Source organism: Oncorhynchus kisutch, linkage group LG8 (genome assembly GCF_002021735.2).
Source record: "Oncorhynchus kisutch isolate 150728-3 linkage group LG8, Okis_V2, whole genome shotgun sequence".
NCBI lineage: Eukaryota > Metazoa > Chordata > Actinopteri > Salmoniformes > Salmonidae > Oncorhynchus > Oncorhynchus kisutch.
Window position 1 is genome coordinate 31,393,191 of NC_034181.2, and position 72,089 is coordinate 31,465,279.

At 42.9% G+C, this 72,089-nt stretch overlaps 1 protein-coding gene across 8 annotated transcripts; it reads right to left on the reverse strand.

Moving 5' to 3' along the window:
• Positions 1-2,400: 2,400 nt before the first annotated feature.
• On the reverse strand, positions 2,401-55,545 carry fgfr1a (fibroblast growth factor receptor 1a). 8 transcript variants are annotated; one of them, XM_031830114.1, is made up of 18 exons: positions 55,494-55,545; positions 39,993-40,173; positions 17,624-17,872; positions 17,407-17,496; positions 16,603-16,775; positions 14,651-14,774; positions 13,337-13,527; positions 11,412-11,556; positions 9,468-9,658; positions 8,884-9,029; positions 8,632-8,753; positions 7,900-8,010; positions 6,706-6,932; positions 6,502-6,624; positions 6,313-6,383; positions 6,048-6,185; positions 5,756-5,861; positions 2,401-5,512 (listed from the first exon to the last, which is right to left on the reverse strand). In XM_031830114.1, exons 1-18 carry the CDS (start codon positions 55,506-55,508, stop codon positions 5,336-5,338), a joined length of 2,580 nt encoding a protein of 859 aa, XP_031685974.1. In that variant the 5' UTR covers positions 55,509-55,545; the 3' UTR covers positions 2,401-5,335. The 8 variants fall into 8 exon arrangements, with proteins under 8 accessions (XP_031685974.1, XP_031685976.1, XP_031685973.1 ...); XM_031830116.1 differs by having other exon boundaries at positions 6,742-6,932; positions 55,494-55,537; XM_031830113.1 differs by having other exon boundaries at positions 9,462-9,658; positions 55,494-55,537.
• Between the last annotated feature and the right edge of the window lie 16,544 nt (positions 55,546-72,089).

The following is a 72,089-nucleotide window of genomic DNA, read 5'->3' on the forward strand; positions in this document are numbered from 1 at the left end:
ACCTCAGTGTGCTGTTAGAAATTCTAGGCTATACTGCTGAGACTGCAGCTTTCTTTATCCTTTTCTTTTGAAAACATTTACATCATAAAAAGATTACGTATTTTGTTCCACTGCAAACTGTGTTGCAAGAACTGAACTACAACCCAAAACCACAATAGCCACAGTAGGATGAAAACACAGATGATCATCAACTCCTAACCCTCAATAAAGAGGCTGGCGAAACAACCCACTTGAGAAAGTAAAATATATTGTTTCTGACGTTATTACTGAGTAATTCACAGACCCCATTTTTCCTTCCTTGTCTGCATTTGTGCTTCAAAATATTTATTTTGGGTTGTAAGTCTTGATTACAGCTCATTATAGGTGACATGATTTTAGGGCTCTATTCCATCCGTATCACAGAAGTTCCGAGTTATAGTGTGATTGACATTTAAAGGCAATGTTCCCAAGATAGCAGAGACCACATTCACGGTAAATGCTGTATATGTCGTCTGAAACGGAAATGGCCTTTACATTTCTATCACACAATCTGTAGCGCTTCACAGATACAGACTGAACCCTCAGTGGCTATTAAAGAGACCAGTATGTTCATCGGCTCTAACAGCACAGTGGCCCCTCACTCTGGGAATGTGCCCACCCTTCACTTTGGGCACTGCCCCCTCACACTCTGGGCTCAGCATGTGGAGACACTCTGCCTCTAGGACAGGAGACGGGCCTAAGTCTCCTCCACAACTCATAGCAGATGGAAGCTGGCCGAATTGATATTCATGAGCACCTGCATTGTACCGCTCCCTTTTGTCCGCTTCTACCCCTCATGTGCATTGACAGCCCCCTCCACTTTCTCCTCCCTTGTTCCCATAAATAATCGGCTCAATTGCGATGTGACAGCCAAAGGCGCACAACAACAGGCTGATGTCACCACTCCTCTCTCTGGTGGAGGCTTTAATAAGCAAGTACCCCCCGCCATCCTCACAAGCTTCACTTGCTATTGAAGGTGAATAATGATGTCTGATTGACAATGCGTCACCTCTGTGGGGAGTCTGCAAGGTGAAGGGCAGGTCATCTGTCAGTCCTGACAGGGCACAAAGTCTGGACAATAATGGAGGATTTGTGTTGCTTGAAAAACAGAGACTTGGAGCCCAAGGTTGAATAAATCAGGACAACTTAAGTAAACAACAAAATAAAGCAATTCATCTGAGTCCCTACAGCCATGGACAGGGTCAGTGTTAAAACACCAATAACTAATCCAGCACTCTGTGGAAACATGCATTTAAATCAGGCATTTTCTTGAGGCTGAAGCATTCTGTTTTAAAATATCATTCCCAGACTTCAAATGAGGACTTTTTATTGACTGTTATTTCTTCACACTATGCTTGTTTTTCTCAGTCTCAAAGACTGAGTATGTTCAGCACATCCTAATGACAACGATGAACAAAAAGTGATGTTTGAAGACATCACCTAGCGTTGCCCCACCCACTTAACTTTGCCCCACCCAACTCTTCCTAGACCATCTGTCAAAGGGATAATAACATCCATTTAATTGCACCTGCCGTCTTAGCAATGCATTAGCTGTCCATAAACCCATGTTCCTGGAGTCCATTCTATTCCTATATGGAGCCCTTGACTGTCACCTCAGCCACAGCACACAGATGTACCTTTTATTAGTACGCGTTTCCAGGGATTAATACAATTCCTCCAAAAAACAACATTCCGGTGACATCATTGGCCTCTCAGATTCCAGGAAGGGAACAGAGGCGGTTTCTCATTACCTGGTAAAGGACAGATGAGGCACTGTGTCCCTGGAAAGGCCTTTTCTCAAAACAGTGCCATTTGAAACGTTCACTTCATCCCTCCTGCAGCAATTAGTCATTAGTTGACGTTACATATTTCAGTTCAAATACACAGGTTTGAAGGATAAAACAGCTCACACATGAATCAAAAATCTAACTCGTTCTTGCATCCTTCCATATTTACCTTCAGCAGTGATATTCCGTAGGCAATAAAGGCTACTTCCATTGAACCTAGCAGTCAAAGCTAGCTCTTAACAGGGATCAGGAGCTGTCCCACTGTGTGGCGTTAGTTTAAGCCTGTTGCATGGAGACAGCAATCCAGATGATGCATCAGCCCATAGCAGGAAGCCAGAGGCAGACATGGGTATCAGGGTCTGTGGGGGTTGATGGATGGCACTGGAGAGCCAGCCAAACCAAGCCATTTACACTGTAATAAATTAAATGTTTACGGCTGCCCCCAGCTCTCTGTACTAGCGGACATTTCTTCTGGTGTCAGCAGCACATTATCATATTTAATCGCCCCCAGTAACCTACACTAAATGGGTAGGAGATTGAAGTGGCCATCAGTCCATCTTCGCAAGTATGATTTACATCATAAACAACAAAAATCTAGATATTTATGCACCTGTTTATTAAGTCCTTTCAAACTCTGAAAGCTTTATTGATTTTTTTTCTTTTTTCGATAGCATTTTATTTAATGTAATTATTTTACGACGACATAAGTGCTCTGCAAACCTTTATCAGAAGATCCCTGAAAACAAAAACGGACCTCCTGTTAAAGCACGAAGAGGATACGGTCATTACATGGCAGGCATGCACAATGAAAGTGCATGGTGTTATCTAAAGCATAGAATTCTGGTTCTTTTTAATAAGCATGGTTAACAACTAGAAATCTTTACAGTTGTGATCATACTTAAAATAAACGACAGATCATGAATGAGAAGAGGTACATAAAAGACTAAACCCTCACACGCACACTCCCACAACGTACAAGTACACAAGCATACACTTCAGACATTAAACATATGTATGCACGCACAACTACAGCATGGAGTTTAGTAAAAGGAACATTGCTGGGGTCTCTGAACAACTGCAGACATTGAGCTAAGAATAACGCTGTATTGCAGGTTGTCATGAAAAACCATTTGGACCTGAAAAGATTGATAGAAAATACATATGTTTCCACTAGTGGTTAAGCAGCCAATTGATTAATGGTAAAAAAGCAAAGCTGACAAATTTAGAAATAGCGAAAACTGGCCAAGTAATATTTAATACAATTTATAGTTATTTTCATGTAGCAACTCCCCTTATGGACTATACTCAAATGGATCAAACATAAGCTTCCTTGTACAAAAAGAAAATAAAAAACATGGTAATAAAAATAAAGAGTGCTGTGTAAATATATATTCATATTTATAAATTTAACTGTATTTACAAGGAGATTGTAATATGAATGAAATAACTGACCACTGCACCAACATATACAAGGTAGAGTGCCTTCAGAAAGTATTCACACCCCTGGACCTTTTCCACATTTTGTTGTGTTACAGTCTGAATTTAAAATACATTAAATTGAGATTGGGTCACTGGCCTACACACAATACCCCATAATGTCAAGTTTAATGAGAAGCTGACATGTTTTGAATCAATAAGTATTCAACCCCCTTGTTATGGCAAGCCTACAGTCTAGGAGTAAACATTTGCTTTATAAGTCATATAATAAGTTGCAATAAGTGTTTTAACATGATTTTTTAAATGTCTAACTCATCTCTGTACCCCACACATACATCTCTGTACCCCTCAGTCGAGCAGTGAATTTCAAACACAGATTCAACCACAAAGACCAGGAAGGTTTTCCAATGCCTCGCAAAGGGCACCTATTGGTAGATGGGTAAAAATAAAAAAGCAGACATTGAATATCCCTTTGAGCATGGTGAAGTTATTAATTACACTTTGGATGGTGTATCACTACAAAGATACAGACGTCTTTCCTTACTCAGTTGCCAGAGAGGGATTTCACCATGAGGCCAAAAGAGACTTTAAAACAGTTACAGAGTTTACTGGCTGTGATAGGAGAAAACTGAGGATCAATAACATTGTAGTTACTCCACAATACTAACCTAAATGACAGAGTGAAAATAAGGAAGCCTGTACCTGGCGCGGCAGGTAGACTAGTGGTTAGAGCGTTGGGCCAGTAACTGAAAGGTTGTTAGATCAAATCCCCAAGCTAATAAGGTAAAAATATGTTGTTCTGCCCCTGAACAAGGCCGTCATGTTCCTAGGCCGTCATTGTAAATAAGAATTTGTTCTTAACTGACTTGCCTAGTTAAAATAAAGGTTAAAAAATATTCCATAACATGCATGCAAGTAAAACTGCAAAAAAAATGTCACAGAATTCAACTTTATGTCCTGAATACAAAGTGTTATGTTTATGGCAAATCCAACACATCATGGAGTACCACTTCATATTTTCAAGCACGGTGGTGGCTGCATCGTGTTATGGGTATGCTTGTCATAGGCAAGGACTAGAGCTTTTTGGGGGGGATAAAAAATGAGCACAGGCAAAATCCTAGAGGGAAATCTGGTTCAGTCTGCTTTCCAACAAACACTGGGAGACAAATTCAATAATATAAAACACAAGGCCAAAAATACACTGGAGTACACTGTCCAAGATGACATTGAATGTTTCTGAGTGGCCTAGTTACAGTTTTAACTTAAATTGGCTTAAAAATCTATGGCAAAACTTGAAAATGGCTGTCTAGGAATGATCACGAAGAACATTTTTAAGAATAATGGGCAGATATTTTACAATCCAGGAATGACTAACAGTTGGAATCATTGCCAAGGTTGATAATAACATGTATTGACTCAGGAATATAAATACTTATCTAATCAACGTATATTAGTGTTTTATTTTTCATATTTTTCCATAATATTTTTCTTCCACCTAGATATGACTATTTTGTATAGATTGTTGACAAAAAATGATAATTCAATCCATTTTAATCCCACTTTGTAACAACAACATTTTGAAAAGGTCAAGAAGTGTGAACACTTTCTGAAGGCACTGTATGAATGTCCCTTGTTAATATATTCTCTGGATTTGGTCTTAAAAGCAAAATAATTTCATTTATTATTGATGAACATTGGAAAAATACAACAGACATAATCCTAACTCAGATCCATCCAATTCATAATTCTTTCAGTTTAGTACGGTCTGTTTATCTTGTTCCATGGAATGCCCAAAGTGGAGAAATTAGTCTTTCCTTCTCCGGCACCGTTTGACACAAAAAGAAAGACAATCCCAGCAATACAAAGTGCCCCGAAAACATATCCACCTCAATCACGAGCCAAGAAACTGCTGCAGCCTTGAGTCCTTGATGCCCAACCGGTACGTTTAAAAGTTTCAGAATTAAGCTTTGTCCCGCTCTCCACCAGTGTTTTGCCTAGTCTCTGGGAGGGTTGGGAGAGTTCATACCAGGCCAGTGGTGCAGAGAAGGAACGACAGTAAGAGGAATGTCAGGGTGTTTGAGGGGAGTGAGGTATCAGCGCTTCTTGAGGGCCACCCCGTTGGAATGGGGAGGGAACTTTGGCAGGCAGGGCTCCTCAACCCCAGCATCGTGGGAGAAGACAGAGTCCTCGCCAGAGGAACAGGTGGAGCTGCGAGTGTCAGGGTAGCTGGGGGAATACTGGTCCAGAGGCACAGACAGCTCCAAGTACTCCTGCAAACACACACAGATGGGATTTATGAGAGAGGATTGGACACACTGGCCAGAACACAGTCATATATCTGTCTTTGGATATCATCCATTTCACACCCACATACAGACAAGTGGCTTAAATATCAAGTAAACACAACATTTTAACATTTAGCATTCAGTCCTGACAGTATTACAAGGATGTGAGTTTATCACCTTTGTTGACTCTGTGTGAACTGCTGAGGCATGCTCAATGTGGAGACTCACCTGGTTGGACGTCATGGCCAGGGTGCGGTCCAGGTCTTCCACCAGCTGTTTGAACGTGGGCCGGTGAGAGGGAACGGCATGCCAGCAGTCCCTCATCATCATGTATCTGGGAGGGAGGAGGAGAAATGGAGAGGGAGAGTAAGAGAGCGGGAAAGAGTCCTAATTCTGCTGCTGGCTTGCCTGTCTTTTTTATTATCAGAGATCAATGTCTTTGCAGCAGCTGCATCCCTGTGCTCTGGGATAAACCCATAGCATCCATTCTAATGATAGAACACTGAGGAAGGAGGCTTACAGTTCGTGAGTGCAGGTAGAGGGCTTGTCCATGCGGTGGCCCTCCTTCAGCAGCTTGAACAGCTCTTCTACAGGGACCCCCGGGTACGGCGAGCCCCCCAGGGTGAAGATCTCCCACAGCAGCACCCCGAAAGACCATCTGCAGATACAGACGGACAGGACAAGCCCCATCAGTCAACACACAGGTCATATCATACAAGCCACGGGTATCTGGCCAACTTCTGCCCATTCCAAATATGGTAAATGTGTATTTCGGCCATACTCACACATCACTTTGGTGCGTGTATATCCTGTCAAATAGAGCTTCTGGGGCCATCCACTTGACTGGTAAACGACCCTATGAGTTAAATGCTAGTGTAAATTGGCAAATTGACACAGGAGATGGAATAAGGTCAGGGGAAGCAATTTTCACATTGATTGGCATGGCTGAGGTAGGGAATTAGTAGCATACTGACATTGGTGGTCTTCTTATAGTAATCAATATGGTGGATATCTCTGGCCAGGCCAAAATCTGCGATCTTCATCACGTTGTCCTCTGTCACCAGCACATTGCGGGCAGCAAGGTCTCGGTGGATACACTGTACACAGACACACATAAGAACAAGGTCCAGGCGTCCTGGTACATTCACTGCATCTTTACTGGGTACTCTATACTCAACTGTGCTGATGTAGGTAGAGTCGGATCCTGATGTTACCTTCTTAGAGGACAGGTACTCCATGCCGCGGGCCACCTGGTAGGCACAGGACACCAGGTCTTTGATAGACATGTTCTCTATGGGCACCTGGTCAGGGTTGTAGCAGTACTCCATGCCTGGTGGCCGCCGAGCTCTCAGGTACTCCCGGAGGTTTCCCTTGGAGGCATACTCCACAATAACATAGAGAGGCCCTGGGGAGGGAGACAAGGGTGCACTCACTCCTCAACGCCACTGGAGGTAGTGACATTTGAAATACCTTTTATGGTGACACCTAACGCAACAAGACAGACTGACAGGAGCACACCATCTTTGCTGTCAGAGAACAGCATTTCCAGCGGTGAGGAGGGATGTCACTGAGCGGTGGAGGGGTCATGGTGAGAGAGTTAAGCTCTGAATTATAACCAACAGCTGTATCTTTCTCCTTACATGCCAATGAGTACGAAGAGTAATGGTGTATTCTGGACAGCTATTTTGTGGTCAGGGAAAAACACCATTACAAATCAAGGCATTAAGAATTTACAAGCTGTAACTAAAGAACAAGAAAAAGAAACCAAATGTCTGTTAACACTTGTATGCCGTGTGAAGAAAAAAAAAATTTCTCCATCACCATCTATAGTAAGTAAATGCAAAGACTTAAACATTTTGCCAAAGATGAAAGTTTGTATGTCAAACAGGTCTGGGTAATAAGGTGTGAAATGCTAACAGATTCCTACAATAACATACTGGAACTTCTCAAGGGACCAGACAGGACAAAGAGCAGCCTCCTGTGTTCTGCTACATGATATTTAGAACAGAGAGCTTTCCAATGTTCACAGCAGGGTCAGAGAAGGCTAATGTTCCTCCCCAGCAGAACACAGCTCATGGTGCCAGGGCTTGTCAGTCAAGATTTGAAAGATATGGCAACCCTGGCAGCAGCTGTGGTCATCTCAAACTGAGAGCTCGGAAGTTGGTGTCAGAATCCCCTTACTCATACCATTACACACATTTCTGCATGCTGATATGATCATGCTGTGCTTTTTGTGGTCTTGTTAAACAACTGAACAACGCAATGGTCTAAAAACACATTCCCAAAACACTCACTCCTCTCTCCAAACCGAAACATGTTTTCAGCCTTTCTGAATGAAGGATTTGAAGGGAGTGTAAAAGTGTGAGACTTACCATCCTGGGTACAGGCTCCCAGCAGATTAATTATGTTCTTGTGCTTCCCAATGATCTTCATCATCTCCATCTCAGAGATCAAATCTGACAGGTCTTTCTCTGTAGCATCAGCTGAGGGGAGGGAAAAAATTTGACAGAAATTAGACTCATTACAACAAATCACCCAACCCTGAACTCTATGATTGGCAAATCAAAAAGAGTTCTCATGTAAAACATCCCAGTTGTGTACAGCGCAAAGCACACTGCTTTGCAAAATGATTTCAAACTAAATGTACATACCCTATTTAAAAATGTTTCAAAAAGGCACCAACTGTAGGGGAAAGTCTTTCAGAGGGACATGCAGGTAGGGGGGAGGGGGGATGAAGGCAGCACTCTCTGGGGGGAGGCACTTAAAAAGTACCAAGCAATAAATGGATATTTTCCTACATCCCCACTCTTCACAGTTTTATGAACCCTGTCATATATCCAAACCCAGGGGTTCTCATAAATGTTTACTCTGGTCTCCCATTTGCACAGTGGCCAGGAGCCAGTGGCAGATGCCTCTTATGTCTGTGCATCACAGCACTAAGTAGAACTCTCCTCCCATCCTGTAATAGAAGTTGTGGTTTTCTGCTCAATTCTGTACTCCTTGCATTTGAAATCACTTCCCAACATGCAGTATCGGCAACCCAGCCATGTGCCTAAATCACAGGTTTGATATGGTTTATGAGAGAGAGAAAAAACTTGACTTACATTTGAGCATCTTGACGGCCACTTTGGTGACCCTGTTTGGCTTCTCTTTGTCCATCCCTAGAGCCTCTCCCATCACCACCTGGCCAAAGCAGCCTTCTCCCAGGGGCTTCCCAAGCACCAGTCTAAGTGGGTCACAGGGGTAGGAAAAAAACAACAAATGTGAGATGATTGAAACAGACAGGCAATGCTCCCATTCAAAGGAGTGTGATGTTATGTCTGTATTTAATAGGCGTGTTCCAGTCATCTGTGTACCTGTCTCTGGGCAGCTCCCAGCGTGGGTCCTGGGGCAGCTCGTACTCAGACACCCCAGACAGCATAGGAGAGCCGCTGGACGAGAGGCGGGAGGGGCGCACCAACATCACCCCGGAGTGGAGGGAGGAGCTAGAGTCCACTGACACCTGTAATACAGAAGCCTGACGTTACTCTCTCATAGTGGAGCCAGGGAAGGAACAACAGAGACAGACAGACAGAAGGATATCCAGTGTGTGGACAGAAAATTATGTTAACCCTTCAAAATGTTACTTAAATAAGTCTGATGACACAAAATGTAACAACTAAAACTACTTGAATCCCATTGGAAGCAGATAGCAGGATGAGACGAACACCTGGCCTCTACTCATACCAACCTGACTCACCTCATGGGCTCTTTGAGGAACCAGAAGCTCGAGGAATTAAGTTTTTTTATTTTCACAAGATAATGAACACTTCCATTTGATAAGAACAAGTGATAGGAATACGTTAAAAAAACTATTAAGATACCATAAAGATTACACTAAATGGGATGAGAAAGCAGAAAAGGTATAAAGATGTCAAACCCCCTATCTACTTTCTGTTACCTGTCTGCGCAGGGGGATGCTTTTAGCCAGCTTGTGGACAGCCAGCTGACTGTTGAAGTCACTTTTCTTGGACGAGGTGCGCATCTTGATGATGATGGCCACAGCCACCATGACAGCAATGAGGAAGAAGCCCACGCAGTAGATCAGCACTTCCAGGTAGGTTTGGTTGGGTGGTGGGGAGCGGGGGACTGCTGGATGAGGGCAACGCGATGGGGGACAATAGGTCAGCCACACAGGGTCATAACACACAACAACAGAGGTCCATGCATTCTCAAATATCAATCGCACTTTCACAACAGGCATGGAACAAAAACACTGAACACACACACACACACACACACACAAACACCACCCTGATACATTCACTAAGACCACTCAGCTGACATGTACAGAAAAACAGAGCCCTTAACACCACTGGCACAGAGAGCGGAGCACAAACTCCTATTGTGGCACCATAACCACTTCTTTCAGGCATAGGGTTTCACTCCACATTCTTTGCCAGTTTGACCAGCAGCCATAGTCTCTAGTGGCAGAGAATGGCCAAGTCCTCTTGAGCTGGGACAAACCCAAATAATACAGAGCCTTGTGCAAACGGATGAGCATTAACACGGATGTACATTAAGTTCAACCTTAGCTTCCTAAAACCATTTTATTTTAATGTATTTATTTGTGTGTGCAAAGGCTCGGTTATTCAGGACAACGCGTGTTAACATCACAGACAAAAACCATGCCACTCCACACTAATACAAATTTTTCAAACATACATTCATTCATAAATGTAATATATATATATATATGTTATAAATAGAATGTGTTCAGTAGTTTAACTTAAGCCAATTATTTATTTAAAGTAAATGTCCCATTCTTACTTCCTTAGAGCACATAAAATGGTGGTTGTGCATAAAAGCCCAGTTTGGTTTTAAAATGGCGGCTTGTGTGGTGATTGTTGGTACAAACAATTGTCATTATGATTCCCTTGTAATTTAGACATTACAAAATGTTACATTGTCTCTCACTCTGAGGATCAAAACTACCTATGTACTGAAGACACAAAAGATAGATTAAACATTTTAATTATCTCCAAAAGATTTACAATATGGTTTAAAATTTACATATTGGATGTTTCTTTTTACCTCGCTTTCCGAAAAACACCAGAATGACAAACACCAGCAACACAAGTGAGCTGTCCTTGTGTCTTGAGGCTGAATGACAAGCAGCTTGATAATTGGACAAATGCCTATTCCAACCCAGAAGAATGAGCCGTCCACTACAGTGAGCCAATTATCAAAGCTAGCCTTAAGAGCAGGCTTCGCCCTCACAGCAGGAAATGACATCAGGGATATATGTCATTTGTAGTGCTTGTCAGAAAACATCAGCCTCACACAGAATCAAATGTAAACACCAAATTGAAACCAGAATGGGAGAGACAAGTTGGAGTGAAACACCAACAGTACTGCCAAACAACCCCTTCTGAATGGAAACTTCATCTTAAGGCAGTCAAGTAGAAGTGCATTGTAAAGTTACCCGTTAACCATTTGAAACAATGTGGAAAGCTGACAAATGATTATGAAATTGGCAGAGGAAATGGTCATTTATGTATTTTTTTTTGTTGAGGGTATGAAACACCTAAACTTTCTGATTCAGGAGTTGTCAGTTAAGGTAGATTTTATGGGTCAGATGGGTTGTTTGGCATTCTGTGATTTCTGGGAATCATTTCTCAACATGGACCATCCCATCCAGAAAGGTTGGATGAGCATGGAACCATGCTGACAGGGGAAGGGAGAAGGTTAGTATCACAACTTGGCCTGGCTTCCACACACATCCACATTGCTCACTGAAGTAGGGTCTACAGAGACCATATTCAGATAAATGTGGGCAGTGGATGGTCAAGCCAAAGTGGAGAGGAGGGAGGGGAAGGAGATCAGAGGAGAGAACCATTGATACCTTTAAAAACGATCAACCATGCAGAGTGATGAGAGAACCCGATAGAATTGCCCGCCAAGCAGGTATACTCCCCAGCATCATCAAAAGACACATTCCTCAGTTGGAGGATTTCCATTTCCTTGTCCGTGGTGTTAAGGCCAGCAGTCTAGAAAAGAACAATGGAAGCAGACCCAACAAGAGGCCCAGAGGAAAAAGGGAGGCATGAGTAAAAGGGAAAGACTTCTGGTAGAGGAGGGGACAGGACAGAGGGTGGGTGGGGTGTTCATACTCCCCTCTCAGTCCAACACCATCCCCCCCAAGAGTAAAAACCCATATCTGCCCTCCAGTCAGTTAGTGGAGGAGCTCGTTAGGTAGAGACCGCACCGCAGCACTGAACCCTTCACTGGACCATCACCATTTGAGAAGGAGCAGGGACGGACATCCCATACCCTAAAGACTCATCTCTGCATGCAAGAGATGGGCTACATGGAAAACCCCTCAGCAGAGCACACTCAGCAGAGCACACACACTCAGGGTTGCGGCAGGGTAGCCTAGTGGTTAGAGCGTTGGACTAGCAACCGGAAGGTGACAAGGTACAAATCTGTTGTTCTGCCCCTGAACAGGCAGTTAACCCACTGTTCCTAGGCTGTCATTGAAAATAAGAATTTGTTCTTAACTTAACTGACTGACAAGGCCACACACAATTCACCATACATGAAATCCACGAGACAAACAGCAGGAGCTCAGGGAAAGGCTGAGTAAGACAGCTGAAAAGTAGGGGGGGGACAAGGCAGTAATAAGAGAGAGGCAGTCAGAGATCTGAGCAGAAGACTTTGAAGGGCGAGGGAGTGAAAGTAACAGCAGTGGATGGCAGGAGAGGCCCTTATTAGGAGGGCACGGGAGAGGCATGGGGCAGGAAAGAGAAAGCAGTCCAACATAAAGCAAGACTAAACACATTCAACCGCTCTGCTGGGAATTTTCCATAGTGTAATTTACAGTCAGGAGCACTGAGGCGGGATAGAAGTAGGGAGGGAGCGAGGGAGGAGAGAAACAGCTGAGGTCATCCCTAAACAAGTCCCTAGTTCTCCAGGTGGCCCTAGCAGCCCCTGGCTGAGGATCTCTCTATGTGCTGCTGCTGCGTGGGGCGGTTACCTTGGGCCTCATGCCTGACGATGGTCAGCCAGGCCGACTGATTGGCCTCTCCTATATAATTGGACACTTTACATATATACTCCCCGCTCTCCTCCTCAGTGACATTGTAGAGGGTCAACACCTGAGTGTCCGAGCTATTAACCCCAGAGTGCTGGAAACAAAAACATGTCATGTGCAACAACAAATCAAGATGAGGTTGTAACAAATGTCTCTGTTGAATGAGATCACAATCATTTGTTAGCATCGACTTTCCCCTCTCAAGCAAAGACTTTTACAAGCCACAGAAAACTACTTATATAGAGGGATAAAATGTACATTTTAGTCATTTAGTAGACACTTATCCAGGTGCCTTGCTTAAGGGCACGCCGACAGATTTTTCACTAAATCGGCTTGGGGATTCGAACCAGAGACCTTTTGGTTACAGGCCCAACGCTCCTAACTGCTAGGCTACCTACCTGCCACATCCTCGAAGAGGGATACTATTTGCCATCCTTTGCCAGACAGTCTTGAAGGGTTATAATAGACATGATGCAACAGGAAATAAAAATGATACAAACTACTCAACAAAAACATGCACTTAAGACTGTACTACACAATTTCATTGAATTCTAATACGGTTTGGCTGTATTACTACACAGTTGTATGTCTGCATTCCCCCAAGCATAACTTAGGGTGTCATCTCTTACTTAATGGAGGTTTTCACATTTAGTTCCTGACTGAACAGAACAAACGCAGCTATGTTGTGTCCTGTGTAGACTGGTGGTGGACCCAGTCAGTGCGCTAAGAGCCCCTACCTTGAGGACGCGGACGTAGGGTAAGCCATCAGGGCCAACGCGACTCCCATTGACCTCGATGTGCTTCAGCCACTGGATGTGAGGCTGGGGGTCGCTGAACACCTTACACTCAAACGCCACATCACTGCCCACCACCGCAGTGAGATTGGCTGGCAGTCCGGCCTGCAGGATGGGTCTGTGTGGGGAACGCTCTGCAACGGATACACACAGACGCATGACAATCACATTAAAATACGAACATTAATAACAAAAAAGACACACAGCGATAACATACAAAGACACACCTTAAATCACATATGACGACACGTCAAAGACATAGTCGTGGAGAATCCTAGCGGTCAGCGCAACAGAAATACCTTGGTAAAAGCCACCATGGATTATCATTGGAAAACAACAGCAAATGTTTAGGCTATGTTTCTAGTTCATTCCAGTAATGAATAAGCATTGAGGCATGGCTGATCTGGGAAAGTAAAAGACAACAGGAGGAGGACAGCTCTGTCAGTCTGGCCTTGGTAGACGTTGATCTCAGGCCAGGTTACAAGGTTACCCAGATCTCATGTCCTTTCACTACTTACAGACGGTAATTTCACAGCCAGGGAAATAGCAGTTCCCCCAACTACTCTGCCGCCTGTATAATTGCTGCCATTTTTCCCAAATTACTGGAAACACAAGCTTGCAGACAAGTTTCGAGCCATTGCCCTGAGAGAGAAATGTTCTCCGGGTGCCATTTTGATGACTGATAACTTGCCAAACCATACTAATGAGCCCAGCATCTGGCAGGGAAACAAAATGTTCAGGCTTCATTTGCTTTCCTGATACAGAGATGAGTGTGGCGCTTTGCACACATTTTGTAGAATTACTCTGTCTGCAAAATGATCTCACAGTTGACCGAGGTTGGGGAGTGAAGTCACGCCAACACAGGCCCTGGCCGCAAATATCCCAGGAGACACCACTGTCTGTGGAGGTGGAGCTTTGATTTATGGAACCAATGGAGCATGAGTAAGTCACAGGGCAGGTCCAGGATGAAATAATAATTGCACCTTTTCAGACAGCTTCATTGGCAGGGCCACAACGTAAACAAGGTTAATAAAAAAAATATGCTAATTTGACAACAGTTCAGACCATATGACCCTCTCCTTGGAAAAAGGGCACACCATTACTTTGATTACTAGGGCCGAGTGTTGTAAACCATTAGCGATATTGAACCAACAACACACTTAAGCTACATAAATATCCAATTGATGATTAAACCAGGTGAATGGATTAGCAAGGAATTTCCCCGATAGAAATGACCCGGAGAGGAAAGAGACTTACCAACAACATCCAGCTGGTAAGTGTGGTTGATGCTTCCATGTTTGTTTTCAACTACACAGGTGTAGTTCCCCTTGTCAGATGGCACCACAGACTCCATGATGATGGTCCACATGTGTTCTCGAACCTACAAATTGAAGAAGAGAAAAGGTAAAATATTTAGTCAGAGGAGGACGTATTGAATGCACTTCCAGGTGACAGCTGGTCCAACCGAAGCACTGAGACTTAAATAGATCCCCAAAGACCCAGACTTTCACAAAACGTCCTGTAACACCTACTATAAAACACTTTATTGAGACACTTGTTTCTAGATTATTTAAAAAAAATGGTCAAGCCAGCCTGATACAACACTACTCATTCATAAGTTCATTTCTGGAATTATTATTTTCTTTGACATTGGGGTGTACATAACCTCTCAAGAGCACATTTCATTTGTCATGCTGCTAGTTAGTTATTTGTACAAAATGGGGAAAAATATACGAGTTCAATGATGTGTAATGAAATGCAGATCAAACCAAAATGACTTTATTTTAACACCCATGGGAAGGAGGAGGAACTTGCTATCAGGAGACTATTTCCCATGTCACATAAAACTACATTGTGCTCCATTGCTTGAGGCACAGTACATTAATGCACTCTTGGAAACGTATTGGAGCGGGGAAACGGTTTTCTTAGTGGTTACATGACTTGTCACAACCTGCTCCGAGAAAAACTGTAGTTGACTATGACCAGGTTACATCCTATGCACATCTAAGGCTAAATCCTGTTCTCTATATTCCAAGTTATTACTTTTCTTCCATATATCTGACCAAGACCGGCAGTGTGTGATTAAACTAACAAACCTCTCAGGCAATGGCGACATCAAACATTCGTACACAGAGCCTGCGTTAAGGTTTCCCTCATTTAGCTTAAATGAGCTGGGGTTCCACAGCTGCTTTTGGCCAGATGTGTTGTGCTTGGGTTAATACATGTGGTCTGTGTTATTCCCCCTGCCTGCCCTCTCCATACATTAAGACTATATAAACAATGGAGCTGTGGTCATAAAACCAAAGCGCGGGGGTGGGGGTGGGGGTTTGGGCGGCGAGCCTCGTTCATAGACGTCCCCAGCTGCCCATCTAGACCTTTGCACCTTGACTGAAAAAACATCAGCCAGATGGTAAAGTGTGCTGCGTGGTGGAGTGAAGGCAGCTGAAAGGAAACTCTTTAATGTGTCCCCGGGGGAAGGGGGGGGGCTGCCGAGGACATGGCTGGACAACACCTTGATGGGAAGAGCAGATGCACAGGACCCTAGACTCCTACAACATCCCAGCACATCCTACATGAGGCTGACACAAGCCAACACACTCACCTTTGTCCGCACCACGGCACAGATATGGTCAACTTTAAAAGCCAAGCGCACAGTATACACATGCTATCTGCACCAGGGAAAAGAAAAGGAAACAGACTCATCACCACCACGCCCATTATAGTGAAATGTTTACCCCGTCTCACTTCTTCTGTGAGCTGTCCTGTCCTGCACCCCAGCACTGAGATGGGGGAGATCTGTGGGATTTATTCCGTCTCCTCATTATAAACAAATTTCCTTTGAGAAGTTGGTTTTGCTATACGCAGAGAAATCTGGACTGAAAACAAATGCTGTAAACAGCAGATATCCAGATATGTTAAATGAGGACAGCCAGGCGTATTCTGCCTCCAGGGCTAAAATTGCCATCCTCGAGGCATGCTTTTTTGTGGCACAATCATCCCGTTGTGGCATTGGATTTCACTTTGCATTGTTCCCTAGTCAGGTGCGACATGCCTCTAATGCTGGGGGTGGGGGTTGGTGATTTAACAGTGACAAGATCAGCATCACACCTGCACTCATGTTCAGGGAGTTTGGGGATATTCAATTAGGATAATACAGTATGGTCTCTAGCCATCCAGTACCAAGAGGTGAATACAGGGAGGGGGTTTACCTTGAAGCCCCCGATGCGCTGATCCCTCTTGAATTCCTTGCTGTTCTTGAACCACTTGAGTGTTGGGGTGGGGTTTCCACTGGCCTGGCAGCGGAACTTGACCGTCTTACTGGCTGGGACAGCATGCAGCTTTTTCTCCATCTTCTCGGGCTGAGCCCACTGAGGGGCCATTGCTGAGGAACAATGGGGAGAAAGAGAGAACACTTAAAACACCTATTCTGACAGAAGAATTGACAACAATTGTGTGTGCAGGTAGATTCCATCTGGCTTAGGAGAGTTCTATACAACGATCCACAAAAACAGTACAAGTCAAGTGACAATTTCCAGTTTTGCTTAAAAACATACAAAACTCCAGTATAGGATTGCCTAGTCTCTTGGGGCCCAAGGTCGTCGTCAGGGGTGCCCGCCACGCTAGCTGCTTACTTCCCTGTGGGCACATGGCGTTCACCAGACGGCAGTAGCCAGCTGACCACGCCTGACTGGCTTTATAACGCAGCGTAGACAAACAGTAATCAGGGGACGTCTGGAATGTACTGAGTTTAGTCACCAGTGTGACATTCCTTACTCAAGTGTAAACAGCAGTGTGGGGTGCTACTGGCCCTCTGAATCACAACTGTGAACAAATCACTCTTATATGAACAGCAAATGCCTAATAGGTGAAGCACATATGAAATGTAACAGGAAACAGGGCTGTCATGTTAAGTTCAGGGCATTAACCTCAACAGGAGCAGAGTAGGGTCCAAGCCCAGACCTGGTCTACCATTCCAGTGACAGGTGGTAGGACTAGGAAGATCAGACACTTACGTAAAAGCTTTTGACTGCTAGACATCTTTGCCTCCTCTGAGGAAGACTCATCCTCCTCGTCTTCATCTTCAGAGGATGCCAGGATATCAACTGGTGAATAGGCAGATAGGACAATATATGTCATTTGACTTGGGCTTAGCTGCATTACCACGTACCTTGAATTGTTTCTCTCTACAGGACCAGAGATTTGAGCCCTCAGTGGTAGCTTTGACCTTACCTGTGACATTGACAGAGAAGTAAGAGCTGTGGTTGCCAAAGGTGACGCAGGTGTACAGGCCAGAGTCAGCCGGCTCCACCCCCTCGATCTCCAGCTGGCCGTCTCGTAAGCGTGTGTGCTCCCCGTCCACCACCACTGCATGGTCCTTGGTCCAATTGACTGACTCGGTTTTACAGCTCAGCTCCAGTCGGTCCCCAGGGTAAAGGGTGTAGCGCTCTGCTTGGATTTCCACAGGTGGCACAGGGATGACTAGGGTACAAACAGGGAAAGGAGTGAGGGCCTGATCACCGACAACGATAAGACTATAGGGAGGAGGTCAGAGACCTGGCAGTGTGGTGCCTGGACAACAACCTCTTCCTCAATCTTGTTAAGACAAGAGAAAGGAGCGGATTTTGGACTACAGGAAAGAGAGGGCAGAGCACGCCCCCATTCACATTAACGGGGCTGTAGCGGAGCGGGTTGAGAGCTTCCAGTTCCTCGGTGTCCACATCACTAAGGATCTATCATGGTCCAAACACACCAACACAGTCGTGAAGAGGGCACGTCAACGCCTCTTCTCCCTCAGGATGTTGAAAAGATTTGGAATGGGCCCTCAGATCATCAAAATGTTCTACAGCTGCACCGTTGAGAGCATCTTGACTGGCTGCATCACCGCTTAGTATGGCAAGCTTGACATCCGACCGCAAGGCGCTACAGACGGTATTTCGTACAGCCCAGTACATCACTGGGGCAGAGCTCCCTGCCATACAGGATCTCTATACCAGGCAGTGTCAGAGGAAGGCCCAAACATTTTTCAAAAGACCCTAGTCACCCAAGCCACAGACTGTTCTCCCCTTACCAAATGGCAACCAGTACCAATGCACAAAATCTGGACCCAACAGGACCCCTGAACAGTTTCTACCCCCAAGCCATAAGACTGCTAAACAAGACTGCTAAATAGCTAATAAACGGCTACCCGGACTAATCAAATCAAATCAAATTTATTTATATAGCCCTTCGTACATCAGCTGATATCTCAAAGTGCTGTACAGAAACCCAGCCTAAAACCCCAAACAGCAAGCAATGCAGGTGGAGAAGCACGGTGGCTAGGAAAAACTCCCTAGAAAGGCCAATACCTAGGAAGAAACCTAGAGAGGAACCAGGCTATGTGGGGTGGCCAGTCCTCTTCTGGCTGTGCCGGGTGGAGATTATAACAGAACATGGTCAAGATGTTCAATGTTCATAATAAGGCAGAACAGTTGTACCTGTATTGATCTTTTTTTGCACCGACTACGCACACACACACTACTGTCTATTATCTATCCTGTTGCCTAGTCACTTTACCCCTACCTACATGTACAGTACATAGCTACCTCAACAACCTTGTACCTCTGCACCTCGACTCAGTACTGGTACTCCTTGTGTACATAGCCATGTTGTTATGTTCTACTCCCTATATATAGCCATGTTATGTTCCACTCCCTGTACATAGCCATGTTATGTTCTACTCCCTGTACATAGCCATGTTATGTTCCACTCCCTGGACATAGCCATGTTATGTTCCACTCCCTGGACATAGCCATGTTATGTTCCACTCCCTGGACATAGCCATGTTATGTTCCACTCCCTGGACATAGCCATGTTATGTTCCACTCCCTGGACATAGCCATGTTATGTTCCACTCCGTGGACATAGCCATGTTATGTTCCACTCCGTGGACATAGCCATGTTATGTTCCACTCCGTGGACATAGCCATGTTATGTTCCACTCCCTGGACATAGCCATGTTATGTTCCACTCCCTGGACATAGCCATGTTATGTTCCACTCCGTGGACATAGCCATGTTATGTTCTACTCCCTGTACATAGCCATGTTATGTTCTACTCCCTGGACATAGCCATGTTATGTTCTACTCCCTGGACATAGCCATGTTATGTTCTACTCCGTGGACATAGCCATGTTATGTTCTACTCCGTGGACATAGCCATGTTATGTTCTACTCCGTGGACATAGCCATGTTATGTTCTACTCCGTGGACATAGCCATGTTATGTTCTACTCCCTGGACATAGCCATGTTATGTTCTACTCCCTGTACATAGCCATGTTATGTTCTACTCCCTGTACATAGCCATGTTATGTTCTACTCCCTGTACATAGCCATGTTATGTTCTACTCCCTGTACATAGCCATGTTATGTTCTACTCCCTGGACATAGCCATGTTATGTTCTACTCCGTGGACATAGCCATGTTATGTTCTACTCCCTGTACATAGCCATGTTATGTTCTACTCCGTGGACATAGCCATGTTATGTTCTACTCCGTGGACATAGCCATGTTATGTTCTACTCCGTAGACATAGCCATGTTATGTTCTACTCCCTGTACATAGCCATGTTATGTTCTACTCCCTGTACATAGCCATGTTATGTTCTACTCTCTGTACATAGCCATGTTATGTTCTACTCCCTGTACATAGCCATGTTATGTTCTACTCCCTGGACATAGCCATGTTATGTTCTACTCCCTGTACATAGCCATGTTATGTTCTACTCCCTGTACATAGCCATGTTATGTTCTACTCCCTGGACATAGCCATGTTATGTTCTACTCCCTGTACATAGCCATGTTATGTTCTACTCCCTGTACATAGCCATATTATGTTCTACTCCCTGTACATAGCCATGTTATGTTCTACTCCCTGTACATAGCCATGTTATGTTCTACTCCCTGTACATAGCCATGTTATGTTCTACTCCCTGTACATAGCCATGTTATGTTCTACTCCCTGTACATAGCCATGTTATGTTCTACTCCCTGTACATAGCCATGTTATGTTCTACTCCCTGTACATAGCCATGTTATGTTCTACTCCCTGTACATAGCCATGTTATGTTCTACTCCCTGTACATAGCCATGTTATGTTCTACTCCCTGTACATAGCCATGTTATGTTCTACTCCCTGTACATAGCCATGTTATGTTCTACTCCCTGTACATAGCCATGTTATGTTCTACTCCCTGTATATAGCCATGTTATGTTCTACTCCCTGTATATAGGCATGTTATGTTCTACTCCCTGTACATAGCCATGTTATGTTCTACTCCCTGTACATAGCCATGTTATGTTCTACTCCCTGTACATAGCCATGTTATGTTCTACTCCCTGTACATAGCCATGTTATGTTCTACTCCCTGTATATAGCCATGTTATGTTCTACTCCCTGTACATAGCCATGTTATGTTCTACTCCCTGTATATAGCCATGTTATGTTCTACTCCCTGTATATAGCCATGTTAATCTTACTTGTTATTCAGTATGTATTTATTCCTTGTGTCACTGTTTCTATTGTTTATCTTATCTTTATCCCTACATTGTTGGAAGCATTTCACTGTTATTCTACACCGATTGTTGTCCTACACCTACAAAGCATGTGACAAATAAAATTAGATTGAGGGCTGAGTACCTTCCAGTACAATAGTATACATAAAAAATTGCAGGCAAGGTCCAACTAACACAATAGCTTAATCACTGGGCAAATAGTAAAACCACAGACTCAATTGTTCATATGATACTGGGAGATGCATATCAACATTATAATAGTATACAGCAGGAGACAGCATATAGTATCCACAACAACCAGTCTTGAGGAAATGTATTGAAGAAAAAAGTGCATAAATCAAAAGTGCAAAAAACTCAACTTAAAATCTGCAACATGTCTGACATTCGGTAAATGTCCAAAAAGCTCATATACTGTAATGCAACCATTAGTCTAAATGTTGTGCCCAGCTACATGAGAAAGGAATGACAAAGACAAGGGAGCAGCTCTTTCCTCGATGTCCCTGAAAGAACCATCGTCCACATTCACGGGCAGCTTATTGAATCTAGGCTCTTGTTTGCGTTTGCAGAGCTGAAAATCGAGCAGCCTCGTACAGCCTCGTAACTTCTTCACCCAATCCCTGCCTATCCTCTCCCTTAAATTAAATCTCACCCCGAATTAGTCAAGGGCCAAATTGTGAGGTTGGCAAGGAGCTCCTCGAGAGAGGAAGGTGGAATTAGATTTGAGGAATGGGGAGGAGGACGGCGACACAGAGATAGACACCTGAGCCCCTGTTCTCTACGACTACATCGTCGACCAGGGGGAGGGGGTAACCCAATTATGTTGACACACTGTCCATCACAACGGTGTTGTCTGTCTGGTTACAAAAGCACACAGCGTCACAAGCTAAACTTGCCTGGGAGTCTTGCTCTTTACGGGGAAATTTGTAGAGTAGACACTGGAAAAGCATTAGAGGACAAAGTGGTCTGAATCCTAGCTATAGGCTGCGGACTGGGCGATACAGTGAAAAAGACATCTTTGCCATTTCCAGATGGTAATGTCTGTCACAAACACTGTGGTCCAAATACATGTTCTGCATCCTTTGCCATTCTCATTGCTCCTCTGTCACAACTATCTGCGCATCTCACGTACCTACAGTGGGGCAAAAAAGTATTGTCAGCCACCAATTGTTCTCCCACTTAAAAAGATGAGAGAGGCCTGTAATTTTCATCATAGGTACACTTCAACTATGACAGACAAAATGAGAAAAAAAATCCAGAAATCACATTGTAGGATTTTTTATGAATTTATTTGCAAATTATGGTGGAAAATAAGTATTTGGTCAATAACAAAAGTTTATCTCAATACTTTGTTATATACCCTTTGTTGGCAATGACAGAGGTCAAACGTTTTCTGTAAGTCTTCACAAGGTTTTCACACACTGTTGCTGGTATTTTGGCCCATTCCTCCATGCAGATCTCCTCTAGAGCAGTGATGTTTTGGGGCTGTTGCTGGGCAACACGGACTTTCAACTCCCTCCAAAGATTTTCTATGGGGTTGAGATCTGGAGACTGGCTAGGCCACTCCAGGACCTTGAAATGCTTCTTACGAAGCCACTCCTTCATTGCCTGGGCAGTGTGTTTGGGATTATTGTCATTCTGAAAGACTCATCTTCAATGCCCTTGCTGATGGAAGGAGGTTTTCACTCAAAATCTCACGATACATGGCCCCATTCATTCTTTCCTTTACACGGATCAGTCGTCCTGGTCCCTTTGCAGAAAAACAGCCCCAAAGCATGATGTTTCCACCCCCATGCTTCACAGTAGGTTTGGTGTTCTTTGGATGCAACTCAGCATTCTTTGTCCTCCAAACACGACAAGTTGACTTTTTACCAAAAAGTTATATTTTGGTTTCATCTGACCATATGACATTCTCCCAACCTTCTTCTGGATCATCCAAATGCTCTCTAGCAAACTTCAGACGGGCCTGGGCATGTACTGGCTTAAGCAGGGGGACACGTCTGGCACTGCAGGATTTGAGTCCCTGGCGGCGTAGTGTGTTACTGATGGTAGGCTTTGTTACTTTGGTCCCAGCTCTCTGCAGGTCATTCACTAGGTCCCCTGTGTGGTTCTGGGATTTTTGTTCACCGTTCTTGTGATCATTTTGACCCCATGGGGTGAGATCTTGCGTGGAGCCCCAGATCGAGGGAGATTATCATTGGTCTTGTAGGTCTTCCATTTCCTAATAATTGCTCCCACAGTTGATTTCTTCAAACCAAGCTGCTTACCTATTGCAGATTCAGTCTTCCCAGCCTGGTGCAGGTCTACAATTTGGTTTCTGGTGTCCTTTGAAAGCTCTTTGGTCTTGGCCATAGTGGAGTTTGGAGTGTGACTGTTTGAGGTTGTGGACAGGTGTCTTTAATACTGATAACAAGTTCAAACAGGTTCCATTAATACAGGTAAAGAGTGGAGGACAGAGGAGCCTCTTAAAGAGGAAGTTACAAGTCTGTGAGAGCCAGAAATCTTGCTTGTTTGTAGGTGACCAAATACTTATTTTCCACCATAATTTGCAAATAAATTCATTAAAAATCCTACAATGTGATTTTCTGGATTTCTTTTTCTCTTTTTGTCTGTCATAGTTGAAGTGTACCTATGATGAAAATTACAGGCCTCTCTCATATTTTTAAGTGGGAGAACTTGCACAAATTGGTGGCTGACTAAATACTTTTTTGCCCCACTCTATATCCTTGATGGATTCAAATCCATACATTCCAACAATTATGATTCCAAGAACGTGGAATCCCAAATGCTTCTAGACATAATCTAAAGATCGCTTGGTTATGAACAGATAACCTACAGATTGATGTAAAGAAAAGTTAGTGTTGTTGAATCTACTCTCTTCCTGGGTCCAAAGAAGACAGATTCTTGGTGCGTTCATAATGAAGTGAAGACTGAACATACAGCACACTGCTACATGTAACATATACTAGGCTCTTCCTCCAACACAGGGAGCACACCCATTTACCATACCCTCAGGACAACATTAGCAAACCTGATCACAGTAATCCCTCCCTTCATCTCAACAAAGGCCCCTCAACAATAAAGGGGGAGAGAGAAAGAGCGTGTGCACAAGAGAATGAGGGAGAGAGAGAGAGAGAGAGAGAGAGAGAGAGAGAGAGCGAGTTAGGGCCTGCAGTGGCAAGTTCTAGTGCCAGTTGCCATGGTGACCCTCAGTTGGGCCTAGTAAAGGTATTTCCTGGATCACATATGTCTGACAGGCCCTTAATCCCAGCAGGAAAAGGGGCCAGGGGGTAGGATCAACTTTCTCCTCAAAAACAAAACCAAAGGGAAGGGTGGGGGGGGGGGGGGGGGGGAGACCAGAACTATCCAATTGAGACTTGGGCTAAAACGTTAAGGGCTCCACCATGCTCTGTGTGGGGCCATGATCTTGCTTGTTTTTTCCCTCCTCGTCCTAAACCTGATAAGGCTATGTCAACATTAATTATTAATCTAGCTGCAGACGCCCCATAAATATCCCATGAAAGATATACAAAATGTACATGTCACTGTTGTGAAGCAAAGTCAATCTGGTTTTATGATTACAGCTGGGAACAGCAACCAAGTACAACATTGTCATCACTATTGAGGAGCAGACATTAGAGGTCGACCGATTATGATTTCTCAACATCGATACCGATTATTGGAGGACAAAAAAAGCAGATACCGATTAATCGGCCGATTCTTTTTGCATGTATTTGTAATAATGACAATTACAACAATACTGAATGAACACTTATTTTAACTTAATATAGTACAACTTAATATAGTACATCAATAAAATCAATCTAGCCTCAAATAAATAATGAAACATGTTCAATTTGGTTTAAATAATGCAAAAACAAAGTAAAAGTGCAATACGTGCCATGTAAGAAAGCTAACGTTTAAGTTCCTTGCTCAGAACATGAGAACATATGAAAGCTGGTGGTTCCTTTTAACATGAGTCTTCAATATTCCCAGGTAAGAAGTTTTAGGTTGTAGTTATTATAGGAATTATAGGACTATTTCTCTCTATACCATATTTCATACACCTTTGGATGTTTTTATAGGCATTTTAGTATTGCCAGTGTAACAGTATAACTTCCGTACCTCTCCTCGCTCCTACCTGGGCTCAAACCAGGAACACAATGACATCGTTGTCATGCAGAGTAAGGGGAACAACTACTCCAAGTCTCAGAGCGAGTGACGTTTGAACCGCTATTAGCGCGCACCCCGCTAACTAGCTAGCCATTTCACATCGTTACACCAGCCTAATCTCGGGAGTTGATAGGCTTGAAGTCATAAACAGCAGCGCTGCTGGCAAAACGCACGAAAGTGCTGTTTGAATGAAAGTTTATGAGCCTGCTGGTGCCTACCATCGCTCAGTCAGACTGCTCTATCAAATCATAGACTTAATTATAATATAATAACACACAGAAATACGAGCCTTAGGTCATTAATATGGTCAAATCCGGAAACTATCATCTCGAAAACAAGACGTTTATTCTTTCAGTGAAATACGGACCGTTCCGTATTTTATCTAACGGGTGGCATCCAGTCTAAATATTCCTGTTACATTGCACAACCATCAATGTTATGTTATAATCACGAAAATTCTGGCAAATTAGTTCGCAATGAGCCAGGCGGCCCAAACTGTTGCATATACCCTGACTCTGCGTGCAATGAACGAAAGAGAAGTGACACAATTTCACCTGGTGAAATGCTAACCTGAAATGCTAACCTTTCATCTGGTGCCTGCTAACCTGGATTTCTTTTAGCTAAATATGCAGGTTTAAAAATACATACTTCTGTGTATTGATTTTAAGAAAGGCATTGGTGTTTATGGGTAGGTACACGTTGGAGCAACGACAGTCCTTTTTCGCGAATGCAGGACACGCTAGATAAACTAGTAATATCATCAACTATGGGTAGTTATAACTAGTGATTATGATTGATTAGGTTTAATGCTAGCTAGCAATTTACCTTGGCTTCTTACTGCATTCGCGTAACAGGCGAGCTCCTTGTGAGGCAGGTTGTTAGAGCGTTGGACTTGTTAACCGTAAGGTTGCAAGATTGAATCCCTGAGCTGACAAGGTACAAATCTGTCGTTCTGCCCCTGAACAAGGCAGTTAACCCACCATTCCTAGGCCGTCATTGAAAATAAGAATGTGTTCTTAACTGACTTGCCTAGTTAAATAAAGATTAAATAAAAAGGTGTAAAAAATATATATATATTTTTTTAAATTGGCAAAATCGGTGTCCACAAATCAAATCAAATCAAATGTATTTGTCACGTACACATGGTTAGCAGATGTTAATGCGAGTGTAGCGAAATGCTTGTGCTTCTAGTTCCAACAATGCCGTAATAACGAACAAGTAATCTAACTAACAATTCCAAAAAAAACTACTGTCTTATACACAGTGTAAGGGGATAAAGAATATGTACATAAGGATATATGAATGAGTGATGGTACAGAGCAGCATAGGCAAGATACAGTAGATGATATCGAGTACAGTATATACATATGAGATGAGTATGTAAACCAAGTGGCATAGTTAAAGTGGCTAGTGATACATGTATTACATAAGGATGCAGTCGATGATATAGAGTACAGTATCTACGTATGCATATGAGATGAATAATGTAGGGTAAGTAACATTATATAAGGTAGCATTGTTTAAAGTGGCTAGTGATATATTTACATCATTTCCCATCAATTCCCATGATTAAAGTGGCTGGAGTAGAGTCAGTGGCATTGACAGTGTGTTGGCAGTAGCCACTCAATGTTAGTGGTGGCTGTTTAACAGTCTGATGGCCTTGAGATAGAAGCTGTTTTTCAGTCTCTCGGTCCCAGCTTTGATGCACCTGTACTGACCTCGCCTTCTGGATGACAGCGGGGTGAACAGGCAGTGGCTCGGGTGGTTGATGTCCTTGATGATCTTTATGGCCTTCCTGTAGCATCGGGTGGTGTAGGTGTCCTGGAGGGCAGGTAGTTTGCCCCCGGTGATGCGTTGTGCAGACCTCACTACCCTCTGGAGAGCCTTACGGTTGAGGGCGGTGCAGTTGCCATACCAGGCGGTGATACAGCCCGCCAGGATGCTCTCGATTGTGCATCTGTAGAAGTTTGTGAGTGCTTTTGGTGACAAGCCGAATTTCTTCAGCCTCCTGAGGTTGAAGAGGCGCTGCTGCGCCTTCTTCACGATGCTGTCTGTGTGAGTGGACCAATTCAGTTTGTCTGTGATGTGTATGCCGAGGAACTTAAAACTTGCTACCCTCTCCACTACTGTTCCATCGATGTGGATGGGGGGGTGTTCCCTCTGCTGTTTCCTGAAGTCCACAATCATCTCCTTAGTTTTGTTGACGTTGAGTGTGAGGTTATTTTCCTGACACCACACTCCGAGGGCCCTCACCTCCTCCCTGTAGGCCGTCTCGTCGTTGTTGGTAATCAAGCCTACCACTGTTGTGTCGTCCGCAAACTTGATGATTGAGTTGGAGGCGTGCGTGGCCACGCAGTCGTGGGTGAACAGGGAGTACAGGAGAGGGCTCAGAACGCACCCTTGTGGGGCCCCAGTGTTGAGGATCAGCGGGGAGGAGATGTTGTTGCCTACCCTCACCACCTGGGGGCGGCCCGTCAGGAAGTCCAGTACCCAGTTGCACAGGGCGGGGTCGAGACCCAGGGTCTCGAGCTTGATGACGAGCTTGGAGGGTACTATGGTGTTGAATGCCGAGCTGTAGTCGATGAACAGCATTCTCACATAGGTATTCCTCTTGTCCAGATGGGTTAGGGCAGTGTGCAGTGTGGTTGAGATTGCATCGTCTGTGGACCTATTTGGGCGGTAAGCAAATTGGAGTGGGTCAAGGGTGTCAGGTAGGGTGGAGGTGATATGGTCCTTGACTAGTCTCTCAAAGCACTTCATGATGACGGATGTGAGTGCTACGGGGCGGTAGTCGTTTAGCTCAGTTACCTCAGCTTTCTTGGGAACAGGAACAATGGTGGCCCTCTTGAAGCATGTGGGAACAGCAGACTGGTATAGGGATTGGTTGAATATGTCCGTAAACACACCGGCCAGCTGGTCTGCGCATGCTCTGAGGGCGCGGCTGGGGATGCCGTCTGGGCCTGCAGCCTTGCGAGGGTTAACACGTTTAAATGTCTTACTCACTTCGGCTGCAGTGAAGGAGAGACCGCATGTTTTCGTTGCAGGCCGTGTCAGTGGCACTGTATTGTCCTCAAAGCGGGCAAAAAAGTTGTTTAGTCTGCCTGGGAGCAAGACATCCTGGTCCGTGACTGGGCTGGGTTTCTTCCTGTAGTCCGTGATTGACTGTAGACCCTGCCACATGCCTCTTGTGTCTGAGCCGTTGAATTGAGATTCTACTTTGTCTCTGTACTGGCGCTTAGCTTGTTTGATAGCCTTGCGGAGGGAATAGCTGCGCTGTTTGTATTCAGTCATGTTACCAGACACCTTGCCCTGATTAAAAGCAGTGGTTCGCGCCTTCAGTTCCACACGAATGCTGCCATCAATCCACGGTTTCTGGTTGGGGAATGTTTTAATCGTTGCTATGGGAACGACATCTTCAACGCACGTTCTAATGAACTCGCACACCGAATCAGCGTATTCGTCAATGTTGTTGGCTGACGCAATACGAAACATCTCCCAGTCCACGTGATGGAAGCAGTCTTGGAGTGTGGAGTCAGCTTGGTCGGACCAGCGTTGGACAGACCTCAGCGTGGGAGCTTCTTGTTTTAGTTTCTGTCTGTAGGCAGGGATCAACAAAATGGAGTCGTGGTCAGCTTTTCCGAAAGGGGGGCGGGGCAGGGCCTTATATGCGTCGCGGAAGTTAGAGTAACAATGATCCAGGGTCTTTCCACCCCTGGTTGCGCAATCGATATGCTGATAAAATTTAGGGAGTCTTGTTTTCAGATTAGCCTTGTTAAAATCCCCAGCTACAATGAATGCAGCCTCCGGATAAATCGTTTCCAGTTTGCAGAGAGTTAAATAAAGTTCGTTCAGAGCCATCGATGTGTCTGCTTGGGGGGGGATATATACGGCTGTGATTATAATCGAAGAGAATTCTCTTGGTAGATAATGCGGTCTACATTTGATTGTGAGGAATTCTAAATCAGGTGAACAGAAGGATTTGAGTTCCTGTATGTTTCTTTCATCACACCATGTCACGTTGGCCATAAGGCATACGCCCCCGCCCCTCTTCTTACCAGAAAGATGTTCGTTTCTGTCCGCGCGATGCGTGGAGAAACCCGCTGGCTGCACCGCTTCGGATTGCGTCTCTCCGGTGAGCCACGTTTCCGTGAAGCAAAGAACATTACAGTCTCTGATGTCCCTCTGGAATGCTACCCTTGCTCGGATTTCATCAACCTTGTTGTCAAGAGACTGGACATTGGCAAGAAGAATGCTAGGGAGTGGTGCACGATGTGCCCGTCTCCGGAGTCTGACCAGAAGACCGCTTCGTTTCCCTCTTTTTCTGAGTCGTTTTTTTGGGTCGCTGCATGGGAACCATCCCGTGGCGCTGGTTGTAAGGCAGAACACAGGATCCGCATCGCGAAAAACATATTCTTGGTCGTACTGGTGGTGAGTTGACGCTGATCTTATATTCAGTAGTTCTTCTCGGCTGTATGTGATGAAACCTAAGATGACCTGGGGTACTAGTGTAAGAAATAACACGTAAAAAAACAAAAAACTGCATAGTTTCCTAGGAACGCGAAGCGAGGCGGCCATCTCTGTCGGCGCCGGAAGTATAACAATTAACAATTAACAATTACCGATTGTTATGAAAACATTCATTTACATTCAGTAAGTGGTATCTGTGTGTAACTCAGAATATAAAAGGTGAACAGACAGCTAGCCCATTAGGAAATTGTGGCTCAGTTAATCCTCCTGCTTCAATGATTGGATTAGAGACCATATTTTCAGAAAGCACCCCAGCTGGAATATTCCTGCTTGCATGCTTTCTTCCAACTATTTGGAAAAATTGATTGGCATTCCTGAAAATCAACTTAATTACACAAAATCATGAAAGGTATTTTGACCGAGAAGTAAGCATGCAAGATAGGGTTTGAACAAAAAAAAGTGAATGAGTCTATGAGCGCAGGACTGAATCCAAAAACGGAACATATAGGCGGCAGTCTATAGAACCTGTGCTGGCTTCCAGATAGGAAGCAATATGCCATGTGAATGACTGTTGGGATTTCCTGCCGGAGTGGAATAGCAGACAGGAATAGCAGGAAGTGAGAACACAGGGTCTATTAGCAAACGCAAACGTTTACATTAATGGGATAACCTTTGCTTAAAGTTTTTCAATGGCCAACATTTCCATCTGGACCCCTCATGTCTACTTCATTAGCACCATAACATCCCTGATGTTCAGCAGGTATAGTGCCTTTAATCCCTCTCTCTGTATACAGTGCCTTTACCCTCTCTCTCTTTATACAGTGCCTTTACCCTCTCTCTCTGTATACAGTGCATTTAACCTCTTTCTCTGTATACAGTGCCTTTACCCTCTCTCTCTGTATACAGTGCATTTACCCTCTTTCTCTGTATACAGTGCCTTTACCCTCTTTCTCTGTATACAGTGCCTTTACCCTCTCTCTCTGTATACAGTGCCTTTAACCTCTCTCTCTGTATACAGTGCCTTTACCCTCTCTCTCTGTATACAGTGCCTTTACCCTCTCTCTCTGTATACAGTGCCTTTAACCTCTCTCTGTATACAGTGCCTTCAGAAAGTATTCACACCCCTTTACTTTTTCCACATTTTGTTATGTTAAAGCCTGAATTTAAAAAAGAGCTAATTGAAGTTTTGTGTCACTGGCCTACACACAATACCCCATAATGTCTAAGTGGAATTATGTTTAGACTTTTTTTAAACAAATTAATAAAAAATGAAAAACATTTTTCTTGAGTCAATAATTATTCAACCCCGTCTAATGGCAAGCATAAATAAGTTCATAGGTAAAAATGTGCTTATCGAGTCGCATAATAAGTTACATGGACTCACTATGTGCAATAATAGTGTTTAACATGATTTTCAATGACTACCTCATCTCTGTACCCCACACATACAGATAATTGTACGGTCCCTCGATCGAGGAGTGAATTTCAAAACAAACAGATTAAACCACAAAGACCTGGGAGGTTTTCCAATGTCTCGCAAAGAAGGGCACCAATTGGTAGATGTGTAAAAACAACAAAATGGTCCAGTCGCTAGAAGATATATACAGTGCCTTGCAAGGAACAAGGAACACACCAGGCAGGTCCGAGATACTGTTGTGAAGAAGTTTAAAGCCGGATTTGGATACAAAAAGATTTCCCAAGCTTTAAACATCCCAAGGAGCACTGTGCAAGCGATAATATTGAAATGGAAGGAGTATCAGACCACTGCAAATCTACCAAGACCTGGCCGTCCCTCTAAACTTTCAGCTCATACAAGGAGAAGACTGATCAGAGATGCAGCCAAGAGGCCCATGATCACTCTGGATGAACTGCAGAGATCTACAGCTGAGGTGGGAGACTCTGTCCATAGGACAACAATCAGTCGTATATTGCACAAATCTGGCCTTTATGGAAGAGTGGAAAGAAGAAAGCCATTTCTTAAAGATATCCATAAAAAGTGTCGTTTAAAGTTTGCCACAAGCCACCTGGGAGACACACCAAACATGTGGAAGAAGGTGCTCTGGTCAGATGAAACCAAAATTGAACTTTTTGGCAACAATGCAAAACGTTATGTTTGGCGTAAAAGCAACACAGCTCATCACCCTGACCACACCATCCCCACTGTCAAACATGGTGGTGGCAGCATCATGGTTTGGGCCTGCTTTTCTTCAGCAGGGACAGGGAAGATGGTTCAAATTGATGGGAAGATGGATGGAGCCAAATACAGGACCATTCTGGAAGAAAACCTGATGGAGTCTGCAAAAGACCTGAGACTGGGACGGAGATTTGTCTTCCAACAAGACAATGATCCAAAACATAAAGCAAAATCTACAATGGAATGGTTCAAAAATTAACATATCCAGGTGTTAGAATGGCCAAGTCAAAGTCCAGACCTGAATCCAATCGAGAATCTGTGGAAAGAACTGAAAACTGCTGTTCACAAATGCTCTCCATCCAACCTCACTGAGCTCGAGCTGTTTTGCAAGGAGGAATGGGAAAAAATGTCAGTCTCTCGATGTGCAAAACTGATAGAGACATACCCCAAGCGACTTACAGCTGTAATCGCAGCAAAAGGTGGCGCTACAAAGTATTAACTTAAGGGGGCTGAATAATTTTGCACGCCCAATTCTTCAGTTTTTGATTTGTTAAAAAAGTTTGAAATATCCAATAAATGTCGTTCCACTTCATGATTGTGTCCCACTTGTTGTTGATTCTTCACAAAAAAATACAGTTTTATATCTTTATGTTTGAAGCCTGAAATGTGGCAAAAGGTCGCAAAGTTCAAGGGGGCCGAATACTTTCGCAAGGCACTGTAGGCGTCCTTCCTAACTCAGTTGCCAGAGAGGAAGGAAACTGCTTAGGGATTTCACCATGAGGCCAATGGTGACTTTAAAACAGTTACAGAGTTTAATGGCTGCGATAAGAGAAAACTGAGGATGGATCAACAGCATTGTAGTTACTCTACAATACTAATCTAAACGACAGAGTGAAAATAAGGAAGCCTGCACAGGATAAACATATTCCAAAAACATGCATCCTGTTTGCAATAAGTCACTTAAAGTTAATTTCCATTTTTTTGCAGTTTTACTTGTCATGAATACAAAGCGTCATACACTACATTGTCAAAAGTATGTGGACACACAAACATCTTATTCCGCCCTTTGCTGCTATAACTGCCTCCACTCTTCTGGGAAGGCTTCCAATAGATGTTGGAACAATGATGCGGGGACTTGCTGTAGCATTACATTTTCCCTTCACTGAAACTAGGGGGCATAGCCTAAAACCATGAAAAACAGCCCCAGACCAAACTTTACATTTGGCACTATGCATTTGGGGTACAGCTGATCCTGGTACCCACCTTCCTTAGTCCGATTGCCCACTCTCTTTTTGGGCTATCGGGGGGCAGCTCTTGCAGAGCAGAGGTTTGACAAACTGACTTGTTGGAAAGGTGGCATCCTATGATGGTGCCATATTGAAAGTCAATGAGCTCGTCAGTACCAGACATTCTACTGCTTAATGTTTGTCTACGGGGATTGCATGGCCTTGTGCTCAATTTTATATATAAGTCAGCAACGTGTTTGACTGAAATAGCCAAATTCACTAATTTGAAGGGGTGTCCATACACATTTGGTGCAAATCCAACACTGAGTACCACTCTTCATATATTCAAGCATGGTGGTGGCTGTATAATGTTATGGGTATGCTTGGTTTTTATTGGGGAGGTAAACGGAATAGAGCTAAGCACAGGCAAAATAGTATTTCTCTTTGTATTTTCAAGTAAGTTATCTTAGCGCACTCACCATCTTGAGTGTTATAAACATGTGGAGGCTTGAGTATTTGTTTGTGGCTTGTTTGTCTGTGAGAAGGATTGGGATTAAAAGGCCCTCCCTAGAATTATATAGTGTTTCCCAGTGGAATCTTTTGACTGTGCTGTCCTCCTGTCCTGAGGCCTAAAAACATGACAATTTCCACATAAGCCATTTTGTTTCCCACCCACATGCAAAAAGAACGTGACCAAATGCTTCTACCGTGATGGTTTGTGGACAGCTGAAGCGATCAGTCCCCCAGCGGGAGAGCACAGGGAAGGGACTGGAGGAAATGCAGAGGGGGCCCTAGATAGTACCTGACCATTTGTGTATGAAAACTTTTTGGAGAAAGACAATGCATCATGCTCCCCACCGGCAATATGTGACTTGTTTCAGGAAACTAGGTGTATGTCAAGTGTCACTACTTCACAGGAGAGGCATTTGAACATAAACATAACTTTTTTTTAATCAAAATGTGTTTTTTGGCAGAAATGCCTTCTGGAACTTGTGAACTTAACAACCAACTTGTATACCATCTGTAAATATGAATACAATTGTTAAATGACGAGCCTAGTTGATTTAGCCACAGGAAAAGAAATTTGGATCATATTACTCCAGTGCTAGCCTCTCTACACTGGCTTCCTGTCAAAGCAAGGGCTGATTTCAAGGTTTTACTGCTAACCTACAAAGCATTACATGGGCTTGCTCCTACCCATCTCTCTGATTTGGTCCTGCCGTACATACCTATACGTACGCTACGGTCACAAGACGCAGGCCTCCTAATTGTCCCTAGAATTTCTAAGCAAACAGCTGGAGGCAGGGCTTTCTCCTATAGAGCTCCATTTTTATGGAACGGTCTGCCTACCCATGTCAGAGACGCAAACTCGGTCTCAACCTTTAAGTCTTTACTGAAGACTCATCTCTTCAGTGGGTCATATGATTGAGTGTAGTCTGGCCCAGGAGTGGGAAGGTGAACGGAAAGGCTCTGGAGCAACGAACCGCCCTTGCTGTCTCTGCCTGGCCGGTTCCCCTCTTTCCACTGGGATTCTCTGCCTCTAACCCTATTACAGGGGCTGAGTCACTGGCTTGCTGGGGCTCTCTCATGCCGTCCCTGGAGGGGGTGCGTCACCTGAGTGGGTTGATTCACTGTTGTGGTCATCCTGTCTGGGTTGGCGCCCCCCCTTTGGGTTGTGCCGTGGCGGAGATCTTTGTGGGCTATACTCAGCCTTGTCTCAGGATGGTAAGTTGGTGGTTGAAGATATCCCTCTAGTGGTGTGGGGGCTGTGCTTTGGCAAAGTGGGTGGGGTTATATCCTTCCTGTTTGGCCTTGTCCGGGGGTGTCCTTGGATGGGGCCACAGTGTCTCCTGACCCCTCCTGTCTCAGCCTCCAGTATTTATGCTGCAGTAGTTTATGTGTCGGGGGGCTGGGGTCAGTTTGTTATATCTGGAGTACTTCTCCTGTCCTATTCGGTGTCCTGTGTGAATCTAAGTGTGCGTTCTCTAATTCTCTCCTTCTCTCTTTCTTTCTCTCTCTCGGAGGACCTGAGCCCTAGGACCATGCCCCAGGACTACCTGACATGATGACTCCTTGCTGTCCCCAGTCCACCTGGCCATGCTGCTGTTCCAGTTTCAACTGACCTGAGCCCTAGGACCATGCCCCAGGACTACCTGACATGATGACTCCTTGCTGGCCCCAGTCTACCTGGCCATGCTGCTGCTCCAGTTTCAACTTCCACCTGACTGTGCTGCTGCTCTAGTTTCAACTGTTCTGCCTTATTATTATTCGACCATGCTGGTCATTTATGAACATTGAACATCTTGACCATGTTCTGTTATAATCTCCACCCGGCACAGCCAGAAGAGGACTGGCCACCCCACATAGCCTGGTTCCTCTCTAGGTTTCTTCCTAGGTATTGGCCTTTCTAGGGAGTTTTTCCTAGCCACCGTGCTTCTACACCTGCATTGCTTGCTGTTTGGGGTTTTAGGCTGGGTTTCTGTACAGCACTTTGAGATATCAGCTGATGTACGAAGGGCTATATAAATAAATTTGATTTGATTTGAACCTTCCAGCTAGCAATGATTGGCTGAGATAATGGATGGTCTGGACATGCCGAGAGAGGAGCTGCGATTGGTCTACCATGTAGAACGCTTCAGTCTGTAACTGAAGGGCTGCTCAGTATGTGTAGGTAATCCTTTCTAACATAGCTTTTGTTGAAAGATATCACAAATAACTGCAAAAGTGTTCCTCTACACTTTCTGGAGGACAGTTTTGAAATCAGTAGAATTTCCGGTGGAAGCAGAGTAGGATAGCTAAGGAGGTGAGGAAAATTCTGGCATCTGATATGCGGTTGGAGTCGAAAAGAGAACACACAGTATGAAACACCCATCTCTGGATTATATTGTAATGGCTCCCGAGTGGCGCAGCAGTCTAAGGCACTGCATCTAAGTGCTAGAGGCATTATAATAGACCCTAGTTCGATCCCAGGCTGTATCATAACTGGCCGTGATCGGGAGACCCATAGGGCGGCGCATAATTGGCCCAGCGTCGTCTGGGTTAGGGGAGGGTTTGGCCGAGGTAGGCCATCATTGTGAATAAGAATTTGTTCTTAACTGACTTGCCTAGTTAATTAAATACAAAAATCATGGCATCTGTGACAGAGAAAGAGAAGCATGCATCCATGTAAGAGCGTCTATCTAGCTACATTTTCAGATTTTAAACATTTAAGTTAAAGCGCATTGTTCCTCCACTTAACTGGCTGGCTCGTTGGCTAACATTAAGTGTATGACCTGTGTAGTAACATTATTCGTATCTCAGAGCCATTTGCATTGCTAGTTATATAGCCTAATGTTAGCTAGCTAGCTAATAGTTGATTAGCTTCCTGCAGATTCATGCAGGGTATTAACATTATGAGTTGGGATTACAATTAATTGTTTAGCTAGCTGGCTAGCTAGCTAGCTACAGGTCTAAACAAAAGACTCCACTATGCAAGGTACCATTTCATGTGCATGTGAAACTTTGATTTTATTTCATATAGTGTGTGTTTACCAGAGACGGTAATGTGAAGAACAACATGACCTTCACCAGAATCAAATTAGGATATAACGTTAGGCCAACGAAAGTGTCCAAGTTCTAAAATGATCCAGTAGAATGCCTTGCTTTTGTTTCGAGACTCACAAACGTAGGCTATTTTCTGTAATTAGCTTGCTATAAACTTTTAAATAATTATCTTGGTGTGAGTTTATTTTTCTGTAATAATTCATACAAATTAGCTAAAAGTTATGACGTTGTCAACTATATGATGTGGCAATTACTTTAACTGGCTAGCCAGCTAACTTAACGTTAGCTAACAAGCTAGAAAAAAAACAGATAAAAAAAAAAAAATATATATATATATATACACACACACACACACACACACACACACACACACACACACAGTGGGGCAACAAAGTATTTAGTCAGCCACCAATTGTGCAAGTTCTCCCACTTAAAACGATGAGAGGCCTGTAATTTTCATCATAGGTACACTTCAACTATGACAGACAAAATGAGGGGAAAAAAAACAGAAAATCACATTGTAGGATTTTTAATGAATTTATTTGCAAATTATGGTGGAAAATAAGTATTTGGTCAATAACAAAAGTTTCTCAATTCTTTGTTATATACCCTTTGTTGGCAATGACAGAGGTCAAACGTTTTCTGTAAGTCTTCACAAGGTTTTCACACACTGTTGCTGGTATTTTGGCCCATTCCTCCATGCAGATCTCCTCTAGAGCAGTGATGTTTTGGGGCTGTTGCTGGGCAACACGGACTTTCAACTCCCTCCAAAGATGTTCTATGGGGTTGAGATCTGGAGACTGGCTAGGCCACTCCAGGACCTTGAAATGCTTCTTACGAAGCCACTCCTTCGTTGCCCGGGCGGTGTGTTTGGGATCATTGTCATGCTGAAAGACCCAGCCATGTTTCATCTTCAATGCCCTTGCTGATGGAAGGAGGTTTTCACTCAAAATCTCACGATACATGGCCCCATTCATTCTTTCCTTTACACGGATCAGTTGTCCTGGTCCCTTTGCAGAAAAACAGCCCCAAAGCATGATGTTTCCACCCCAATGCTTCACAGTAGGTATGGTGTTCTTTGGATGCAACTCAGCATTCTTTGTCCTCCAAACACAACAAGTTGAGTTTTTACCAAAAAGTTATATTTTGGTTTCATCTGACCATATGACATTCTCCCAATCTCCTTCTGGATCATCCAAATGCTCTCTAGCAAACTTCAGACGGGCCTGAACATGTACTGGCTTAAGCAGGGGGACACGTCTGGCACTGCAGGATTTGAGTCCCTGGCAGCGTAGTGTGTCACTGATGGTAGGCTTTGTTACTTTGGTCCCAGCTCTCTGCAGGTCATTCACTAGGTCCCCTCGTGTGGTTCTGGGATTTTTGCTCACCTTTCTTGTGATCATTTTGACCCCACGGGGTGAGATCTTGCGTGGAGCCCCAGATCGAGGGAGATTATCAGTGGTCTTGTATGTCTTCCATTTCCTAATAATTGCTCCCAAGGTTGATTTCTTCAAACCAAGCTGCTTACCTATTGCAGATTCAGTCTTCCCAGCCTGGTGCAGGTCTACAATTTTGTTTCTGGTGTCCTTTGACAGCTCTGGTGTCCTTTGGTCTTGGCCATAGTGGAGTTTGGAGTGTGACTGTTTGAGGTTGTGGACAGGTGTCTTTTATACCGATAACAAGTTCAAACAGGTTCCATTAATACAGGTAACGAGTGGAGGACAGAGGAGCCTCTTAAAGAAGAAGTTACAGGTCTGTGAGAGCCAGAAATCTTGCTTGCAGGTGACCAAATACTTATTTTCCACCATAATTTGCAAATAAATTCATGAAAGGATTTTTTTTCTCATTTTGTCTGTCATAGTTGAAGTGTACATATGATGAAAATTACAGGCCTCATCTTTTTAAGTGGGAGGACTAAATAGTTTTTTGCCCCACTGTGTGTGTGTGTGTGTGTGTGTGTGTGTGTGTGTGTGTGTGTGTGTGTGTGTGTGTGTGTGTGTGTGTGTGTGTGTGTGTGTGTGTGTGTGTGTAGTTTAGAAAGTTTATTTTAGTTGCCTGGTTTGCTATATTGACATATACTAAATTCATTTTTTATAAAGGATGGGTTTATTGGTGTTAAAATACACCAGTTATACTATTTTGGGCCACCAGGCTGCTGATGGATGTGAATCCTTAAAAGAGATGGGTGGGGCTAAGACTTAAGAGGGTATGCTGAATGGGTGTAGACAAAGAAGAGCTCTACAGTACGTGTACCAACACATTTAAGGGCCATTTTTCTCAAAAGTTGATCAACTTTCAAAGCAGAATTACTTTCACATTGTTCCTCAACTGTAGTGTATGATATACAATTTTCTAGCTCTTAGTCTCTACTTTTAACCAATGTAAAAAAACACAATTTCAAATTTTGCTACCTAAGAGCTGGGCGGTCACATATCCAGTCTCTCATTCTAGCTGTAAAAAATAAACAGTTTTCTTAAAAACCATATCTTGTTGGTTTAAAAAGGGCTCCAAGGGTTCCAAACTTAAATAAAGGTTTTTAAAAAGTTGTACAGCTCATTTATAGTTTCTCTGGCAGTTAACTCATCCCTCTGTGACAAAAAAACTATTTTCATTACAAAGGAGGAGAGGATAGGAGCAGGAGTTGCTAGCTATGTAGTGTAGCTGCCTGGGCCTGAGGCTACAGATGGGAGCTATTTACTCCCTCCCTGTCTCAGTGTTGGGATAAACACAGCTCTGCCCAGTTTTATTTTAAGGCTTACTGCCCAAAAAAAGACCCTCTTTCATAATTACTCTAATTATAATGTTGGGCTTTATTATATTCCATTTGCAGCACTCTACTTCCGATTCCAGAGTGTAAACACCCAAAACTATCCACCCACAAGTCCAGGCAGCCATTACAGTACTGGAATTCAGCCCAAATAAACATTTTTCAGGATTCTATTTCAGTGACTCTATTCCATTTTTTTTCAGCTGAGCTTGTGCAACAAATAGGTAGCCTACGAAATAGCAACTTAGAAGTTAGCTATCTGAACTTTACAAGAATATAAAAGAGTAGATACTGAGAGCATACAGCGAAATGTCTCCAGGGTTACAAATGCAGCCCTGTCAAGTTAGATCCAGTTAGGCTCACTACATTACATCAAATACAGGGAAATGGGAGGGGGCTACACAGACTACAAAGAGAAAAACTTCAAACACTGGAAAAGTCTCCAGATTATTGCACAGCTACAGGGATCAGGGGAATTTAAGAATTACTGGTCAAATGGAGTGCTTGTAAAATAAATAACTACTACTATCTCTAAATCCATCTACGGATGTAAATTAATAATACAAAAGGCCAGCATATGAAGCATTTGAAAAGGGTCTGGGATAAGAGCCAGTAAAATATATTGTGGTTCATTTTGACTAGAAAACATGAAGAGAAATGTGACACACAAGAAGACATACATTTAGGTGATGGACTGGCGCCATATATGTGTATATTTTAAGAGGCCAGGCAGGAGCCTTACCTTCATCAGGGATGGCAGGCCGGGCCTGGGATGGTAAAATGTGGGCAAGCAAGGCCAGAACCACCAGCGTACTCCGCACCTCCAACATCCTGTGAGGGCCGCTACAGCTGTTGATTGCTCTGTGAATGGAATGCCATCGGGAACGCTGGGGAATCAGCACTGAGCCATTCACTGTGCCAACCTGGAGGAACAAAAACACCACAAGGTGAAACTGTGCTCACAACTGAGGCATGTCAAACACAAATGCAAAGTTATGAGCCTTTGTTGAGTGCCTTGCATAAAGCGAGAGCTTTGAGAGTTAGCGTGCGGAGGAAGAGTAGATGCTGAGCTGTGCTGAAACACTCAGACGGATTTCTCACAAGGGATCTATTGCATTTCATGCCAAACTCACTCATTATTCATGTAAAGACTAACACTGCACAATTGAGCATGAACAAGTACAGCAGATTTTTTAAACAGCATTGTTGGTTAATAAGGTCTTGTAAGTAAGAATTTCATGGTAAGGTATAATACACCTGTTGTATTCGCCGTTGTGTGACAAATAAAGTTTGATTTGATTTGTTTTATCGATTTTTGGACAGCATGATTTTGAATTTCAAATGAGCTTGGTGGTTTGCATTTTTTGCAAATGCAGATAATCCCAGTGTGATAAGAAAATACAAACAAAGCATGCATCAGATTGTTCAGGTATTACAAAACATACAAGTGAAATTGTATTACGTAGTTCTAAAGTAAGAACAAAATAAACAAAAAAAAGGAGGCATGATACATTTTCATGGTCTGTACGTAATAGTATTACTACATACAAACCCTGGGAGGAGAGTTTCAAATGTTTCACTGTCAAACTCATACAGCTAGTCTCTAATTACACAGAGGAAAAGGGTTATTTTAACACACAAAAAGTATTTCTATGCAACAGTATCTAAAAAAAACTTTCTTCACAACCAGTAACTTTAAATAAGTGTGTTCTAAAAAAGGCTACAATGAGTGTTAGTCATCTTCTTGCCAAGATACAACAAGGACGATACAATTAAGAATGAAGAGAGGAAACAAAAGGTGAATTCCTATAGGGATTCATGAAAGGCGATAGATAACTGGGCAAGCAGAGCTCATGTCACAGACAGGGGGGGATGGGTAATCCCAAGAGCATTGAGAGTTTTGCTCCCCCATGGCTGTCGATGGCATAATGAAGCTGAGGACGTGTTGTAAATAGACACGCTGCTGTGGGTGACCCTCACATGCACATCTGCTCGCCCCATCACCCTGCAGCATCTGGCCAGGGAGATTAACACTTGCCCCTAATTCCCATAATCCCCCTTTAGGAATTTGTTAAAGGACCCCAAACTCAGGGTTGTTATGTGATACCCCTGTAGAGAGGCAGCCAAGATGTAGTTTTCACACTTACAGATCTATCACCTAACAGTTGGTTTTGGCCCCAACCCCCATTTGTTCTCATGCCTGTCAAGTGGTGTGAAACAAATGCTTGTTGTAGGGTGCAGGCTTCTGAGAACTAGCCAAATTGTTGCATTAAAACAATCATGAAGTAGGCTATACAATTAACTTACAGTTTGTCCAAAGTATCAAGCATTAAAAAGACATATGGAAATATTAATAATCTCTAGAATGAATCAGCAATAAACGTGAGGAGATATAGGATGTGTCAGTGCATGTGGTAACAGTCCACATAGTTCACTTATGTAAAAGCAGGTTGGTGTGATCCAGATTCTACAGATCCAAGCAAAACAGAAAAGAATCCAATGGAAACATCCAGTGGAGGTCAGGTCATCCCCATGACTCGACAGAGGAATAATGTTCAGTCAATTCTCATGGTCTTCATAACTGTTCTCCACTTAAACATGTTCCTTGTACTGTCATCTAAAGAAATTCTATTTCACTTTCCAAGAATGGCCCAGTGTTCCGGCAGCTGAGTTGGATCAGAGGGTCCCGGGGGATAAAGGAGCTTGGTCATCACAGGCCCGTAAGCAGTGAGTCAGTGCCTGGTCAGGCTCCAAGTATCCACTTCAGCTGCCAGACAGAAGTCCACACAGCCAACCACGTTCCCTGAGCGCGACCACTACACAACCATTTAGACAACGTTTCGTGATGAAGGAACAAATGGGGTCTTCGGGGAGTGAAATATGATGCAACGGCCCACTTCCAAGTTTGTCAAGTGCAACCTGTGTTTTTACTGTAGGCCGATGCTAAAAACATACCGCACAAGACACACACTAATGGTGAGTGAATGTTTTCTGAATATTACGTCAATCAGAAAAACCCATCACCTTTGACAGTTATTTTTATGTTCACATAAAAGGGATAATTGACATGGACAAAGTGTTCAGGCCTTGGTTGTGGTCTGCTCGTCTTTTCTGGAAACTTTGAGAAAAGCACACAAAATAGGAACAAGACATGACATTAATTTATTCTCAGCATTTCCTATAACTAAGGAGAATAACAGTCATTGAGATATTATGCATTGTGAGACTGCAGCAAAGCTTGACTCGTGTAAAAATATCCTCCTCATCTCATGGATGTTACAAAAGATGTAGCCTCTGACAGTTGACACTAATATTGTTTTTATGGGTCCTTGAAACGGGACCCTAAGGCTGCTTCAATACAATTACACTGAAAGTAAGCAGACATTTATCCAAGTAAAAAAATCATTTTCTCCCAAACAATAGCTGTGGGGGGGGGGGGGGGGGGGGGAAATCACTGCTCATCGTGTCACATAGCTTCCACTGAATTTACGATCACACTGAATCCACACTGAGCCACACTAGTTGAGACAGAGATGATGGATGGATCAATGAGCAATGAAGTTTACACACGACTGGTGAGTTCTACAAAAACAACACTTTTATAGAGAGACACACAGAAGTCTGAAGATAAAATGTGAAGTTATTAAGAAATCAGAATGCTCTGCCTTCACATTGACAATGAAAAGTTATGGTGCATTTATTTTCCTTCCCACCCAAACATGCAGAGACAGGGTATAAGCTCAAGCATGGCCCCGTAATTACTGTTCACTGTATCCACCAATCCATGCATGAAATTCCTTAGCTCTCCGTTTGATTCTGTAGTCAAACCCCACTAATTTCTCCACTCCCAGCGCCAGTCTACTGTGCAGATTCACCAAGATTCTCTCCACGGGGGTTCAAGTTACAGTTTTATTAGTCGTATGTACATGAAGAACCAAAAAAACAATAGGAGAGCACTCCGGTGAATAAACTTAACTAAACCCATTTGTATTGCCGCGCAAATGTTGGGGTATGAGTCCGTCTTCAGCATGCATAGGAGGCAATGTTATGACAACAATACAGGCCACACACAGGTGGGCATAACAGGTGGGCATAGTTGTGGGGGAAACACACACACACACACTACATTGTGATGTTAAAGCCTATAGGAGGGTATATTTGTCCTTCAAATGTATAGCCTTCCACAAAAAAACAAGAAAAGGAACATAACTCATTGAGACCTGCTGGGGCAAGATTGCCCAAGTGGTCTAACCAATATGTCTCTCTTTGGAGAAGTAATTTATCCCAATCTCCTCCCCTACATGGCATCTTCACAATTTCAATGCCCATATAACGCAAGGTACTTAGTTCAAGATTATGGCTATTGAAATGCGAGGTTGCAAATGGAGCTCTTATGCTCAAAACTCCTTGTCTTCAGTTCCCGTTTGGTCTTTCCCACATAATAAAAATAGAAGATCAAATCAAATGTATTTGTCACATGCACCGAATACAACAGGTATCAACTTCACAGTGAAATGCTTACTTACAAGCCATTGTCCAACAATGGATTTAAAAAAAGGAAATAGTAACAATAAAATAACAATGCTATATACAAGGAGTACCGGTACTGAGTCAATGTGCAGGGGTATGAGGCAGTTGAGGTAATATGCACATGTAGGTAGGGGTAAAAGTGACTACACAATCAGGATAGACAGAGTAGGAGCAGTATATGTGAAAAGTGTGTAAGTGTGTCGACATGGACAGTACCAGACAAAAGTTTGGACACACCTACTGATTCAAGGGTTTTTCTTTATTTTTACCATTTTCTAAAATTGTAGAATAATTGCACTTGTTGGCTTCGCTCTGCGGTCCAACTCATCTGGATTGAGGTCGGGTGATTGTGGAGGCCAGGTCACCTGATGCAGCACTTCATCACTCTCCTTCTTGGTCAAATATCACTTACACAGCATGGTGGTGTATTAGGTCATTGTCATGATGAAAAACAAATGAGAGTCCCACTAAGCTTAAACCAGCTGGGATGGTATATCGCTGCAGAATGCTGTGGTAACCATGCTGCTTACATTTTCCTAGAATTCTAAATAAATCAGACAGTGTCCCCAGCAAAGCATCCCAACACCATCACACCTCCATGCTTCAGGGTGGGAACCACACATGCAGAGATCAGCCGTTCATCTAATCTGCGTCTCACAAACACATGGCGGTTGGAACCAAAATCTAAAATTTGGACTCATCAGAACCAAAGGACAGATTTCCACCAGTCTAATGTCCATTGCTCATGTTTCTTGGCCCAAGCAAGTCTCTTTTTCTTATTGGTGTCCTTTAGTCGTGGTTTCTTTGCAGCAATTTGGCCATGAAGGCCTGATTCACGCAGTCTCCTCTGAACAGTTGATGTTGAGATGTGTCTTGAACTCTGTGAAGCATTTATTTGGGTGCAGTTAACTCTAATGACTTATTAACTCTGGGTCTTCCTTTCCTGTGGCAGTCCTCATGAAAGCCAGTTTCATCATAGCCATTGATGGTTTTTGCGGGTGCACTCAAAGTTCTTGAAATTGTCTTAAAAAGTAATGGACTGTCACATTTCTCTTTGCTTATTTGAGCTGTTCTTGCCATAATATAGATTTGGTCTTTTACCAAATAGGGGTATCTTCTGTATACCATCCCTACCTTGTCACAACACAACTGATAGGCTCAAATGCATTAAGAAGGAAAGAAATTCCACAAATGAACTTTTAACAAGGCACTCCTGTTAATTGAAATGCATTCCAGGTGACTACCTCATGAAGCTGGTTGAGAGAATGCCAAGAGCGTGCAAAGCTGTCATTAAGGTGGCTACTTTGAAGAATCTCAAATATACATTTTTTGGTTCCTACATGATTCCATATGGCTTATTTCACACATAGTAAAAAAATAAAAATAAAAACTGGAATGAGTAGCTGTGTCCAAACTTCTGACTGGTACTGTATGTGGGAGTGTGTGTGGTGTCAATATGCATGTGTGTGTTTTATGTTTGAGCGTATGTGTGAGCGTGTGTATGTTGGTTTAGTATATGTGAGAGTGTGTGTAGAGTCTTCAACACAAATAGTACGGGTAACCATTTGATTAACTGTTCAGCAGTCTTATGGCTTTGGGGTAGAAGCTGTTCAGGAGCCTTTTGGACCCCAGACTAAACCCTCCAGTACCACTTGCCATGCGGTAGCAGAGAGAACAGCCCATGAATTGGGTAGCTGGAGTCTGAACAGTTTTAGGGCCTTCCTCTGACACCGCCTGGTATAGAGGTCCTGGATGGCAGGGAGCGCCTTGCAGTTAGATGTCAACCAGTTGCCATACCAAAGGGTGATGCAGCCGGTCAAAATGCTCGCAATGGTGCAGCAGTAGAACTTTGAGGATCTGAGGGCCCATGACAAATATTTTCAGCCTCCTGAGGGGGAAGAGGCATAGTCGTGCCCTCTTCATGACTGTGTTGGTGTGTTTGGACCATGATAGGTCCTTAGTGATGTAGACACAGAGGAACTTGAAGCTTTCGACCCACTCCACTACAGCACAGTCGATGCGAACGGGGGCGTGCTCGGCCCTCCATTTTCTGTAGTCCACAATCAGCTCTTTTGTCTTGCTGACATTGAGGGAGAAGTTGGCGTCCTGGCACCACTCCTGCCAGGTTCCTGACCTCCTTCCTGTAGGCCGTCTCATCGTCATCGGTGATCAGGCCGACCACCGTTGTGTCGTCGGCAAGCTTAATGATGGTATTGGAGTCATGCAAGACCACGTAGTCGTGGGTGAACAAGGAGTAGAAGAGGGGACTAAAATGCCCATCTGAGAGGCCCCCGTGTTGAGGGTTAGCATGGCGGATGTGTTGTTGCCTACCCTTACCACCTGGGGATGGGCCGTAAAGAAGTATTGGATTCAGTTGCAGAGGCAGGTGTTTAATCCCAGGGTCCTTAGCTTAGTGATGAGCTTGGAGGGCACTACGGTGTTGAAGACTGAGCTGTAGTCAATGAACAGCATTCTCAAGTAGGTGTTCCTTTTGTCCATGTGGGAAAGGGCAGTGTGGAGTACAATAGAGATTGCGTCATCTCTAGATCTGTTGGGGCGATATGCAAATTGGAATGGATCCAGGGTGTCTGGGATGATGGTGTTGATGTGAGCCATGATCAGCCTTTGAAAGCATTTCATGGCTACAGATGTTCGCTCTAAGGGGTGATGGTCATTTAGACATGTTACCTTGGCATTCTTGGGCACAGAGACAAACTTCCGGTTTGATTTTTTAAGCAGGAATCAGGGGGATAGAGTTATGGTCAGATTTACCAAATGGAGGGCGAGGGAGAGATTCGTATGCATCTCTATGCGTGGAGTAGTGATCTACAGTTTTTCGCCTCTAGTTGCACAGGTGACATGCTGGTAGAAATGAGGTAAAATGTATTTCAGTTTTCCTACATTAAAATTACCGGCCACTAGGAGCGCCGCCTCTGGGTGAGCATTTTCTTGTTTGCTTATGGCACTATACAGCTTGTTGAGGGCGGTCTTAGTGCCAGCATCAGTTTATGGTGGTAAATAGACCACTAAGTAAATAGTATTGTCTACAGCTTATCATTAGGTATTCTCCTGATTGGAGCAGAAACTCGAAACTTCATTAATATTAAAGATCGAGCACCAGCTGTTAACAAAGTGACACCCCCCCAACCTTACCTGAATCTGCCGTTCTGTCCTGCCGATGTATAGAAAAACAGCTGTGTATATGTTTTCCATGTTCAGCCATGACTCTGAAAAGCACTGGATATTACAGTTCTTCAGATCACGTTGATAGGATAGTCTCAAACGGCGCTCGTCTAGTTTATTCTCCAATGACTGCACGTTCGTCAATGGAACGGAGGCTAGAGGTGGTCTATCCACTTGCCAACGTAGACTCGTCAGGTATCCTGCACGCCAGACTCTAACGTCTTTTTTTTTGAGTGTCAGGGATTTGGGCCTGGTCCTGGATGAGCAGTTTGTTCTTCGCTTCAGACTCATTGAAATAGAGATCTTCATCCAAATCGAGGATAGTGATCACTGTTGATGTCCAGAAGCTCTTTACAGTCATAGGAAACGATGGCGGGAACTTATGTACATAAAAAGGTAAGATCAGCGGAAAAAAACTCCACAAAATAACACAATTGGTCAGGAGCCCGTAAAAAGACTGCTGTGTCATTCAGTTAGAGGAACACTTAAGGAGATATACAACATATTTAATGTTACAGGTTATTCAACCTCAAACCTTTCACCTGTCAGCCTAATGGATAAGAGAGCTCTCTCAGATCATGCCATAACAGTGAACGTAGTTGTGACAGGGGAAATTGCCACCTAGAATGACAGAAATGAAATGCTATGCTTTTTTGGGGGGTGCAAATCTGACCTTAAGCAATTCCTTAAATTTGGGGGTCTTTTATAGGAAAAACCTCAGGACGGAATCAAACGCTTTACCAAAACTGGGGTCGCTGTGAAATAATGCGCCAATTTCTATTAACGGAGCGGCAGGGTAGCCTAGTGGTTAGAGCGTTGGACTAGTAACCGGAAGGTTGCAAGTTCAAACCCCCGAGCTGACAAGGTACAAATCTGTCGTTCTGTCGTTCTGCCCCTGAACAGGCAGTTCATCCACTGTTCCTAGGCCGTCATTGAAAATAATAATAATTTGTTCTTAACTGACTTGCCTAGTTAAATAAAGGTTAAATAAATAAAATTAACCACTTCCTTGATCGACCAGGAAATGGGACTGTAGGTGGACAACAAAGTTGCAGAGGGAGGAATTCCTTTCAAGTGGTTGCAATAATCCATTGTAATGTGTGTGTGCAGCATGTATGAGTGCCTTCAGAAAGTATGCATACTCTGACTTATTCCACATTATCTTGTTACAGCCTGAATTCAAAATTGATTAAATATATTTTCTCACCCATCTACACACAACACCCCATAATGACAAAGTGAAAATATGCTAGAAACCTTTACGCATTTATTGACAATTTAAAACAGAAATATCCCATTTACAAAAGTATTCAAACCCCTGAGTCAAACCCCTGAATCACCTTGGCAGCGCTTACAGCTGTGAGTCTTTCTGGGTACATTTCTAAGAGCTTTCCACACCTGGAATGTACAATAGTTGCACATTATTCTTTAGAAAATTCTTTAAGCTCTGTCAAGTTGGTTGTCGATCACTGCTAGACAGCCATTTTTAAGTCTTTCCATAGATTTTCAAAGCGATTTAAGTCCAAACTAACTAGGCCACTCAGGAACATTCAATGTACTATGTAACTCCAGTGTAGATTTGCCCATGTGTTTTAGGTTATTGTCATGCTGAAAGGTGAATTTGTCTACCAGTGTCTTTTGGAAAGCAGACAGAACCAAATTTTCCTCTAGGATTTTGCCTGTGCTTAGCTCTATTCTGTTTTATGCCAAATCCCTCCCAAGTCCTTACCGATTACTTTTATACCCTTATTTTACCAGGTAAGTTGAATGAGAACACATTCTCATTTACAGCAACGACCTGGGGAATAGTTACAGGGGAGAGGAGGGGGGTGAATAAGCCAAATGGAAGTTCGGGATGATTAGGTTGCCATGATGGTATGAGGGCCAGATTGGGAATTTAGCCAGGACACGGGGGTTAACAACCCTACTCTTACAATAAGTGCCATGCGATCTTTAGCTACCACAGATTGCTACCTCAGGACACCAGTTTAACGTCCCATCCGAAAGAAGGCAACTTATATAGAGCAATGCCCCCAATCACTGCCCCGGGGAATTGGGATAATTATTTATTTTTTAGACCAGAGGAAGAGTGCCTCCTAAGGACCCGCCAACACCACTTCCAGCAGCATCTGATCTCCCATCCAGGGACCAACCCTGCTTAGCTTCAGAGAGAAGCCATCAGTGGGATGTAGGGTGTTATGTTGCTGGCTAAAGCATACCCATAACATGATTCAGCCACCACCATGCTTGAAAATATGAATGTGTTACTCAGTGATGTGTTGCTGAATTTGGATTTCCAAACATAATGCTTTGTATTCAGGACAAAGATAATTTATTTGCCAGTTTATATTGCAGTTTTACTTTAGTGCCTTAATGCAAACAGGATGCATGTTTTGGAATAGTTGTATTCCTTACAGGCTTCCTTTTTTCACACTGTCAATTAGGTTACTATTGTGGAGTAACTACAATGTTGTAGATCCATCCTCAGTTCTCTTATTACATCCATAAAACTCTGTAACCATTTTAGTCACGATTGGCCTCATGGTGAAATCCCTGAGTGGTTTCCTTCCTCTCCGGCAACTGAGTTAGGAAGGACGCCTGTATCTTTGCAGTGACTGGGTGTATTGATACACCATCCAAACTGTAATTAATAATTCACCTTGCTCAAAGGGATATTCAATGTCTGCATTGTCTTTGTTTGTTTTACCTATCTACCAATAGATGCTCTGCTTTATAAGGAAAACCTCCCTGGTCTTTGGGGTTGAATTTGTGTTTGAAATTCACTTTCTCAACTGAGGAGCTTACAGATAAATGTATGCTTGGGGTACAAAGAGGTGGTAGTGATTTAAAAAAGTCATGTTAAACACTATTGCATACAGAGTGAGTCCATGCAACTTATTGGGACTTAAGCTCATTTTTACTCTTGAACTTATTTAGGCTTGCCATAACAAAAGGGGATGAATATTTATTGACTCAAGAAATGTCAGCTTCTCATTTTGTATTAATTTGTCAAATCAGAATTCCATTTTGACATTATGGGCAATTGTGTGTAGGCCAGTGACACAATATCTATATTTAACCCGTTTAAAATGCAGGCTGTAACAACAAAATGTGGAAAAACTCAAGGGGTGTGAATACTTTCTGAAGGCACTGTATGTCTAGGTGCGTGTGTGTGCTAAGGTGCAGGGAGTCAGTGCAGGTGCTCAGATCCACCCGATAGTAAGGGAGTGAACAGCTTGTGGCTGGGTACTTGATGATGCTATTGGGCTTCCTCAGGCACCATTTTGTGTAGATGTCTTGGATGGGTGGGAACACGACCACAGTGATATACAGAACCTTCTTCACCACCCGCTGGAGGGCCTTGCGGTCATGGACAGAGCAAATCCCGTACAAGGCTGTGATGCAACTGGTCAGGACACTCTCGATGGTGCAGTAGTAGTATTTGGAGAGGACCTGACTGGCATGCCAAATTTCTTCAGCCACTTTAGGAAGTAAAAGCACTGTTGCGCCCTCCTGACAAGAGTGGTGGTGTTGTTGGTCCATGTCAAATCCTCGGTGATGTGGACTTTCTCAACTGCAGTCCCATTGATATGGACCAGGGCGTATTCCCTCCTCTTCTTCCTGTAGTCAACAATCAACTCCTTTGTTTTGCTGATGTTGAGGGAGAGGTTGTTGTCCTGGCACCACAATGCCAGTTCACTTACCTTCTCCCTATAGGCTGACTCGTTGTTGTTGGTTTTCATGCCTACAACCATGTTGTTGTCAGTTCAATTTTGAGGACTTAAATGTGTCAAATACACCCAGTTATGATGCTTTCACATGACGGCAGCAGTCACATTTGTTAGGTCCTTCAAATTTTCCCAAGTGTACAACTATTTTTAGTTATTATGCACACTATTGTATTGTAGCTGATCTCCATTTCAAAAGATGTGTAACTTCAGTCTATTTTTTGATATACAGAGTAAACCAAACATTAGAAACACTACCATACCCCATTCAAAAGGCACTTCAATATCTTGTCTTGCCCATTCACCCTCTGAGAGGCACACATATATAATCCATGCCTCAATTGTCTCCGGGCTTAAAAATCCTTATTTAACCTGTCCCCTCCCCTTCATCTACACTGATTGAAGTGGATTTAACAAGTGACATCAATAAGGGATCACAACTTTCACCTGTATTCACCTAGTCAGTCTTCTTAATGTTTTGTAAACTCAGTGTAAATTATACATAATCTACATTCGAGAACATATTGCTAAGTTATTTAACGCCACAACTTTCCACATCAACAGCAAGCAACAATAATGATGAACCCAGCAGCCCAGTAAATTAGAGGGCAGGAAAACTCTTAACTCCCTTTCCTACAGCTCAACTGTTTTCCTGGTGAATGCCTCTTAGCTCAACCATCCATTCTCTCCCTCTCATTTCAACCCAACTTGGAGTAACATTTTAGGGTGCATTGACACTATCCATTCGTACCCTGCTTCCAAAGAAAGGCAACATCAGCAACACTAAAATTGGCAAAGCGGGCTTTAGGGACAGACAGATGATTTCACATGGTGAGTTTCACTGAGGTGTGTACTACAGAAAGTGAAGGGAGACATTTTCCTTGCAACACATAGGCCAAAAGGATGATACCCAGATGGAGTGTCATGGACATTATCCTTTACCTTAATTCACATAGCAAGAGATGGTAGATCTCAGTCAGTTGTTTTCAAGAAGAGTCACAAGTAAGGATTAATCGGCAAACAGCACGGTCACCTGTTTGCATTGTATATGCTATTCTCCAGTAAGTATGTACTCCTACCTGGGACTGACAACCGAGGGGCCCAAATCAAAACCTGTAACTGAAACCTCTAAGCAGTGTTCTTATACAGCAAGAAAGCCTAATTCAATCAATAAGCATTTGAGAGTATGTTTGTAAGTGGCTCTGGTTAAGAGCGTATGCTAAATGTAAATGTTTGTTTCGCACTAAACACTTTTTTTGTGTACATTCAACATGTGCATTCTTGCCACTGCATGTCATTTTTGACTGAGCTCATTCTCGAAAACCCGTTTATAGTTTTCTTGTTTTTGTTTAACAGAACACCTCTGGAGTACTGAAGCATCTTTCCCCTAAAAACTATCCAAAGATGCTGAACCTGAGGGAGATGGACTATGATGGTGTAGTGACTTGGCTGGTGTAAATCAGGATTCTTCCCTCTTGAAAAGATTGGGGATGTTAGGATGGGTGATGACTTCATGGCTCCACTGGAAATGTTGCAGAGAAAAGAAGTGATGTGCTATATATAGAGAGAGCAGGGGCGTGGTGGTCCCCTTCCTCTGATTTCTTCTAAAGCAAAAGGTGACCCATCTACCTTTAAAGTATGACACCCTCTCATTTTTTAAAGGTAAGGGCACCGACTTCCAATCTCACTGGTGTAAATGAACCATGCTAAGGAAACTAAAACTGTTCTTCAGATATTCATTTCAGATGATTGGCTATTTTGAAGATGCACTCAAGAAAATTATTGCGCAAAACTGTTTTATGCCAAAACAAGCACCGACTTGTATTTGTAATTTGTCAGTAACATAGGTGAGGGAGGAAAAGGCTATAGAATATCTTTGGTAAAGCTTGGGAATGAAAAACAATGATCAAATCAAACATTATAAAGAAAACAGAGTAAAATACATTGCATAGCCACCATGCCCTAACATTTCTTGATTTAAAATGCAAACCGATGCACAACCCTACGCCAAATGTATTTACATTTTGCATGTCACACTGACCTAGGGTCATTTGAATCCTAATGTAAGTTTATGTGTGGGCTAATTGAAGAGATCAAGCAGGAAAGTCACAATAAATTCCAACAAATACTGACAACTTTAATGTTATCTCTCTAAGTGTTAGCAGTGGTGACTGAGCGCCCACAGATGGCAAATTAATTGCCCCCCACTCTTCCCAACCAATGAAGCACATGAAAAACAAATTAAAATACAAAAATACCACCAAATGTTAATAAATTGTCAACCGACTTCACAAGAGGGAAAACAAAATTCTAAAATCCGTGAAAAAGGGGGAAAGAAAAGCTCTAGTCGGGTCATTAGTGTCAGGGTTTGTTTCCAAACTAGAAACACATGCCCTCTAAGGACTCCATATAGGAGGGGGGTCTAGTGCTACTACAGACTATAAAAAACACAAACAAAATGTCCTTGCTGAGACCTGTGTGTATCTGTCAAAATGTGGATACCTGATACAGATCTAAATCATGCTAGATACCTCCTTAAAAGTTATTCTAACCGCACGCTCTGTGCCGAACATGTAGCCTTAATAAGTAATGATTCCAATTCCCACCTTGAAAAAAACCTACCTTCTTGAGGGTCGACGAAACAGCCAGTGTAGAAAAATGTCGTACTCAGGAGTGCGAGATTAAAACTTTACAAAAGCTTGAATATCCAACGTCATTAACTTTAGCCCGTAAAGACGCTCCAGTATCAAGAGGAAACTTTTAGAAGAGATTTGCCTTTACCCACGTTTACCCTACTTGCCTAAAATAAAATAAAATCCGCAAGGCATCAAGAGAAAAATCGCTCCTGAGAAAAGCGTGCCCCAATCCCAGATCATAGAACTCAAAATGTCAGTAGCTACGTAGAAAGAGGAAAACATTTAGCATAGGCCTACATCGGCTACAATAAAATACGATTGAGTCTAGTTGTACTTTTGTCACAAATTTCGCCTACTCCAGTTCTAATAGATTTTAGAATCGATAGAAGATCCGTTCGTCTTTTATCAGAAATCCATTTACTCACGAAGAAAAAGCAAACCGGCTCAAATATTCCTTTACTATGATTTTACTGTCCGATAGACCAGAGGGTAAATGTATAAAAAATAAAAATAACAGTGCGCTCATGCCTATCTAACTTCTCTCGACTCAGGCTTCTCCTCACCACCCCGGGTCAAATGACTGCATAGACAACGAGATTCCGGACTCGTGGAAGCCTTCCCCCCTAGCATCGCATAGCAAATGCCTTTTCGCATCACTCGGATTGAAGAAACCTGGCTCCCCCTGCCATCCCATCCACAACACCGCTGTAGCGTACCCATAGAGGACTATAGTGCCCAAAAACCTATTTTAGCATGGACAGCGCCATTGATACTACTATGTGCCAGATGTTAATTACATTTTTTAAACATTTATTTAACTAGGCAAGTCAGTTAAGAAAAAAATCTAATTTACAAATACGGCCTACCTGCCTTGTTCAGGGGGAGAATTAAAGATTTTGTAACTTGTCAGCTCGGGGATTCGAACCAGGGACCTTCCGGTTATTGACCCAACACTCTAACCACTAGGCTACCTGCCGCACCAAAAGACCTATTTGTGAAATTGACTTGTCATTTCAATAAGCACAGGCTACTGAATAAAATCTGGGTTTATGATTGTAATTCAATTTTGCCATGAGTTACTGAGCTAGATGCAGGTAGTTTATAGCCCCCGATAGGTCTACATCTAATTTCAGGGTCCACAATAATACTGACAATAAATATGGAGAATGATACGATACGATACATTTGCGATGGAGCTGTGACCATGATCACAATTCATAACTTCCAATTAATGAACTAAACATGGTCATGAATATTTGCATAATAACACAAGGCTACAACAACAATCAACTTAAATGATAGGCTATTTATTAAATCCGTTTGCCAGCTCCAGGTTGGCTACACAAGTGGCACAAATTGATTTGCAATGACTCCAGCGATCTCATAATTTCAACATATTTTTCGTATCAAATGGTAACGTTAGGCTACAGTAGCCTTCAATGGCATAAATAAAATATATAGACTACTTCATGAGCAACAGATGCAAATGTGTCATTCTCCACGTTTAATGTCAGTTTCATTGTGGACTTCGCACCCCCCATAACAGAAGCACAGAAGGGAGTTCCATAACATCCATTTCAAATGTCCACTCGCCGCGACGGGGCTAGAGACCCAAAAACTGAGCATTCGTAAAACCCCATAACTTGATACGGTTTTCCATGAGCAGACATTAGAATGCAGTTAACTTTAAACCAGCTCTGAGCGAATTTATCTAATGCACCTAATGTTGTTTTCCAATTCTTTGTCGCTGTATTTCTTGATGCGCACGTTCATATGTTTTATGGGAAGAGGGTTGGAAATAGATGTCTCCATAATGACAATCTAAATAGCCTACGTACAACTGGTAAAAAGTTAGCACGAATTGCGCAAATGACTCAGCGGCCGGCTCCAGCGCTCTCTTAACCAGTGCTCTCAACACACATACAGCCCTCCAGCCAACCTCACCAATCACTTACTCACTCACGCAGCAACAGCCAGCTCACTGAGTAATAGTCAGCAGCAGCAGCAGGCCACGGTGAACTACAGTACGTTACAGCCTTATTCTAAAACTGATTAAATAAATGAAACATCCTCATCAATCTACACACAATACCACACTATGTCAAAGGGGGAAAAATGTTTTTATATATATTTTTCAAATTTATAAAACATTAAAATCAGAAATACCTTATTTACAAACATATTCGGATCCTTTGCTATGAGACTAGAAATTGAGCTCAGATGCATCCTGTTTCCATTGATCATCCTTGAAATGTTTCTTCAACTTGATTGGAATCCACCTGTGGTAAATTCATTTGATTGGACATGATTTGGAAAGGCATACACCTATCTATATAAGGTCCAGTGACAGTGCATGTCAGAGCAAAAACCAAGTCATGAGGTCAAAGGAATTGTCCATAGGGTACCAAGACAGGATTGTGTCGAGGCTAAACATCTGGGGAAGGGTAACAAAACATTTCTGCAGCATTGAAGGTCCCCAAGAACACACTCCATTATTCTTCAATGGAAGAAGTTTGGACCCACCAAAACATTTCCTAGAGCTAGCTGCCCGGCCAAACTGAGCAATAGAGGGAGATGACCATGTTCACTCTGACAGAGCTCCAGAGTTCCTCTGTGGAGATGGGAGAACCTTCTCTGCAGCACATCACAAATCAGGCCTTTATGGTAGAGTGGCCAAACGGAAGCCACTCCTCAGTAAAAGGCACATGACAGCCTGCTTGGAGTTTGCCAAAAGGCACCTAAATGACTCTCAGATCATGAGAAATAAGATTATCTGGTTTTATGAAACCAATATTGAACTCCTTGGCCTGAAGGCCAAGTGTCACGTCTGCAGGAAACCTGGCACCATCCCTACGGTGAAGCATGGTGGTGGAAAAACATCCCCATCATGATGTGGGGATGTTTTTCCACGGCAGGGTCTGGGAGACTAGTCAGGATCGAGGAAAAGATGAACAGAGAAAAGTACAGAGAGATCCTTCATGAAAATCTGCTCCAGAGCGCTCAGGACCTCCGAATGAGGTGAAGGTTTACTTTACAACAGGACAACAGGACAACAGCCCTAAGCACACAGCCAAGACAACACAGGAGTGGCTTTGGGACAAGTTTCTGAATGTCCTTCAGTGGCCCAGCCAGAGCCTGGACTTGAACCTAATCAAACATCTCTGGAGAGACCTGAAAATAGCTGTGCAGCAACATTCCCCATCCAACCTGACAGAGGTTGAGAGGGTCTGCAGAGAAGAATGGGAGAAACTCCCCAAATACAGGTGTGCCAGGCTTTTAGCGTCATACCCAAGAAGACTCTAGGCTGTAAGCACTGCCAAAGTTGCTTCAACAAAGTACTGAGTAAAGGGTCTGAATACTTATGTAAATGTGATATTTCCTCTCCTTCAACATCAGCAAGACAAAGGAGCTGATCGTAGACTACAGGAAACGGAGGGCTGAGCACGCCTCCATTCACATCGACAGGGCTGAAGTGGAGCGGGTCAAGAGCTTCAAGTTCCGTTGTGTCCACATCATTAAGTATCTATCATGGTCTAAATACACCAACACAGTTTTGAAGAGGGCACGACCACGCCTCCTCATACTCATGAGGATGAAAAGATTTGGCATGGGCCCTCAGATCATCAAAATGTTATATAGCTGCACCATTGAGAGCAACTTGACTGGCTGCATCACGGCTTGGTATGACAACTGCTTGGCATCCAATTCGCAAGGCCCTACAGAGGGTAGTGTGTACAGCCCAGTACATCCCTGGGGCTGAGTTTCCTGCCATCCAGGACTTCTATACCAGCCTTCTATACCGGTGTCAGAGGAAGTCCCCAAAATGTTGAGACTCCAGCCACCCAAATCATAGACTGTTCTCTCTGCTTCCGCATGGAAAGCTGCACGAATGCACCAAACCTGGAACCAACAGTACCCTGAACAGCTTCTACCCCCAAGCCAGCTTCTACCCCAGACAATCTGCATTGACTTTTTGCACTAACTATTTTGACTCATCACATACGCTGCTGCTACTGTTTACTATCTGTCACTTTATTCCTAGTTATATGTATATACTGTATGTACCTCAATGACCTCGTACCCCAGCACATTGACTTGGTACTGGTGCCCCTTGTATATAGCCACATTATTGTTACTCTGTCATGACTTCCACCGAAGGTGGCTCCTCTCCCTGTTTGGGCGGCGGTCGTCGTCGTCGGTCTACTAGCTGCCACCGATCCCTTTCCTTTTTCGATTGGTTTTGTCTGTCTTGTTGCTCACCTGGTTTAGGTTATTAGTGAGGTATTTAATCTCACCCTACCCTCTTGGGTTTGTGCGGGATTGTTCATGTAGCTGTCATTTGTTTGGGTTGCGTTTTGGTTTGTTCTGTTGAACAGGTGTTTTTTCTGGACTGCGTTCCTGTCGTCTTGTGGCTACTACTGTGGTCCTGTTCCTGTTCTTTGTACTTGTAAATAAACGCCCCTTCTTGCAATTTGCTCTCTCCTGCGCCTGACTCCACACCCACCTCTCCAAGGGAGAACCTGACATACTCACTGTGTATCTGTTATTACTTCTATTATTACGTGTTTTACTTTTCTATTATTTCTCTATTTTCTTTCTCTCTGCAATGTTGAAAAGGGCCCGTAAGTAAGCATTTCACTGTTAGTCCACACATGTTGTTTACAAAGCATGTGACAAAGAAAAATTTCATATGACCTACAAAATCCAGATGTAACCCTAGCTGAACTTTATTTCTTCCCTTTATGAGGGTCAATGTGTTGGCAATTAGACATATCATTTCAGTATATTTTTGGTGAAAGAACTACCACACCCAACATATTTTTAAAGGGTTGTACATCCCTTCCACTTTGAGCTTGATAGAGAGCACTCTCAGATTATGCCACAGATTCTGCTACTGAAAGACAAAAACCTCATCTCAGGCTGGGCTACAAGTTAGTTGCTTAGAACAGGAAGCAGTTACTGAAGCTTGTTACAGAAAATGCCAGAAAGAAAGAATAAATCTACCTAATTGTCCATTACCCCCAGTCTTATTCTTTTTGAGAGCACACAGGCGGATCTGAAAGGCCCCCATTGACCTAATAAAGAGAGCTTATCACCAAATATAGCAATGAATGGAGGTGGCAATGAGGTGTGAACCAGACCAACAGAGACTAATGAGGAGCATACTCAGAGAGAGAGAGAGAGAAGGAGAGAGAGAGGGAGAGAGAGGGAGAGAGTGGGAAGGGAGGGGCAGGAAGGGAGAGAGAGAGGGGGGAGAGAGAGAGGAGGGGGACAAATAAAATAAACTGGTTTGAAGGATGTACATAAGCACCCTAAAGATGTATCTATGCAACAGATAATGACACATACCGGTAAATAAAATCCCGTCAGACATAAGGTTTTGTGGTGAATATTAAATGTGCTTTTCTTTTTTTTTTCTGGCTGAGACATTCCAAGAGATCAGAAATGTCAAACCCATGTTTGATGGCAATAGCAAGCTAATACTGTATGTCACATCTAAAACCACTTCACAGTAACTCGATAGAGAACCATATGAGGATATTGGCACTATTTCAAATAGCAGCAGTATGAGTACATCTGGTAACTTACTCACTACAAAACATAAAAGCAACTGCTCTCTGACTCCGATCAATCACATCTTTTATATTCTCTATATTCTTTTATATTCTCTTTTATATTGTCTTTGATGCTATCGCACCCCTGCCATGTCTCATTTGATTTGCATGTCTAATAAATGAAGTTCTCCTAATCTCATATGCATTGACACATGCGTCCCAGTTTGGTCTGCCGTACAGGAGTTGGAAGGGGGCAGAGATGGAAGGGATAGGCCGAAATCAATATTCTATAGTTTTAAAAAGTAAATCAATTAGTATTATTTAATTTGTTGTCTTTATTGGATTGAGAAATACACAAAAAAAACAGAGTTTATGTTGGTGACAGAGTATGGTTATGCTTATTTGTATGGATATGCAATGTGAGGAGCAACCACATGGCTTATCACTAACTCCGTCTTGACACTCAGGATAAAAGCTGCTGTATAGATTTACTGGTGGAAATTACCCCCCAGCTATCTCACAAGCCTCAAACAATGGCATTGTGTTCCTCCGGTATTATAGGTGTACGATTATCCTCGAATGAAAAACTGAACAAGCATAATCTTCCTGCTGCTGCATTGGCTACAGCTCCAGGCAACTAGTGCAGAGTTTCTACTAGGTAGATTCATTTCCTCACAACCCCAATATCTTCCTATCTGTTCATCATCACAAACATAAAAGGAGGCTCTAGGGCTGGGAAGGGTAAGGTGGCCTTGGAACTGGCGATCAGAAACATGAGTTGATGGTTGTATGCAGTTAGAAAACACGTTCATTTTTCGGGCATTGTATCAAAAGTGCCTCTTCATTATGAAATACAAAGCATAATCGTGCCTCACACAATCTACTCGAAATAGATATCTTATCAAAGGATGATCTGAGACGACCTAGACATCTAGGCCTAACACTCAGCTTAGCAGAACCAAAAACCCATACTATAGGACTTGGGCAAATTACATATTAGTGGGGAGCACATGAGCTAAAGCCCCAGACGTGCTGAAAAACCACACCACGTTATTACACAGCACTCAATCTTGCCAAAGCTAGGCTTATCACACAAAGCTTAGATGTAAACGGGATGGTTTCACGCTGGGCCAATTGTGCGCCACTCTATGGGACTCCAATTACTGCCCGTTGTGATACAGCCCGGGACCGAACCAGGGTCTGTAGTGACACCTCTTGCAACGAGACGAAGGGCCTTAGACCGCTGCGCCACTCAGGAGCCCATAAAAGCATTAGGTCATCAACTATGAAAATGAATGTGTGGGGTATGAATTTGAAGTTACAGAATTATGCCAAAAACACATGAAAGACGGGACCAAATTCAGAACATATGCTGATGGATTTAGTGATTTATTCACTCGGTTCATTTAACCAGATACTTTACTCCAACCCCCATCTGAGGAAGCAGATTAATATAGTTTTTCCAAGAAATGTCTACTTTTATATTTATATTTTTCATAAGTGCCTTCTGTCAAACACTATAATGATAGGATAGCAAAGGCAAAAGAGGCTATACATTTTGAGATTCATTTGCTTAATCTTAGTTTCTTTGAGAGAGTCAGTAGCCATTTTAATTACTAGAGGACAACTAGACCTTACATATCACCAGGGTTGGGGAGTAACTGATTACATGTACATGTAGATACTTAAAAAAATGATTATTTATTACTTGTTGGATTACTTTTAAATTCAGAAAGGATGTTTGTGTGAAAAAAATGCATTATGAGACCTTTCTGTTTTCTCAATTCAGCATTGAAAAAAGGCACAAGTTTAAGTTTGTTCCACCTGAGTGAGTCTGACCATAAGTCAGAGACCACTATGGGAAAGGTGGGGTACCTAGTCAGTTGTACAACTGAATGCCTTCAACTGAAATGTGTCTTCCATATTTAACCCAACCCCTCTGAATCAGAGAGGTGCGGGGGCTACCTTAATCAACATCCACGGCGCCCAGGGAACAGTGGGTTAACTGCCTTGCTCAGGGGCAGAATGACAGATTTCTACCTTGTCAGCTCGGGGATTTGATCCAGCAACTTTTCGGTTACTAGCCCAACGCTAACCACTAGGCTACCTGCCGCCCCATATGATGACACACCAAATACACCTGATGGATCCTTCTTGTCTTCTTCTAATGCCCCTAAAGGTTAAAGTCATCCAAAAGTAACTTAAAGTAATCAGATTACCTTACTGAGTTTGGGTAATCCAAAAGTTATGTCACTGATTAGAATCTTGGACAGGTACCTAGTAACTGTAATGGATTATATTTAGAAAGTAACCTACCCAACTGTGCATATCACTGTCTTTTTACTGAATGTACTAGTAAGTATTCATAGTGTGATTTCATGCGCAAGTATAATAGGACTAGCAGTCTGTGTAAACAAACCTCTGTGGGTGGTGTGTTGTGAATAAAAGTAAGCAAATACTGTTATAACAAAGGTAGTGCTAAATTACGTATTTTAAAAGCAGGTGTTTTGAATGAACTTGTTTGTCTCCCTCTGCTCAGTGAAAAGGTACGGTAACAAGGGGTTGTGGTGGTAACAGAGGTTTGGGATGGGATTCTCAAGGTGTGTGGCAGGGATGGGATGGGATGTGTGGGGGGTTATGTGCTAGATAGATGAACCGACTCCAGGCCTCCCAGTGTGTGTTGGCCAACTGAGGCAGAGGGAGGAGGAACAAAGAACAAAACCCCCTGACTGTCACAAAGGAGCAATAAAACTTAAGGCCCTGTGTTATCTGAGGTTTATAAAAAGCATGCACTCTCAACTAATCATTAACTATTCTCTCTGATATGCACATATAATGGTAGCCCAAGAAAAACATAGGTCTCAACCTCATTTATGAGTTTATGAGTTCCACTGAGTTGCCTTCATACGCCTTCGCTGCGTATGTTTCCCTCTCTTTCAAAGTAAGTCAATGTTCAGGATACTGAGAAGAATGCCCTTTGCAAAAGAAAACCAAATGTAGGTAAAACTACCTTCAGAGCTGCAGCATTTATTTGATTTAACTAGGCAAGTCAGTTAAGAACAAGTTCTTATTTTACAATGACGGCCTACCCAGGACAAACCCTACCCTAACACAGACAACGCTGGGCCAATTGTGCACCACTCTATGGGACTCCGATCACTGCCAGTTGTGATACAGCCCGGGACTGAACCAGGGTCTGTAGTGATGCCTCTTGCACTGAGACACAGGGTCTTAGACCGCTGCACCACTCAGGAGCCCATAAAAGCATTTAGGTCATCAACTATGAAAATGAATGTGTGGGGTATGAATTTGAAGTTACAGAATTATGCCAAAGACACATGAAAGACGGGACCAAATTCAGAACATATGCTGATGGATTAGTGATTTATTCACTCGGTTCCTTTAACCAGATACTTTACTCCAACCCCCATCTGAGGAAGATGATTAATATAGTTTTACCAAGAAATGTCTAGAAAAACATAGGTCTCAACCTCATTTATGAGTTGCACTGAGTTGCCTTTGCTGAGTATGTTTCAAAGTCAGTTGAACGTTTATTGTCCCACAATGGTCCATAGATATTGGTTTAGGATAGACTAATTTCTATTCCCTCTCTTTCAAAGTAAGTAAATGTTCAGGATACTATTAAACCCAAGAATGCCCTCTGCAAAAGAAAACCAAAGGTAGGTAAAACCACACATCAGCATGAAAACAGAGAGGGCATTCTTGTACCAACAATATCAACAATATCTGTCTGGGATTGGTTTGCATGCTGATTTGCATACCAGCTTCTCCACATCCAAAAGTGCTGTTAAATCGTCCTCCCTTTCCCTGTTCGCATTCCATTGTCACTGGCCAAGTACAAATAACCTTTTTCATAGACAACAAAAAAGCCTCTGTCAATCCCTCCTCTACATCAAAACCAAACCCAGCCCTCATCCATCCATCAGCAATGCCCCCATCCCTCACGCAGCCCCCAACTTCAACCCCCACCCCCACCCTGGTCTTTGACATCACGCTGTTGTGGCTTTCCGGGCCTTTATGCTGGCTGTTGTCTGAGGCAAATTGAAGACCCTTTTGTGTCAGGCCTGTCCTGAGTGGCCTGGAGGAACCTGCTGGGCTCCGAGCGGAGAGACAGGAATGCGCATATGAATGGGCTAGTGTGTGCTGGGCACCTGCTGACAGAGGGCCTGTATGCCTGTGTGTGTCTCAGTTCACCAGCACAATCATCTTGTTCAATTACATGTGTAGCCGGGTGCTGCATTCTCTTGTTATTCATGCAGAGAGATTGTCCATTGTTTCTGTCTTTGTGCGGATTGTGCTGTTGCTTTGTGTTTCAGTGCTGTGTGACATAACACAGTGGATGGAGCAGCAAACACTGCCAAATCTGCTTCATTGTTTTAACTGGAACTGATCAATATCACTTGATGCAATACATTTTTTTTGTCTTTTCCCCAAAACTCTCCCCACCCCATCCCTCCTGATTTACCCTTTCTTGGTGAATCAATGAGCCTGCCAATCAGTTTGCGCACAAGGTTTTCTGTAGATTCTTCCAACAGCATGATCAACTATCTGTAAGACTGAGAAAACAGAGCTTCAGGGAAGCCAGATGGGAGAGGACCTCTTCATATAGTGCCTAGGGTGAGGAGGAGAGGGATAGTACACAACAAGTACTTACATACAGCATCTTGTCCACATATGTGATCATCCACTGAAGTTTTATTGTTTCATATGATAAATGTATGGACAAAACCCAACCTGACATACTCTACTTTCTAAAGGAGATATAGAGCTCTGGTAGGGCCTGCATTTTATAGATCCCAAGGGCTCTATGAATTGAAAACTTTTACCTAGGATTTCCACAATAAGAAAAAACAATATTGTTTTTGTTTTTAAATATTGTGCATGAACCCAATAGATAGTACATGCAACTAGGGTACAAGAAGGATGCTGATTTATCCTTACCCCAGTATTCCAGTACCCAGTTGTGATTGAATTGGGCCCAGCGTTTTTAGTTTCATCAGTATTATTGGTCCATCGATGTTTACATGAGATTCTTGTTAAGGTGATTCATTGCCAATTACTCTTGCATGATGGGAACCAGGAAGAACAGATGATTCATGTTAATGTATACAGCAGATTCACTAATTGTCCTCTGAGTGATGTGGTGAAGGCTAGGGGTTGTTTTTCTGGGTATGCTTTTCAGGAGATTACATCTCCATAATCATAAAATAATAAGAGCATACTTATTCCCTCCATCTGAAAATCAAACACACCAACCATTCTTCAAAATGACCCTTCACAAGCAATGTACAGCATAGATGATATATATATATATATAGCTCTGGAAAAAATTAAGAGACCACTGCAACTGAAAAATCCGTTTCTCTGGTTTTACTATTTATACAGTGGGGCAAAAAAGTATTTAGTCAGCCAGCAATTGTGCAAGTTCTCCCACTTAAAAAGATGAGAGAGGCCTGTAATTTTTTTAATCATAGGTACACTTCAACTATGACAGACAAAATGAGAAAAAAAATCCTGAAAATCACATTGTAGGATTTTTAATGAATTTATTTGCAAATTATGGTGAAAAAAACGTACTTTCCACCATAATTTGCAAATAAATTCATAAAAAATCCTACAATGTGATTTTCTGGATTTTTTTTCTCATTTTGTCTGGATCTGCCCTTGTTTTTAAATTTTTGCCTAAAATGACATACCCAAATCTAACTCAGGCCCTGAAGCAAGGATATGCATATTCTTGGTACCATTTGAAAGGAAACACTTTGAAGTTTGTGGAAATGTGAAAGGAGAGTAGGATAATATAATACAATAGATCTGGTAGAAGATAATACAAAGACAAAATCAACTGTTCTTTTGTATTTTTTTTGTACCATCATCTTTGAAATGCAAGAGAAAGGCCATAATGTATTATTCCATCCCAGGTGCGATTTCGATTTTGGCCACTAGATGGCAGCAGTGTATGTGCAAAGTTTTAGACTGATTGAAGGAACTATTGCATTTCTGTCAAAAAATTGCCAAATTCCAGCCTTCCTAAAGCACCGCCAGATCATCACAGATCCTCCACCAGTGGGTGCAAGACACTATGGCTTGGAGGCCTCTCCAGGTCTCTTGCCCACTGTGAAATTTGGTGGAGGATAGGTGATGATCTGGGGGTGCTTCAGCAAGGCTGGAATCAGGCAGATTTACCTTTGTGAAGGAAGCATGAATCAAGCCACGAACAAGGTTGTCCTGGACGAAAAGTTGCTTCCTTCTACTCTGGCAATGTTCCCCAAATCTGAGGATTGGTTTCTCCAGCAGGACAATGCTTAATTTCACACAGCCAGGTAAATCAAGGTGTGGATGGAGGACCACCAGATCAAGACCCTGAACCAGCCCAATCTACAGACCTGAACCCCTTTGAAAACCTCTGGAATGTGATCAAGAGGAAGATGGATGGTCATAAGCCATCAAACAAAGCCCAGCTGCTTGAATTTCTTTTGCGCCAGGAGAAGCATAAAGTCACCCAACATCGATGTGAAAGGGCATGCCAAGATGCATGAAAGCTGTGATAGAAAATCAGGGTTATTCCACCAAATACTGATTTCTGAACTATAAATAAATGCTCTAAATGACAATATTTTTATTTGGAATTTGGGAGAAATGTTTTCAGTAGTTAATAGAATAAAACAATTTTTTAAATTTTACCCAAATACATACCTATAAAGAGTAAAAAGAAACTGATAATTTTGCAGTGGTCTTCCAGAGCTGGTGTGCTGTAAACTTTTATGGCTGGAGAGTATGATCTGTTTTACACATTTCTGATGTTGTCATCTTTGGTTATGAATCAAAAGAAAATACTATGATAAGGCAAAGTTCTTGACAATCTAATTAATGGAACGCATGGTACAGTAAATAATTGCTTGTAATGTCACTTTACTGCAAATTAGGCCTTTCAGATGATTTCACGTTATCAAATGCACCTGCGAACTCTGTCCCACAGTCTTTACAGTACCTAAAACTGAACTTACAAACAACTAAATAAAGTCATGTTGACGTCATAAAATGTCTGTTGATTACACTGGATAGATAGCTTGTACCCAGTGAAGGGAAGAGACATATGGGAAAAATTGTACAACTCCATTCTCCGGTTACCTCAGAAGGAAGTATGCCGGAAGTCCACTGCAGTCTATGATTGCATGTCATTCAGTCTCATTCCAGGCATGTAGGAACTAGCTGCACCGAAACACAATGTCTTAATTAGACACACATTCTCGTATTCCACACATCACACTGACATGTCATCCTCCATTGGTATGACCAGTGGTAATTTTAGCATGTAAATCTTGTAAAACAAAAAAAAACGTATGGGGTGAATGCCAGCAAAGTCACTACACAACACATAACTAAACAATACATCAATAACACTATAACGGTGACAAACGGTGACCACAAACTGTAAGGGTCTACATAAAGCTGTCGCAACAGCAGAGCTTTCTTTTCAGCACCATGGAGTGAATCCTTACCACTGCTACACCTGGCTGTCAGCAGAGCCTTGTCTGGCAGCGAAACAGTTAATTCAGCCTCATTTACTGCCTTTTAAAAAACATAGCTGATATGGTTTCTACTGACAATTGAGATGTACAAACTATGGCAATAGGGGACGATGAGCGGATAAAAGGCAATCCATTTAAGACATTAATGAGCAAGCTAGGATGGCCATGGTCAATATAACTAAAACAGGCTTTAGGCTACATGTGCACCACCAAGTAAGAAAAGTGAGGTGAACAGTGAGGTTTTTATTAGGGTCAGGCACATGGACTACTAACAGCTTACTACACAACATACACTTAGTATTACTTTCTTAGCTACCGTATACATATCCCCCTGGCATAATACATCATTTATGCAGCAGCATACAATACATTTTTGAACTCACCTTGTTGTGCTGTGCTCACTTCAACAGCAAGGTGGCGAGGCGGTCCTTCGTGGGAAAATTTGTCATTACATTTTGTCATCAAAGTCTGCCATTCTCTGGATTTATGGTGCTTTCAAGACAACTGGGAACTAGGAAAAAACAATGTTGAATCATGACGTCAGTGATCTTCATGTCGGAGCTCTAGAAAAAGGCTAGAGTTCCTGACTTGGAATTTTCCCAGTCGGAGCTCGTTTTTTTCAGTCTGAGATTTCCCAATTCCAAGTTTCCAGTTGTTTTCAATGCGGCAGAAGTCATGCTGGATTGACAGCATGGTCAATGTATTCAACCTTGTCTGGCCCAAGGCATGTGAATGTTTATCGTTTAAGCTTGGAAAATAAACTCTTAAACCCAAACTTGGATCACACTCCCACTCCACTGAATAGCAGGCTAGTGATTGCTTTGCAACGCTTGCAGTTAGCCACTGATTCCTTCCAAACCACTCATTGTTTAAATAGCAATTTTTGTTTATGTCCAATGGCTGATGATACGTTTTATCTATAATTTCTCTTCAGATGACGGAAGGATTGAAAATGATTTTCCAGTAGATTGTCAACTTGATTCATGATGATGACTGCTAGCTTGCTAGCTAAGATTCTGAAAGTATGATGTTGACATGATCAGTCCAATAAAAGCTATGGTAGATATAATGTAATTTAATGTAATTGTATCTGTGGCCAATGACCTTGAGCCTTCTTGGATGGGCACTTCTAATGTAACTCTATGGCAGTACTCAAGGGGCTTGAATTTTCGAGCTCACACCGTAGATTTTGTGGTGATGTAGTGTCCCCATGAGTGACAGAACACTGAGCCAATCACAGCACAACTAGAGAACATTACCAACACCTACGCTCCGTATTTTCTGCTAGCTGCCCCACCACCACAGAAAGCACTGAGCTAGGCTGAAACACCTGTATTTTGGAGCTGCCTTACTCAAGAAAGCAAAAAAAGAGACCATGTTTGTATACGGCTTTATTAACTCAATGTTTTTTTTACATTGTTTGCAAACTGATATGTGATAAGTATAAATGCCAAAATAACATGCAAAACAGGCAACAACAAAAATATAGCTAATATAGCTTTAGCTAAACAGGTGGGGCTCTGTACCTGCCCTGAATGACGTGTCGCCACTGGGTATGACTGAGGGGCAAGCCATTTAGTAGTGTCTATTAATCACATTAATGTACAAAAGCGTGTATTCTTATTTTAAATGCATGTAGTTCTGTCCTTGTCTATTAATGTGATGTATTATGTCATGTTTTATGTTTGCGTGAACCCCAGGAAGAGTAGCTGCTGCTTTAGCAGTAGCTAAAGGGGATCCTAATTAATACATTACTTTTTAAGGCGGAACCACTGAAATCCACCTTTAGATGACTGTCTGCAATTTGGGTCTCTTCCTTATTGCCAATACATTCTAAAGGGCTGGTTAAAAATGCTCCTCTACTAAAGTCACTCCCTGCTGTAAAACTTTGAGGATGCTAGTGTCCCATGGTCAAGGGTTGCAAATTCAAGTATTTATGGCAGGGTCTGACAATATTAACAACTTTAGCTTTGTTTTGGGCCTCATGTCAAAGTGTGTTTGACACTTCTGTTTTAACACCCTAGATAGTGACAGTGCTGATTGAGAGGGGCAGCAGCCCCTGGATCCGAGTCTGTGCAGTCTTCCGTTACCACCTAACCTGGACAGTGGGAGAGTAAGATTTCCAACATCACTTCAATCATCAGGCTGCTATAAAGCAGGAGTGGAGTTGAATTAGATTAAGTTGGATCTCTGAGGAGTAGCCCCCCTGAGATTTGATTATGACCCCCCTCCCTCATTCCAGGTTACATTTGATAATATTGGGCAGTCTTCTATGCCAGTGTCTGGAAGTCCACTCCCTTTTAGATGTGTTCCCATCTGCCAGCCATTTAGCTGATTACTTCAGGCTCAACCAGCCAGGCCCTGCTCTCTGGTCCTGCAGCTGGGAGACCAGGGAATGGCTCTTGTGTAGAGAACAGGTGGAAGGAGAGCTTTTCCAGCATGACAGTGACCAGGCCTGTGTAGGTCAAACACACAAAAGGAACTCTCAGCAGGGCCGGATTAAGAAATCACAGGCCTTAGGGCTTTTTTTCCTGGCACAGTTTAGAGTCTAAAATAGTCTAAAATCCAGAAAAACTCATCAAATTTTTACATTTCCGAGACTAAATGTATTTAACATGGTAAACGCAGTTCAGTTCATCTATTAAAACATTATTTCTTATAGTGCAATAACATTCATTCAGACCCAGTTTTGATTGACTCAACTTTACCAGAGGTGTACAGCCTTCAGCTCCGTTTATGTCCTTCCCTGTTTTCCAATGTTTACAGAAGGCAAGAGGGAGAAAACATGCTCTACACATATGCACACAATCCCCTCGTTCTGCTCCTCTGGCCACAGTAGGCCCTGTTTAAAATGCTCCTGCACAAAAGTTCTCCAACACCAGTGTTTTCAGACCACCTTTTATTTCTGAGGGAAATAACATCCAGTCCTGGCTTAACTTGGTTTCATTATTGAGGAAGTGGGTTCTCGGGCCAATGGAAGTTTCATTGCTTTCCCAAAAAATCCCACGAAATAGAGCAGTATACATTTACACATCTTGTGGAGTCCTCCTCTAGTTTTCACACAGGAAGAATATCGTTTCAGAGAAAGAGAGAGAAAGAGAGAGAGAAACATTATTTTTCAGTAAATCATCCATATTGTTTACACTTTCAGGTATGCAGATGTATACACAAATTATCCAAATGTGGGATTTGTGAAAATCAATCCATTCTTCGACTGTATAGTAACATTGTGAATGAGATGAGTCGACGGTATCTGTAAAAGTCTTTGAAACCTTGAGAAATGCATATATAACGCAATGGAAGTTCAAATGTAGCGCAAACTAGATTTTGATCTGTGTTTTTTAAGTACATATAACGTGGGTAACAAAGTTGCATTGTTGTTCAGCAATATGTTGATTAACACAATGCAAGAGCAGATGTGTCCCAATTACAATTGCTCGCTCTATGATGTGCTTCTCACATAAAAGTGTAAGTAATTCTCCAATTCAAGCCGACACATGAAAACATATCAAAAAGGAATGAAAAAGCCTTTTAACATTCCTCCATTTCCCCCAATGCCACATAAGGTTTTCATTAGCTCGCTCATTGGCAAACTAGAGACGGCATAAACGTTTTAGAGTGATTGTTTGTCTTTCACAAAATCTGGCAAAGATACAATCAGATAGGCTGCCATGATTAGCTATGATTATCTGTGTGCCATCTGAAATGAATCAGCTCACTTACGTTGCATATTATTCTTTATTTTCCATGGTACCCTCAAAACATTGCAATAGCCATTTTTCCCCCAAATATCTTCCCATATCCTCCAATGGCCAACTAACTTGACGTAGCAGGCGTAAACAAAACGCCTGAAACTAGACCCCCCTCATGGTCTTGATGAGAAGATAAATAACTGTCGGGGAAGATTCTCTTCTGTACTGTTCAACCAATACAGTAAATGTGGAGGAGGAGTTAAGATAGTGTCGCCTTGTTAATGTCCAAAGTGGAGGTCGTGTCACAGGCTCTTTCCGTTTTACCTGAAAACCGGAACTTCCGGTTGTTAGGGTCTAGGCAGAGGCTAACATCCAAAGGACATCCCAACTCTGTGCATCACAGCAACACAAGGTATTATCACATGTACTATATGCTGAAGTCACATTCACAACACAATGTGGAAGGACATTCTTGTCACTGAGGGTTAACGGCTCACTTGGCCTGGTTAGCCAGCATGACATTCACCCCCTCTCTCTCCACTAGTGCAGCGTGGCGTCAGCTGCAATGAGCTCCAGATGTGGCCTGGCACCCCTCCAGTTACGGCACTGGATGTGGTTTGAAGAGCGCAATGGAAACGGCCCACCAGCAGGGCCCAATGAAAGAGCCTCTTCACACTTACTACTTTTCATAAAAATACCATGGGCTGCACATTTTACTCAAATGTAAACTTGTGTACTTGCTATGTCTTGACAGTTGCCCCCCTTGAAGCAGGGCGGTGTAAACAGAATTGTCTCATTGAGCCAACACTCCTACAGTATAAATGTTAATAGCAAAGCAATGTTTTTGTAACAGCTGAAATGTATAGACATCTAATATTTGAGACTTGTTTTATTCAGTGGCGTAGCGCAGTAAAGTTGTGCACTTGCTATGTCTCGACAGTTGCCCCCCTTGAAGCAGGGCGGTGTAAACAGAATTGTTTCATTGAGGCCCTCACAAGGTTTGAGCAAGGGCCACCACTACAATTTTGATATATATATTTTCTTTTTGGGAGGGGTTCTTATTTTTTTTCTATGGGGCAGAGAAAAATGGTCAGTTCCCTTTCAGTCGGTCACTCGGTATAACATACTACGGGAAGCTAACTACTTTCTGCTCTGTTTGTGTAGCTAATGCTTACTTGCTTGGGTAGCAATTGTGTTATTGACTGTACGCTTGTTTATTCCATGTGTAACTCTGTGTTATTGTTTGTGTCGCACTGCTTTGCTTTATTTTGGCCAGGTCGCAGTTGTAAATGAGAACATATTCTCAACTAGCTTATGTGGTTAAATAAAGGTGAAAGGCTAAAGGCCAACCACCTCTGCTCTGCTTGTGCTTCCCAGCTTGAGTTAGATGGCTAGTGGTAAGAGTAAGCTCTAAACGGCTAACCAACCGTATTTGAACCTCCGACCATACCCTAAGGGGTTCCCATAGGTCAGGTGATCACGACAGATGCATCTTCACTGGGATGGGGAGTGCTGTGTGTGGGATACTGGGAACGACAGTGCTAAGGTTGCTGCATATCAATTACCTGAAGCTACTGGCTGTTTTGCTGGCGCTGAGGCGTTTTCTTCCGATATTGGAGGGCCAGCATGTGATGGTAAGGTCTGACAACAGGATGTTGGTGGTGTACATCAGGCAGGGGGAGACATGGTCTCTATCTCTCCTGAACCTTGCCCTTCATCATGTGCATTTTCTGTTGCGGAATCTGTGGGTTTGGTCCCTGAAAGGCTGACATTGACAGTTAGGGGTTTACCCTCGAATATGACTATGACTATACAGTCAGCGCGAGCGACCTCTATGAGGGGGTTGAATACGTATAAGCGATGCGTTTGAGGGTTGGTGTCAGATTAACGGAGCTTCTCCTTTTCAGAGATCTTTGGAGGGCAGGGTAGCCTAGTGGTTAGAGCATTGGACTATTAACCAGA

What these genes read in the sequence shown, in the direction of transcription:
- fgfr1a (XM_031830113.1), bottom strand. An exon ending in CCTACGTCCGCGTCCTCAAG is followed by an intron (nt 11,557 to 13,336) that starts GTAGGGGCTCTT and finishes GTTCTTTTCTAG; the next exon opens with ACTGCTGGCCTTAACACCAC. An exon ending in GGCCGTCAAGATGCTCAAAT is followed by an intron (nt 8,011 to 8,631) that starts GTAAGTCAAGTT and finishes CCCTCCCCTCAG; the next exon opens with CTGATGCTACAGAGAAAGAC.